At 36.1% G+C, this 72,089-nt stretch overlaps 2 protein-coding genes across 2 annotated transcripts; one reads left to right on the top strand and one right to left on the bottom strand.

The window, feature by feature from the left end:
- The first annotated feature begins 19,410 nt into the window (after nt 1-19,410).
- Nucleotides 19,411-23,250, top strand: LOC132313157 (mitochondrial import inner membrane translocase subunit Tim9). The gene is made up of 2 exons (XM_059811834.1): nt 19,411-19,635; nt 22,762-23,250. The coding sequence occupies exons 1-2, from the start codon at nt 19,541-19,543 to the stop codon at nt 22,946-22,948; spliced, it is 282 nt and encodes a 93-aa protein (XP_059667817.1). The 5' UTR covers nt 19,411-19,540; the 3' UTR covers nt 22,949-23,250.
- A 999-nt stretch (nt 23,251-24,249) lies between these two features.
- Nucleotides 24,250-64,472, bottom strand: LOC132313156 (E3 ubiquitin-protein ligase PRT6). Its single transcript, XM_059811833.1, has 19 exons — nt 64,058-64,472; nt 61,992-63,104; nt 46,391-47,595; nt 46,127-46,267; nt 45,394-45,637; nt 44,588-45,307; nt 43,857-44,057; nt 43,029-43,717; nt 42,125-42,176; nt 41,447-42,038; nt 39,822-40,030; nt 39,183-39,721; nt 38,988-39,092; nt 38,513-38,579; nt 38,301-38,378; nt 26,215-26,283; nt 25,110-25,214; nt 24,860-24,991; nt 24,250-24,498 (listed from the first exon to the last, which is right to left on the bottom strand). Exons 1-17 carry the CDS (start codon nt 64,124-64,126, stop codon nt 25,140-25,142), a joined length of 6,168 nt encoding a protein of 2,055 aa, XP_059667816.1. The 5' UTR covers nt 64,127-64,472; the 3' UTR covers nt 24,250-24,498; nt 24,860-24,991; nt 25,110-25,139.
- Nucleotides 64,473-72,089: the final 7,617 nt, after the last annotated feature.

Below are 72,089 nucleotides of genomic sequence, written 5' to 3'. Positions count from 1 at the left end.
GGCAAATAGATATGTGTCCTTGGTGTAACAAGGATCACAAAAATGCTCAGGGTCCTGTGTAATACCCCTAATTTTAAAAGGATAGTCCTGGTATTTTAATTAATTATTTAATTGCATTTTTAATACTTTTATTGTTTATTTGCTTGTTATTTGAATTAATTGGGTATTTTATTATATTTGTTTGTTTAATTAATTGTATTTGTTTGTTAATTGGTTGCGATTTGATTAATTGTATAATTATTTATTTTATTGTAAATTATTTGTTTAATTAAATTTAATTAGTGTAATGGTAAATTTAAATGGAATAAATGGCATTAATTGGATTAAGTTAGGATGGTTAATTAATTAGGGTTTTAGTCAGTTGGGGGTTCTGTATTAGCCGATTTAGTTTACGGATTGAATTGTTTTCTTTTCCTTCTTGTATCATAGTTAGAATTAGGGTTGTATATTTCTAAGCCTATAAATATATCATTACGTTTTGGCTTAGGGTTTTAAGAACAAAACACAGAAACATAAACCTGAATTTTGTTCACGTAAAGGGAGGGTCGAGAGAACAGAGACACAATTAGGGCTACCAAGGAGGAAAACAGAGAGGACTAAGGAGGTGGATTGTGGATTAGAGCCAGAGCAGTAGGAGGCTTGATAGTATGCAATATTGCCAGAAACTTAGAGACGACGTCAAGATTTCATAATTGAAATCACAGGTAAGTTATTTTCTTTCTCTCTCCCGTTGGCCTGTGTTCTGTGCACCTAGATAGTCTCTAGGGTTTAATTATTCATTAACTGAAACTTACATGTTTATTATATGTTATATTGATGATCTATATGCGTTGAATCAATTCTGTTACAGTTCTTGCAAGTCTAGGTTTCAGTTTGTTCTTTAAGCATGTTAAATCGGTAGCAGTTTTAATCACTGAAATTGATTCCAACTGTTGTAAACAAACCATTGGGATGCTACTGGGTATAAATAAGACTCTTAGGTTCAGTATTAAAGAGGAATAGATGAGTTGGAATGGCCGGAGACAGAGCAGATGGGCTGAAACGGAGCAAAACTTGACTAGAGGCTCTCATAGAAGGAGAAAGCTGGCTCCCACACCCTTAGAGCCGGCTCCAAGAGGATGGAGCCAGCTCCATGCATTAGGGAGCCTGCTCCCAAGTTCATGAAGCAGGCTCTCTCATTTTTTGTTCATTCTGGAATTTTCCGGTGTACTGTTTCAGTACTGTTTGGATGTTTGGATCGTTCCGATTAATTTTGGGACTTTACTGGGGGTTTTAGTAATTAATTTTAGGGTTACCAAGGTCTCTAATTGCATAGGTTACCCCGTTATATTAATGGAATTAACAGTGCGCAATTTAACAACTTTGCATGCTGTTAACGGTTGGAAGGAAATTAATTGCTTAGTTTAATTTTAGCAATTTAATGGGATATAGTATAATTATAAATCTTATTTTGAATGCATGATAGGGTCATTTATTTATTAGATTTGATCTATGCATGCTCTGGATGTTAATTGTTGAAATATTAAATTCTTTTCTACAATTACATGGATTAACGCTTGGATTTTAATTGCTGAAATATTAAACACTATTCTGCAATTATCTGGATCATGTTTTTGGACTGTAAATTGCTGAACTATTATTTATGTTGTATAATTTACATGGATGTTGAGGATTGTATGCACCAGTATGGGACGGTGGCATATTATGGGTGGTTTAGCTCAAAACGCAAAAACCTAACATATTGGAATAAATGAATGGATTGTAAAATATTGAATCCTAATTATGTTTAAGTCAGATCAACTGACTAAGTTGAATAATTTCTTGGATTAGTTGGTTGTAGTTAAGTCATATCAACTGAATAAGTTGAGTGACTAACTGGATTATAAAATTGTATGTCAATTCAATGAACAATTGAATGTCATACTCTGGTTTTAGAAGGACTTTAGATATATGGTTATGGTACCACGAGATGAACTTGAGTCTCAGGTTCGTTAATTATGGTACGTATATGCAGTGGATGCGTAGCTGGCTATGATAGGTTGAGGTGTATCCTGTTAGGTCAAGGTATTCATGCCCACCTTTGGGTACGTTTTCGCATGTTGCCTTCTATTCAGGTTGAGATCCCTTCGTAGTCCAGTGAATGTCTCTTAGTATGGATATGTATGTATTTATAAACTAGATAAATATTGTGAGATATCTAGGGTGTATCTGCGTATCAGGTCACTGTATGGATTGTAATTAGACTAGAACTTGTTCGTGGGCCTGACCCACTCTTATATTTTTCAGGTATCGGACGGTTCCAGTCTTAGGCTTGATCGTGCTGAGCAGAGACTATCATTCACTCTACCGACGACGTAGGGTTTCATTCCATATTTTAGATTTGGTTTTATTTCCAGTTATTTTATGTTCAGTTGGGATTTGATTTAGGGGTCAACTAGATGGATTTCCGAGTTATAATCTTGGAGGTTTTGGAGAGTTGGATTTTATAAATCTTTAACTTTGGAGGATTTTGTATTTAGTATTTCTTTCAGCTTTATTCTATTTCTTATTTCATTTTTATATTCTGTGTTCGTCTTAAAATATTAATTGTTTGATATTCCCTCGGGTTTGGGCTTGGGACTGATCAACCCGTGTCTCGAATCCGAGGGGTATCACATCCTGCCTATTCCATGAAATAGCACCAGCTGCACGCCTACAAAGTATCCTTGATATCTGCCATACTCTACATGAGCAAGTCCTCAAGTTTAAATTAACCACACTTACTCTCACTACTTCATGAACTTCAAACTCCTCCCTCCCAGCAGGACAAACTCTACACCCTCTTGATTCTTGAATGGATTTGTTTAATTTTTTCAAAGCATTTGGTGTCAAATTTCCCTTCCAAGCTAAAGCTTTGTGATACCTTTTCTGGATTCTCACCATTAATTTAATCATAATCCTTTAATCCTAATCCACTCAAGCATATTCAAGATTGGCTTAGATCTATAATGACCAACCCAGTTGTTGAAGGATTCAGTCAAATTGTTTGTGATATGGTCATTCTTTGATGTCTCATTATACCCCACCCTAGACCATATTTCCAAAGACTTGTCCATTAGCCAATCATGAACTTCTGTAGAAATCTTATTCATGTGATTCATTGCATCATTAAATACAAGTTGATTGCATGATCTAGCAGCCTTCAAAAAAAAAATTTCTACAACAAGCCAGGATTATCCTTTCTAAAACTGTTAAACAAGTGCCTACAACATATCATATGGCTTGCCTCAGGAAACAAGTTAGAAATTACAACCTCAATATCCTGAAATGCAAAATAAAATAAATTAAAAGTAATAATAAATAATTTAATAGTGAACTATGTAATAATGAACAGTTAAAGAAAAAAATTATACTTTTTGCATATCAGATATAATTGTCCAATGTCTGTCTTGTGCATTTGCACCAAGAATGTCCTTTAAATTATATAAGAAAAAAGTCCATGTCTCCTTTCCTTAACTTTTTACCACAGCATAGGCAATGGGGAATTGACCATTATTGCCATCCAAGGCCACAGCTGACAAAAGCACTCCACCATGTGGGCCATTTAAAAAACAGTCATCTAACCCAATGAATGACCTACAGCCTTTTATAAACCCAGACCTCAAAGCATCAAAAGTAATGAAAATCTTTTGGAATCTATTGACTCCATTGAATTTAGCATTATAATAATAGAGTGTGACCAAACTGCCAGGGTTTGTCCTCCTAATTTCATTCCCATAGGAGGGCAACAAATTGTGTGACTTTCCATGGTTACCCTCAATCACATCCAATGCCTTTCTTTTTGCCCTATAACATTGTTGTTTCTTTGCCTTAAAGCCACATTTTTCATGTAGTGTAGTTCTCAGACTATCAATTGTCATTTATGGGTTTTGTTTGAGTTTGTTAAAAAACTTCTTTGCAATCCATGTAGAATTGGCTAATGAATTTTTATCACTCCTCACACAAGAATGATTGTCATTGTACGTTTTTATTATGTAAATCTTACAAGGCAGTGGGGAGGCATGGATCCTCCATGGACAACCTTTGGCTTTGCAAACACAAGTTACCATTAAACTCTCATTTTTGGTCTTTCTAATTTGAAACCCTTCTTGGATTGTATAATCTGTCAACACCTCTCTAAAATGTTTCACATTTTGAAACAATAAATATTATTCTAGTTTTATAGGTTGTGCTTTAACCTTTACATATTCCTTCCCTTTAATTTTTTTTATCCCAATCCTCACTCTTTGATCTATTTCTCTTTGGATATTTCACACCAATTTCTACACTTGAATCAGAATGTGCTTTATCATTTGACTCATAATCTGACAGGCCATCCTTACAGTCTACATTGTAATCTTCATCATTGTAGTCTTCATCATTGTATTAAAACCCTACATACTCATCATCTGAGCTATCAGTGTTAGTTTCAACACAATCAGTATCACCTTCTGCCATCCAATCTTGATTCTCTTTCCTAAAATCATACACATTATCTTTCTCCACATCACTATCCTCTTCCTCGTTGTTTTCATCACCAACTTCCTCATCATTTTCTTTACTCAGTCCCTTACTATTTTCAGCATCCACTCCATAATCCATATCCTCATAAGCTCATCCATATCAGTTGATATATTTTAGGGTTCAACTTCTTCTATTTCTACATACACATTAATGTTAGTTCTTACACTATTTAAGTATAACATGTCTAACAAATCAGCTTCATTCTCAACCAACATCTTAGAATAAGAATCAGGAACATCATAGTATATAGCATAGGTAAACCCCAAACCCCCAGGATAATCCTCAAGAACAGTTCTACTTATGTCTTCCAGGAAATCATACAAACCATATTTATCAGGGTCTACATGATTAACAGTTCTACATTTTGACTTGTAGTGCACGTGAAAATTATGATAAATATCTCCCATCACTGTCAATAATTCAAATAACAAGAAATATTTTTAAAAAATGCATAAATAAGGCACTGACAATTAAAACAAAGAAAACCTTTAATTTAAATTAAAGCAATAAAATATCATTTTAACATAATTTTAACATAAATTAAACAAATTCATGCATTTTCATATAAAACCCTTAATCAGTAGAACAATTTAAAGACAAATTGAACAAAAACTAAACAAATTGAACAAAAATTCAACAAACCTAACAAAGAAACTCAAAAACTAACCCTAAACCCCCAAATCAAGATCCTAAGTTACAGATATAAATTTAACAACCATTAATCCCCAAACCAAAAACAACCGAACAAAGAAACAATGAAAAAAAAAAAAAAACCCATTTTTACAAACCTGAAACCCCCTATCAAATAAAACCAAAATCAATTTTTAGAAAGACAAAATTCATACCTCCAAATCGCGATTTTTCCTCAATAGCTTCAAATCAAACAAATCCTTCCCCTTCGAACCTTCAACTATCTGCAGATATGTTGTTTGACTAAGCGTATTCGGTGTAGGCTTCAACCAAAATCGATGTCTTCATATACGAACCTAGGGTTATATCTCTCTGATATCTTTTCTCTTTGCCTCTCTATCTAGGGTTAGTTGGCAAAATGAAATTGCAAAACCTAAGTTTGGGTTAACGAAGTAAAGTGGATTGAAGTGTTTGGCCACCGTGATTACATGGTATTTGGTTCACAAGATAAAGAAAACTTGGGTTTAAGTTATACAAACTTGGGTTTGGTTAAGTATATATAGGAAAACGACAAAGGGCAATTTAGTCATTTCATTCATTTATTTGTTTTTGTCAGCAGACAATATCTGACAGGGGGTCTGATTGAATTTTTGCAAACGTGGGGGGGTCACCTTAAAGATTGGACATACTTCAGGGGGTGTAACTGAAGTTAACCCAATAATTTAAAACTTTATCTTTCTTTTTTTCAAACATAATAAATTGTGAGTTTATTCTCTTTTCTTCCATCCAACCAAATAAAAAGAAAGAAAGATACAATCTATTTCTAGTAATTTCTCATTCATCCTTTCTTCACTTCCTTCCATCCAAATTTTTTCCTTTCCTACCCAACGGAGCATAAAAGAAGAAGAGGGAATTAATCATATAGAAGATGGTTCAATTAACAACATAAAGGGTCAAACTAAACCTTATACTTTTAGACTTTCAATGTGTTTTTTTTTTCTTTCCTTATTGATACTCACACACGCCATATCAAAGAATTGTTTACATTGAAAAGGAATAAAACCTTAGAGTTGATGCTTCCCGAGGCAAAATTGTTAAATTCTTACCCATTTGAGCCAACTCATTATGATTTACTTTTAGGCATTGTTTGGTTGGAGGGATGAAAAAATGGATGAAAGAAAGAGAGAGAGTGATGGATGAGGCAACCCTACAAAAATAAAAGATACTTCCTTAATTTTTTATTTGATTGAATGGAAATGGTATAGTATAAAAGATGGACAAGGTAGACATATTTTTTTTTAAAGACACATTTCCAATTAAGAAGTAACATAAGGGGAAAAGAAATGGTTTTTTTTTTTTTTTTTTTTTCCCTTTTCCTAATTGATACTTTTAGGCAGCGTTTGATGTGCAAAAATGAAATTGAATGCAACTTGGAATGGAATGAGAATGAGAATATACTCATTTCATTATTTGGTGTGACACGGTGAATCGTTATAGAATGGAATGATTATTACCATTCCATTGTTTGGTTGACTATCATTAAATCTGGAATGGAATGATTTTTTTCAAAAATACCATTTTCATTGACTTACATTACTTTTTAATAGAATTATGTTATAAGATGCCCAATACTGCCATTGAAAAAAATAAAATAAAAACCTTAAAATAAAATAAAATATTATTTTTAATGAGATATTATTCATAATAAATGACTGCAAAAGTTCTTGAATTGGCTTTAAATCTTTGATAGATTTAAGTTTTACAACTAAACCAATCCACCATGATTGAAGGCATACAAATAAATTTATCGATACAATTTTATCCAAAAACGGGTTAAATACTTAACCTGAGAAGCTGATGTAAAGGCTAATATATATATATATATATATATATATATATATAATGTTGAAGGTCCTGCAACTTTTTGTCAATGACAGCCCTGGGTATATTCAGAAGAGAAGAAATGTGAAAGACCTTTACCAGTTACCACGTCTAATAAAGAAGCTCGAGAAACGTGAAAAATGAAATGTGAAAGATTTTTTGTCTATGTGAAAGATTTTTGCGTGTTATTGGAATGTGATGAATGACTTAATATTTATATTAAAAAAAATATTTAATCTTACTATGGAATAGAATGGCTATTCTATAGGTGTAATGACTCGGTCATTTTCCTTCCTTCCCTTTTTCCCATTTTTTACGAATCTTATTTTTTCGTTGATATTTTCTTTCGCGTAACCCCACTTTTCATGTTCGGAGTTGATTTTTGGCCTCACGTGCTTTCATTCCATTTGGTTTCCTCAAAATGCGTAACTTTACTTTTGAAGAAAAGTTCGCTAATTGTTTATTTTTCCCGCATGGGCGTGAATGAAGAGTTTCTTCAGAAATATTTTTAGTTTCTTGGGGTATTTTTCATAAATATCTTTTGAAGATATTTTGTCTTGGGGGTTTTAAAAAAAATATCTTTTGGAAGATATTTTCATTTTAGGTCACTTATGTAGTTATCCTTTTGTGTAGGGGCCCTTGTATAATTAACGAAAGTTAATTGCAAAATGTTTCTTTTGGGCTTGGATCCTCGTACGGGATTTATTTTCACATTTCATCGAGTCATGTACTCTTGGAATTGTCTTCCGGTCGTTTTCCCCAGTTTTCGGGTTTTTGACCCCTATTGCTATCGAACTTGCTCGGGGCATATCTTTCTGCACGGGACGCAGTTTTTAACGTTGTTTATTCTGTTATCCTTTTTTGTCATGATGGTGTTTTTTCGTTCACGGACTTTTTTCGTTTGAGTGCGTCTGGACAGTTTTCACTTTTCGAGGTTGCGCAGGACCCTTTCGGGGAACTTTTTGGGATTTATATAAATAGGGGGTAGGAGAAAGATATTTTCAGATTTCTTCCCCTCCCATGGCTGCCGCCCTTTGCTGCCCTCTCCTTCTTCCTCATTTTTTTCTCTTTTTGAGCCCTTTAGCCTTTGATTCTCCCTTAACCATTGAAGGAATAAATGTCGGCCTTGACGAGGCCTTCGATTCCAACTGATTGGAATCCTGTTTTGGCCAATTTTTGAGTTTGAGATTTGACTCAAGTTTTAATTTTTGTGTTGCCGCAAGAGGGTTTGTTGTTCTCCTCATTGTTCCCGTCAAAACCCCGAAGTGGCATCGCATTCGGAAAGGTTCAGTTTTGGTGGTTTTTAAAATTTCATTTCAAATTGAGGTAGGGAGTTATTGTATGTTTATATCCTAAGTGTTTTGGGGGCTTAATATATATTGTTTACATGCTTATTAAATCATAGTCTTGTATATAGATGGAAAACCTTTGAAATGATTTCGGGTTTAATGATTTAAAAGCATGTTTAGTGTATATATGTGTATAACTTGTTGAATTGTAGCTTATAGATATATTGTATAACTTGTTTTATGATTTAAAGCATGCCTAGCACACCTGTATATATATATATATTGTGTAGAGATATCATGATAAGTAATGGCTTAATGAATTGTAACTTATATGCATTATATAACTTGTTTAATAATTCAGAGCTTTGGAAGTATGTATATCTTGTCGTAAGTAAATTGTTTTATTTACTAGGTTATTTGATTTTAGAGACTTTTCATGTTAAAATGACAATCTCTTGTAAAATAATACATTTAATTATCTTGTGAGCATGTTTATAACTTGTGGTAAAATTAGTACTTGTGGTTTCTTAAAATGGTAATTTTGCTTAGCATGATATATGAGATCATTATCTTGTATAGCTTGTATAATATATCTTGTATAGGTATATTGTTTATTTAGAATATCATTAATGTTTCCTTGAAAGCTTGTTACTAAATTGTAGCACATTTAGTACTTATGGCTTATTCTGGTAACTTGATTTGGTTGTTATACGATTTTCTTGTTTTATGTATAAATTGCCTATTGAAGTTGTGACATTTCGTATGCCATTTAGACTTGAAACTTTAGGACATGGTTTGTGTGGCTTCAACCTTACTTGTGTATAGAACGTGGTTTCTTGCATTATTTATTTGTGTACGGGTTTTGAACTTGTTGATTTTGAAAAACTTGTGAGGATATAAAATATGTGATGGTTAGGGCTTGGCTCTAGTACGGGAGACAAGAGTTTCCCTATGTCATAAGTGCGCACTAGGTAGTACCTTATGGGTTGTAAGTACCTGGAATAACTTATGTATGTGCGCACTAGGTAGTGCCTTGTGTGTCGTAATTACCCGAAAACACTTGCTTGGTCTAGTGATCACATGTCTAAGTTTTTCTATTATTTGATTTCACATTAAATTCCAAATTATTAATCATGGATTACTTATAACTTGTGATTTGGTGCATAAGATTTCATTTTTTGTTTAGTATACTTATATGCCATGTATGTCAATATTGCATTTTCATTTCAATATTGTTTAGTGTACTTATGGACGTATACTTGCTTATATTGAATATTTAGTATCAATATTGCTTAGTATACTTGTAGATGTATACTTTTTTATATTGAGTATTTAGTTTCAATATTGTTTAGTATACTTGTGTCATGTATACTTGTTTCGTGCCTATTTCGTTTTAGCTTAGTATACTTGTGCCTTGTATACTTAATGTACGTGTATTTCAATATTAAATGCATACTTGCGTATGTATACTTGTATATTGAATATCTTGTTCCAATATTGTTTAGTATACTTGTAAGTGTATACTTATATGTGGTGCATTGCGTTTCAATATTGCCTTGTATACTTAAGCATGTATACTTGTATATTGTTTTTCATTTCAATTGTTTGTGTAGCTTGAGATGATCCCTTAATTCGCCTTGGAACATAGAAAATAGGAGAAATGATCCCTTGTAATGATCTATATTAAACTTGCATGACACTTGAAACTTTAGGGTATACGCATGTACTTCTTCTACGAGTAACTTGTTTACTTACCCTAATTGTTGGGATATTTTTCAGGTACGGATACCTTGGTTTGGGATGCACAACATCCCTAGGTCGCCTTAATTATTTTGGAATACTTTGATATAATTTAACGAATATGCAAGTGTTAGCATGTATAGCTTTGCCTTTTTAAGTTGTAATTCATAGTTAGGCTTAAAATGTCACTTTTGCCTTGAAACATGTAATGTGTACCTAAATACACTTTTTGGCACTTATTTTGTATGTATGATATATGACCAAAGCCAAACTTCATTTGGAATTACATGTACACACTTAATGTTGAAACTTGCCTTTGAAGGAAATTTTATGAAATTAAGGGTTTTGGCATGTCGTTTTTGCTTCGAAGTATACATTGTGTATGCAAATTTACTTTTTGAGATCTATTTAATATATATGAGGTGTGGCCAAGGGCCAAACACCACTTTGTTTTCATTTATGCACTTTGCATTTGTAATTTGCTTTTGAAGGCAATATTAAGAAATTCGAAATTTTAGTATGTCATTTTCAATTCGGGTTGTGCAAAGTGTGCACGAGCATACCCTTTAGGACTCTTTTAATATGCATGATGTGTGGCCAAGGGTCAAATGGTCTTTTGAATACATCTATGTCCGTTGGTTGAAGTTTTGCTTATAAATGACTTATTTTGCAAATTTGAGGTTTGATAGGTCATATTTTGCATTAACAGTATTTTGAGGTCGTGGACCATTCTAGCGCACTTAATTATCCATATTATGTTTGCGTGCACAACTATTTTTGCACAAATCACTTCATTTCATAAAATGAGCCTCCTATGAACTCATTTTGCATTTTTATTGCAAAATTTGGTTTAGGGGCATTTTGGGAATTTTGCTTTGAAAAATAAATTCCGGTCTTAGCATGGTCACATAGAAAATGTGATTTTAAGGGGGTTTCTTCTTTCTGTTTTTCCAAAAAAAATCGTTTGAGTGTCCGAAATCAGTCGCAGATCTGGATTTTCTAGTGCGCGCGTTTTTTTAGAGAAAAGTCTGATTTAAGGGGCATTTTGGGTATTTCACTTGAAAATTTAAAACTTCTTTCAAATATAGTCGTATAGAAAACATGATTTTGGGGGGGGGGGGGGGGGTGGGGGGGGTGGGGTCGCTTCACAACTTTTTTTCCAAAAAATGTCATTTAATCCCTCAAAATTGCATTTTAAATCCCAAAATTTGTGCAAGCCCCGTGGCTTGTCAAGGGTCTAATTTTATGAAACTTTGAAGTTTCATATCTTCTTCATCCGAACTACGAATCAAGTGATTTTTGAGTCAAAGTTTTTTTTTTTTTTTTTGTCTATCCAATGGCATGCACGGTTGCAGCCGAATTTGTTTGAAAAGACCATTTTACCCTTGCCATTTGAAATTTTTCGCTCCCGCACTTTGTCTCTTTGAGTCCCGTGGTTTCATGGAAAGTTATGTTTGTGTTTTAGGGATGACGTGTATCTCTAGAGACTTTTTTTTCTGTGTGAAAAGACCATTTTGCCCTTGGGGGCATACTTGAACTATTTTCAATCTTTGCTACGGCTTTCGTTCTCGTTAAGTTCCGTGACTTCACGAAAGGTCACCTTGGTGTCTTAGGGATGTTGTATACCCCTAGAAACCTCGTTTATGTGTTTGCTTTCTCATTTCGAATCTATTTCGGATCAACCTTCGGGTCATCACAGGACGCACTGGGTTTGTAAAATCCAGGGTCGTCATAATAGATTTAGTAATGGAATGGATTTTAATTCCAATGAAATTGTCATTCCATTTCATCCCTGCACACCAAACAAATGAATGGTTGGAATGGGCATTTCATTCCATTCCATTCCTGCACACCAAACGTAGCATTAAGCTTCAGTTTTTTAAAGGAAGGAAAAGCAAGTTTTTATATTTTTTGATTAATTCCATTGACACTCTCTTAGGTTTGGACAAATCTCACACAAAGACACTTTTCGAAAATTACTATCACCCATATTACAAATGTTTGGTCATTTTTTCACTCACACCCCAAACGTTAATTTTCAGTTATGTCAGAACATTTTTTGCATGTGAAATGACATTGTTACCCTTTTGACTTTTTTAAAATCCCCTTTAACGCTAAAGAATTTTAAACAACCAAAATACCCACCGTATACTTTGCATTTCCCAAATAGAGTTGAATCATCAGACCATCCAAACAATTTAATAATTCACGTGTCGAGATCACACAAGCCCAACACCTTCACCACCCATTGAAAGATATATATACATGTTTATATATATATATATATATACACACACACACGCACACACACAATCACAATCACACACATATGCACATCTGATATTTTGTAATAACAGATCCATTGGCACTGACGAAAAGGCATCGAGATTACCTATCTCAATCTTTATATAAATTTACCTTTTTGTTTTTGCTTTGCCAATAGCTTCCTTAGATGGATTTATTGATTCAATCGAAAACAATGAGATTTTGATGTTTTTTGAAGAATACCTATTGAAATTCACGTTATGGATACTTTCGGCTTTAGTGGCATTGAATTTTATTTGGAAAATTAAGATTTTTATGGATGGGTAAACAAAAAGGATGATTAATCACCTGTTATACAAGCCCTAACCCCTCCTAATCAAGCCAAAATCGTTGTCATCGAAAGCTGAAGAACAATTAGTGTGTGGTGGAGTCATAGTGAAAAAATATCAACAAAAATCCAGAAAGGTGAGGGACGAAATGGGCCGATGGGATGAGCTTCAGTCTTGATTGCTTTCACAATTTGAAATGCATCTTCCATGATTTAAAGCTTATGTCTCTGCCCGCAACATGGTCGCCGCTTCTTTTGATACCTACTATAATTTTAAATTCTTTATATATTATTAAAATCAATGGGTGTTTGATGATTTATCCTGTAATGACTCACTTCATCACATGATATGATAATATCTATTCCTGTACCATTTTGTTCTTGGTTTTACCCTAAAATGCAGTATACTATTTGGAGTGTACCAATTCTACATATATAACACTTCCCTTTTCACACCCAGGTGATTTGTGATTATGCATTCGTAGCCTGCCAGCGACTAGCACCTGCCCACAAGGTCGCCACCATCACCCCTCTTAGGGGACAACGTCCTCATTGACCACATTTCCGGCTGGGTTAAGCTTTGATACTATTTGTAACGACCCACTCCACCACATTATATGATATTGTCTGCTTTGGGTCCGAAACTTCACATTTTTGTTCTTGAGTTTACTCCAAAAGGTTTCATACCATTTAGAGTGTACCCAGCCTGGCAATTTTCCTTTTCACACCTAGGTGATGTAGGATTGTGCATCTGTAGCCTGCTAGCATGGTAGCTTGCCAGTGCCTTGCACCTGTCTACAGATACCTACCCACAAGATTGCCAAATATCCAAACATTGAACTAGTAATAATGTATTTAAACACCCAATTGGCAATACGTGTGTGTGATTATATAGGCATGCATGCATATTTTTTACTAGTTTTGATTATAGGATACTTTCTTTTTGTATTTCCTTTGTTTTTGTGACTCTCTATATATATTTTTAATCATGACTCTCATTTGAAATAGAATATTGATAATGTATTCAATTGGCTATAATATTAGGGGGGGAGGGGGGCGGCATAGCCTTCCTTCCGCCCCTAACAGGAAGATATAAAGGGAGTGTGAGTAATTAGTGATGGTGAGGGTGTTGGTGTAGTGGGGGTAATTTTGTTCTTATATAATAAGGATATTTTGGATTAAAAGGCATTTAAAAAAAGTTATTTGGGGTGTGAGTTGTAGTAATTTTTGAAAAGTGTCTTTATATGAAATTTGTTCAAACCTCGAAGTGCATCAATGAAATTAACCCTATATTTTTTTACTAATATACCCTTGTTATGTCCAAGAGAATTTCAATAGAGTTTAAGAAATTATTTAGTAAATAATTAAAAGATTAAAATTTGTATTACCTTTTTTGGATTAGTTATTTAGTAAATAACCCAGTTAACTAAATAACCCTATATTTCAAGGAGGGATGCTTCATCCCTCCTTGCTTCCTCTTTCTCTTTTTTTTTTTTTTTTTTTTTTCTTTCTTTCTTTCAACTAAATATAAGAGGTATTATTTATCTCCCCTCTAATTTATCCATCCTTAATTCTTGCTTCCAACGAAACATTAGATTAATACAAACACATTCATGTAGGAAAATATTAGTTTTAGAACTTTAATCCTAGTATTTTATGATATGATTCACATAAGATTCTCTTATGCTATGTTTGGGTGGAGGGAATGATTAAGGAGGGATGGATAAGATGAGGGATGGAAGAATATTTTTGTGTTTGGTTGGAGGGAAGGGAAAAGATGGAGGAAGCAAGGAAGGATGAAAGCATCCATCATTCCTTTGTAATTTTCTATCTGTCCAAAATTGAGGGGAAGAGGAAAGAGAAAAAAAGATAACTAACACTTATTAAATAATTTACAAGTTTAACCTTTCTAAAAATTTGAAATGAATATCTAATTTTTATAATTATATATAATAAGGGTATATTAGTAAAAAGAATATAAAAACTCTTTTTCCCTCCCTTCCAACCAAACAAGAAAAAAAATGTTACTCTATCCATCCTTTCGACTATCCATTCTATTCAACCAAACAAAAAGCACCCTTTCAACCAAACAAGAGAAAAATGTTACCCTATCCATCCTTTCGACTATCCATTCCATTCAACCAAAGAAAAAGCGAGGGAGAAACCTTCCCTCTCTCTCTTCCATTCATTTTTCCATCCCCTCAAACCAAACAGAACATTAACCTATTTGATAGTTAGATGAGATAGTTTGATTTAACTATAAATTGCAGGATCAAAATTTCACTCTTTGACAATTTGTTTTTAGGGTAAAGTACAATAACACCCTCTAAGATTCGGGGTAAGGACAGACCTATACAAGTTGTCTTATTTTTGGACAATGACACCCCCTTGTGAGATTTGCAATCCAAACAGAGCCTTAAAACACGTGAAAAGTCTACTTTACCCTCACTATTTTATTAATTTTAATCGTAAAATATCAAAATAAGAAAATGACCAAATTACCCTTTTTATTTCTCTCTCTCCTTTATATATATACAACCACACAACGGTCACCATCACTCCCAACCTCCACAACCACCACCCGCCGAAGAAGAGTTCTGTCACCGTCACCACCTATCTTCCCATCCACCACCACCACCCATCTTCCCGTCCACCACTACCACCACCACAAACGATCTAAAACTACCGATAGAGTATGAATAAGATAATGTGAATCAGAGATGCGCACTGAAGAATAGCCGAAAAAGAGCTCGGCCACCGCCGCCTCCTCAACCTTGCAGGTGACGCTCGCCGGAGCGTACTCATCTAAACTTTGTCGCCTCTGTTATCCGATTTGAGATGTGATCATCACCTCCGCCATCCGAGTAGATCCTTTTCCTTCGCCGAGTACTCTGACCACGGGACCCATCTCACCCGACTCTTTATTCAAGAGGTCATCACCTCCCCTGTTCGATTAGAGCCCTTTCTGGTCGATCACAAAACATGATCTCCTCGCCGTTCCATCCAAGTCCCTTCAATTTAAGCTTAGAGTTCGATTTGGGTATTTCAAACTTTGTATGTTTGGCCGACGATGATAGAGGCTCACATGACCTGATGGTCTTTTTAGTTGATTATCGCATAATTTGCCTGTGTAAACTGGGGGTGGTGATGTGCATAGATGAGGATATTGCTAATGATAATGATTATTATGATGGAGTGGTGGTTGCAACGGTTGAGGTGTGATGATGATATGGCGGCGGCTGAGATGTGATGATGATGTGGTGGTAGTGGAGGCTGCGGTATATGTATTTGTGTGTGTGTAGAGGGAAAGAGAGATATGGTTCTTTACACTGTTAGGCTTGTTCGAGTTAGGGTTTGAGAGGGGTTTGGGTTAGGGTTTGATCCAAAGATATTTAAGTCAATTAAAATACTAATTTTATATGAAGGATAATAAAGTTAATTTACTATTGTCAGAGTTTCTTTGTCGAAAAATTTAAACTTAAAGGAGTATAATTGTCAAAAAAAAAAAAAAAAAAAATAGACAAACTTATATATGCATATCCTTATTCCAAATCTGAGAAGTGTTATTGTACTTCTTTTTTTTTTTTAATGAATTATTACGAGATATATATATATATATACATTCAATAGAGTAGGAAGATGTCTCTGCATCATACATGCAGATTTATGTCAAAAGAAGCTTTACCTTATCCATGCTTCAAAAGATGTGAAACTTTTCAATTTATCAATTTTTATTTTTATTTTTATTTTTTATTTATTTTTATTTTTTTCTGTACTCAATTTGTCTTTGATATATATACAAATAAAGCATATATATAATACGTATGATTTTGGGAACTAACTGCTAAGTGATAAAGCCAAGTGGGCTGGTACAAACTTGTCCCACTAAAAGGGACTCTACACATTTATGGGTGCCAAAAGTTTTGTTTCTCTACGTCAAGTGGACTATTAATATCCACAGTTTGAACAACTTGACGGTTTTTCAAAATATATATATATATATATATATACATCATCATATATTGTTTTCAAAATGAACTTATATGATTTGGGGGAACTAACTGCTAAGTGATAATATATGATAGAACACAGCTTTCCGATTTTCCTACTTTTATACTCATCCTGTTAAGTCAGTTCAAGTATATCTTAAGTTTTTGTAAAAATTTGACAAAATGAACTAGTAAAAAAAAATCCTTGTATTATTTGGGGCTGATTTTATTGTTAGTGACACATAAACGTTAAAGTATGTGTACCATGTAGTAATAAATACTACTATCACTTATATAGTGAATTTAAGTTGAGAACTTCAAATCATAAGCGACTAATGATGTGTTTCTTAGGAGGGACGAAAAAGTGTATAAAATATTTTTGTTGAATTTTTCACAATATATTTTTGTCCTTAATAAATTTAGAGGTAAAGTTGGTCTAATAAATGTTTCATTAAACTTGATAATTGATATCATTTTCTTCTATTTTTTTTTTTTCATTTTGAAAGGATTACAAAATTATTGTTGAAATTAGAGATGTCATAAAATCCTTATTTTTGTTGTTGTTTATATTGATGAAAATATTAGGTCAATCGAGCATACCATATCATTAGTATGTTCGCTCAATCAAAACCATTTTATTGAATGGTATATTTTGATTGAACAAACATATCAATGACATAATATTTATAATAAATATTTTAAAAAATAATTAATAATTAAATTATAATCCAAACTCATTATAAATGAATTTCGATTGGGGAGCAGCTGGGAACAGTTCTAAGAATGAGCCAAATCAACATCCAACACTTGCCGGACAAACATTAAACACGTGTCTAACGTTTATTGGGTATATTCTTAATTTAAAAATAAATTTAATTATTTTAGAAAACATAATGGCACCTAAACAATTTGCCAACACTTATAGGAGAAAACAAAAAAAATTATATTATATGTACGATCACAACTGAAACATATAATGCTATTTTTTTATGGCGGAACAAAAACATAAATGCAATCATTTCAATATTTACATAATTTAATCTTATAAGTTATTTTTTTTATTTGTCAAACCATCTCTTGTAGGGCAAGTAAAAATGAATCAAAATTATATAAATTACTAGTCTTACTCTATATGTATATAAATAAAAATTTGGGTAAAGTACACTAGCACCCTTTGAGGTTTGTTAAAAAGGACACTCAGAGTAAAGTTTGTCTATTTTGAGATAATGACATTCTCTCAAGTTTGATACAGCTACCAAAGACACCCCAATGATAATATATTAACATTTTTACCCTTTAACTTTTATATTGACCATTTTAAATATTGAAATGACATTTCTAACCTCACACGCATAACTTATTCCCTTCTTTCCTTTCTATTCTATCTTCTTCCGCCCCAACACCAGCACACACATACTGTGTAATTTGCAGTATGCCAACCATCAATAGATAGCAGTGTCTCGACAGATCATAGGGCACACAAAATTGGTGGCCATATGTAAGTAAACTGGTGAAACACAATTTATACACACACATATATATAAATATACAGATACATATATATATACACACACACACATATATTTATGTATATACGGATACATATATATATACACACACACAAGGCGGCGACAAACGACAGCGACGACGGAGTTCATCATCACCACCCACGCGCCTAAAACGCATCGCTGCGAGTAGATCTAAATCGCGCCGAATGTGCCTATGCGCTCCTTCTTCAGCCTCCCGCGAGCTTTACCATTCTACCTTTCGAGCTTCAGCAACCCAAAACAGAGAGCTGAACTTCATCTTCATTCAAGACGTAGAAGTTTCAACGTCAAACCCAAACGACGGCGAACAATGAACAACCTAAAGGGCTTCATCAATCGGTCAAGATAACTAACTTGAGTGCACGTCAGTGAGCATGAAAAATATGTAGTGATCTTATGTGTCTCCATCGGTGCAAACACAAGGCCGAAACTCAATTGATTCTGACGAACTCCGAGCAGCTAAGCTCCATTGATTCCGACCAAGCTTCATTCACACCATAAACATCCGGCGAGCTTCCCGTTTCAGACTGTAAACATGCAGTTCTTGTGTGCTACTTTCCGGTGACAAACAGTTCCGGCACTACAGTCTGCAAATGGCAGTGAAGCTTCACCTCCATAGTTTCGGCGAGCTTCCCGTTTCAGACTTGGTGCTACAGTTCAATTCGATCTGCTATAGTCTACGAGCTTCATCTCTAGTGTACTATGTCCGTGTAAATAAGCTTCGTCTCGACAAGAAGAGGAAGAGAGAAAACGGAGAGAGAGCAGTGGTTTGGGGGTGGGGATGATGGTGGTTGTGGGGGCGGCGGGTATGTGTGTTGTTGGTTGTGGATTTTGGTGATGAGGGTAATTTGGTTATTTAAGTATTTTAATATTTTATAATTAAAATTAATAAAATAGTGAAGAGTAAAATGAACTTTTTACATGTGATTAAGGCTCTGTTTAGATGGCAAATTTTTTAAAGGGGTGTGGTTGTCAAAAAATGGACAAATTTTCATCCATGACCTTATCTCAAACTTCAGAGGGTGCCTCTATACTCTACCTAAAAATTTATAGTAATTTTTATAGTTGAATGTTCACCATGCGGTCCATACTTAGTATTTTATATACTCCGTATATATTTTTTTTCCTATACAAAAATTATAATTTGGAAATACGTCAAAATGTAAGGATATAAGAAATGCCACTACAAAATAGATTTAACTAAAATTGGAGGACGTTTTAGCAAACAGACTTCACACCGATTTTAGGGTTTTAGAGCGGCTGTTCTTGTAGATGTGAGAAACCAGTGCTCTGTTAGCCCCAAAACCCCACAATTTCGTTGAATCGAAGATGGACAAGAGCATGCTTGGAGACCTTGATTCTCTTCCCCAGGAGGATCAATTGAGAATGTCCTCCATGATTGATCAGCTTCAAATCCGCGACAGGTTCTCCTTTTTATGCAATATTATCTCTCTCTCTCTATATATATATATCTGCAGTAGATATGTATGTTTTTATATACAATATATATATATTTCTATTTACTTGTTACATTTGTTTTTTGCCATTTTGCTACGTTTGTTCTCGAAATTATTGCGGTTTTCGAAATGGGTATATTGGTTTCTGTTTATCAATGGGTTATGATGTATAGTGTCTAAATTTCAGGTGTTTGTGCGAATATATAATGTGTATTTGAAATGGAAGGAAATTCGTGATGAAATTACTTTGGTTGGTGTATAGATGATTGATCTGATTATGGTACTTTGAAATGGACTCGATTTGGTGATTCTCGTGTATGGTGGTTATTTGGTTTTTATGGAATTTATATATCAAAGTGAATGATTGAAATGATGAAGTTACTCTTTGTTTGTGTGCTTATGAATTGATTTTTGATTATGGTAGTTTGAACTATAGAGTGATCTGAGTCTGAATTTGGTGTGCCATTGGAGTCATTCTTGCTGTTTGGGACATTTCACATTTGTTTTGTTTCAGGCCATAAGTATGCATTTGCAGTTGACTTTCATTCCTGCGACTTATAAGAAGTTACGTATTTGTGCAAAAGATCAATTAATTGGTTAGTGCTTCAGTGAAATATCAAACTGATATTTGCGCGGGGATTGGGGAAGGGATTGAAAGTATTGTAAAATAGATTCGTATAGGTGGTAATGTTTTCAATTACTGAAATGAGACGTGGTATTAAGTTCAAACCAAATACTTTGTATATGCGTGTGTTATGTATTGCATGGAATCTCCTATTCCTCCAAAGGTTCCAGTAACAACACATCACATAACAAGTTACTGGGTATGGGATATATGTCTACATGTGATGATGGATGAAGAAGAATAAGCTCACATTTGATATTAGAGGAAGGTTTTCCTGCTTCTCACATGGAGCAATAAATGTAAATCTCTATTTTCACTGCATCCCATTGTACTTAAATTCTGGTTGAGATATACTTTAAAAAGTAATAGCATCAGACTAATATATACATATATTGTATGTACTTATATATTGGGTATCTAAATGTGCAATGCGTGCCTGCTTACTCGTGTCCTCCTTTCCTGGCACATTTCAAGTAGAGTCCATGTAAATTAAGATTTAGAATTTAGGGATGTCCAACTCTAAGAGCACATGTTGCACCCAATACGCATACGTGAGTTCAAGTTACATAGCTGTGATGTTTTGGCCCGAATTTGGTGTCGGGTTGCGTTGCGACCCCCTTACAACCCGACGACCTGTTTTTGCTCATGAGTCGTAGACCCTAATTAGTACTATCTTGTAGCCCTATATATAAGGGCGCTTAGGGTTTGGAGTGTGATATTCAAGAGACTGAAAATCATACAAAGAGACTGAGGGGCGGAAACTTGTAATATCCGATTTTACACATAGTGAAGACTTACGCCGGATCTATACCATGGACATAGGCCTTGCCAAACCACGTATACATTTTTGTGTTCTTTGTGTGGTGTGTTTATTTTTCGGTTGTGTTTTGTAATTGTTGCTTGGTTCACTACATTTGTCGTAACAATAGCGAATGATGTAATTCAAACACTTAAATAGAAATACAGCATTTGGGCCTAGATTCTGGGAAGACATCCTGGTTTATATATCAAGTGTTATGTCAGAGGCTGCACCATGGCATTAGCACTATAGTTCCATGTAGCATAAAAAGTCTCGGTCCTCTTTTACAATGGTGCTTGGTATTTATATTCAGTTCCTTTCGTTCTATATATTTATATTGTCCTACAAATGCAAGATTTAAAGGAATTTTTTCTTTGGACCTTTTGATTATATGTGAAGCACAAAAGAAGTTCTTATATCATGCACATTAATTTGTCATGTTACTTGGTGTTTCTTGTGTAAATTATACTTGGATCCATTATAAATGGTATAAACGTGATGCGCTTTATCATAACCCATGTAGGTAAATTTAGGAGATAGGAAAAAGAGAAAGAGTAGTTGGGGTAAGAGGAGAAAGTTGTTAAGTGGTTGATTGGCACAACATATTTCATGTTATTGAAATTAGCTGAACTTTTACCCAGTTTTGGTTTGTAGTATGTGACATGGTACAAAGGATTAACAATAAAAATAGAAGGCCTCATGGCTGCCACAAAAGTAGGAGGGTGGCTTGGCTTTCTGAATAGTATAGACGAGTTAACTGTATTGGAGATCTTTCTGTTTTACATAAGCTGTCCCTGAAATTTCCTGATTTTCAGAAGGGCACAAGTACAGCCAAAATTCAACTAATTCTGTAATTACAATTAATTTAGGCTGGCTTCTCTATAGAAGCACAGAACTGATTGGGCTGGATCAAAAGTTATACACAAATTAATAGAGAGGTCACAGATTGGTTCTGCATTCATGTTTTCATATGCATAACATTTCTTGATTCGTAAAGAGTTATGACATGGTAGAAGGGTTAACATCGTTGCCGATATCCAGTAAAAGCTATAATTGTCTTCTATTATTGTTCTATTTTCCTGAATATTGTCTGATAATTGCATGTGGAACTTGTTTGGATGGTTCGGCTGTTAATATGCTACTACTCTTTTTCTTGATTCTCAATCTATAATCCGTTGTTCCATATACGCAAAGAAACACAAAGTTACTATATTCAACATTCTATAAATCAGTTATCAGGTACAATCTATCTATGCATCATTTTTTATTTTCTGGAAATCGATATTGTATGGCATACATATCATAGTCTTGTGCAATATACTCACATCTATCACTATAAACATGGTCCAACTCCAACTTCCAGAATGCATTTTTAATGCCTTGGTCTTGGTGAAGATTGGTCTATATTAAATAAATGGATACACACAACGAAGTTCCTGAAATACAAGAAGATACGACTTTCATTGACTTCTTGTCAACAATTTGGATTTGCTGTGTAAAGAGTTGTGATGTTTTTCTTCTTGTTGTTGGAGTGTGTTAGAATTTGTAAAGAACTAAGGATATTAGGCACAATACAAGAAGATACGACTTGATAGAAATTCTTGCTTTTCTGATCATGATTGAGTAGCAATAAAACCTTATTATTTTTCCTCTTTTAACCACATTGCAGTTTGAGGATGTATAATTCACTGGTGGAGAGATGTTTCACTCAATGTGTTGACTCCTTCCGGCGTAAATCCCTGGACAAACAAGAAGAGACCTGTGTCCAACGGTGTGCTGAGAAGTACCTGAAGCACTCGATGCGTGTTAGCATGAGATTTGCAGAGCTCAACCAAGGTGCTGCTACCCCAGATTAAGATGTCATTAATATTACTTCGACAGTAAACATTTGAACGCACCTGGATGTGGTTTATGAATTATTTTAGTTTTGAACTACTGTAAACTTTGTTTTATGCCCTTGTTTAAAAGCAGAGGATATATATTTCAGCTGTTTTAACTTATCAAAAGTTCTTCTGTTCATGGTAGATTTAATAAATTGGATCAAGATGGTTTTTATTTTATGTATTTTGAAAAGGGTTTGTATGAAAACAACATTTCTGTTATTATTTTGGCTGTCTTTCATGTTTGTTATAAGATTGATGGAAGATATGTTCTGTTACATTTCCAAGTGGATGATATCTCGTCATAGGATCTTTAGAAATTTTGTTTGCATTTTCAGATCGATGTGCATGTGTTGGTGTTACTCTACATGTTAAAGACAGAATGCTTGTTTGTGAGATTGAACTGGCCAGTCTCAGCATTATTCTGCAAGAAAGACACTCCAAGATGGAGCCAAAAAACAGAAGAGAAATGGATGGAACATGGAGAGATGGTAAAACTTGTCAATTTTAAAAGGACAAGATTTGTTTATTCACTAGTTGTGATTCAATTACAAATGCATAAATAGACTATAATTAAAAAATTGGACAACAACTTTGTTTGAAATAGAATCTAATCTCTCTCTGATTATCTTATTTATCACTTTCCTGATTTTGTAATTACAGTCTATGTATACATTTGTTTGAAATAGAATTCAATTACCTCCTCTTTGATTTTCTTATTTATCACTTTCCTGATTTTATAATTACAGTGTATACATTTGTGATTGCTAAAACATTAGAAAACATAGTACTGTACACTGTTTCACTATAACATTAACGTTGCCTACACTAATAGTCTTTGGAAAGTATTTGCTAGAAATTCTACTTTATGTACTTCCCACGCGTAGAAGCATAGCAAGGAAGAGTACAAATGTGCTACGAAGATCATGCAAGCAAGACTATGTATATATTCACTAATCAAAGGAAAAAAGTCGCACTACCTTTAAAATGACTATTTTAAACTTCACCAATCTGCAATTCGTATATTTAATTTTTAATATAGTATTAGATTCTTTTAGACCTTGTGATAATCTGTTCAGTGAATATAAATTCCTGCAATTATTCGCTCAGTTATGATTATCCATTCTAACTTTTTAAATTCCAATCTGCCAGCTTGAGCAAAACGGGATATGAGAATAAAGTCTCGAAATATGCCCGCCTATAGTGTTCATATACCAGGAACTACCTTCCTGTTTGGAAGAGAGAGGTCCGATGCAAAATCGCTTGCACCAAGAAAGTAAATAAAATGATGCATTTTAAAATCCCAGGATGACTATACACTTGAGGCAGCTGTTTGGTAATCAGAAGATAATTTACTAAATATGATTTTGCATCTGATAGAATAGGTGGACTCTTCTTATTGCAGCCACAATTCTTTATACATAACAAAAAAACTGTAAAATCTGGAGAATAGGGTAAACATGAAGTTGGCGGTGGACGAATCCTCAGTTACAAGTTTGTTCTGACTCATGGCAGATACAGAGCCTCTGTGAAAACATACAACTGAATGAGATACACAGAGCAATTGTAAAATAATTAAGAAATGCATCAAAATGGAAATAAGGTGACTTGTATCAATTTCATTATTATTATTATAAAAAAAAAAAGAGTGAAATGATTAGTGCCCTAGGAAAAATATTTGAATAGACAATTCTTCGCAACATGGTTCAATCCTTTTTTAGTAGTGTTGTGTGTGTTTCTTGTCAATAGGCAAAAAAAAAAAAGGTATTTTCCCTATCAAAACATGAAAAGCGCCATTATTGTCCTTGTAATGCTATAGACAAACTTGTCATGGAAAAAATGGGGGAAAAAAAAAAGATCATCACTTATTGATTCCAAGAAACTAACCTGGATGATCTGTACATTCTCACTCACACCACAACCAACTCCGGTTTTGTTTAAGCCACAAACTAAAAAATATCAACATCTGGACAATATTCGCATTTGAGATACCCAATCTCATTTAGAATTCTATGCTACCTGTAGCATATAAATATAATATTCAACAAGAGTTGTAAGAAACTGAGTGATTGATGTGTCCGAGCATAGAAGGGAAACATGAGAAATATAGCGCTATGGCCAAAAGTTTAACACTGACCTTCACACGAAAGTTTAATGTGAATTAAAACTAAAGCATGAAGAAAGAACCAATAGTTGTTTGGCGAAGAACCTTAGAACTTCTATCAAGGCCATGGGAAGCCACCTGCCATGCAAAAAAATAGATCATGAATGCACAACAAATTACAGTGCAAAGCAAAACAAACAATTAAATAAATATTACAAAGGCTATGAAGCACAGATATGGACTCGGGATATGAATAAGACTATTTGACAAATTCTTAAAAAATAGGTTACATCTAAGCAAAGGGTACAGTAAACTAGATATTTTTATAAACTTGGATATACGTATCCATGGATAAATTTATATAATAATTGTCTATGTTATACATATTGTTATCAACATTTCTTTACAAAAGATTGTGATTAACAAACAAAAAAAGAGTTTATGGTTATATTGCATGGATAAAATTTGGACCAAATTATGATTGATATCTCAAAACTTCTTTTTTGAATAAACTTTAAACTTTTCTTAACAATTATACTATGATACTATTTTTTGAAAAGTTACATGTGAATGTTCAAAACTTGTTAAGCATCAGATAGGTGGTCGAAGTATATGTAGTATCGGATACAAGTTTAAAAATAAATACGTTTAGGAAGTATCAGACACATAATCTCGAGTATCCGAGGAGTATCAGTATCCGACACGGACACAATATGGGTACATCAATCCAGTGGAAGTACACTTGCTTCCTAGTATATAGGGCATTAAAATCTAATAAAGAAGAGACGTGTAGTTTTATTTTATAATTATTTTATTAGAACAAAATCATATTATGAAAAAAATAGGGGGGGGGGGGGGGGAGGGGGGTGGGGGTGGGTGTGGGGATCAAAGTAGGCTCCTCTATGGAGAACAAATACACAGACGAAACAGAAATGAACATGCTTAAATAAAAATAGATTTAAACATATCTCACATTAGCAAAGAAACAATACTAGCACCCTAAGATTACACCCAGAAGCGTCTTTGGAGCTTAGTGGTTTAGCAAAGTGTAAAACATCAAATATCAAATGACGCCCTTTTTTCGCAGTTATGGGGAATAAAATACATGAAGAATGGAAAGCAAGGATGCCATTTGTACCATATGAGTTAGAGCTGCATAGCGTTCCTCATTCAAATACAAAGGCTTCCCCCTGTTCATTTCAATATCCTGCAAGAATTAAAAAGAAGAAGAAAAAAAAAAGGATTATAATAGATGCGGATAGACAATGCCGAAGCCTAAATAAAATATATACATATAATGATAAATCTTCAATAGTAGAGGACTGAAAAGCTTTGACTGCACTTGACAACTCACTAAGTATTGTTACAACTGCTCAGAGTCAGCTAGAGTAAAAATTATACAAAAAAATTATGAGTGCGGGTTAATAGAAAGTTGCACTCATGTTTTATTGATTTATTATGAGATTTCAACAATTTATTATGACAACTCACTAAGTATTGTTACAACTGCTTAGAGTCAGCTAGAGTAAAAATTATACAAAAAAAGTTACGAGTGCAAGTTAATAGAAAGTTGCACTCATGTTTTATTGATTTATTATGAGATTTCAACAATTATATACCCAGCTGCATGGAAATTTTAATCAAATTTAGTGAAGCCCAACACAGCAATAACAATTAGAGAAATTTGAAGAATGTGGTTTTATTATTAATCTCTTCCCCAGGAAAGAAACTGAACCAGCTCTAGAAGCTAGATTCAAACCTAAGATAGGTCTGCATGTTATAATTCATCCTTAAATCAAGAGAATGAAATATTCAGTGTAGAGTCTGTAGACACGTGGAAATCCATGCATGAAACAAGTCACAAATAGCAGTTAGGATTGGGAGATATGTCATAGCACTATAACAAACACTACAAGGCTGTCATAGTCAAGGCAAAGTCCTAAGGGCTCATTGTTAGTTCTAGGTAAGTCCATTTGACCAGGAAACCCAAGCAAACCACTTGTGAAGCTTTCATTGGGCCAATTAAATGAGCCTCTAAGCAAGGGTAGCATCAGGTTTGGAAACTGACCAAGCATGTTCCATCCACCCGATAGTATTGTAATAGCAAAAGGAACACTATTACCACATGGCTCAAGAATGACTAAGCGTCTCTACCCTATAAAGGTCATGATATTCCCTTTGAGAGGTAAGTTTCAATTGGACAAAGCTTTTTGCTGTCTAAAGGACACATGGCTTCAACAACAATTAAAACATTATTGTCGTGGGGCTGATTTACATGCCCAAAAATCAGAACAGTATGCATTTTTCACCCATTTTTGGGTATCCCATCATTATACTAAAAAAATTTATTTTTCAAAATTTTTAAAATGCGATGGGATATCCGCTGCGACAAATAATTTAATTGCAGCCTGCCCTGGCCTTTGGTATGTCACAAGTTTGGGATTTTGCCTCCTTAATTTTAAACCTGCCCGGTCGAGATCCCCTTAGATTAGTCCACTGTACTTAGATATCACCTAAGTCACATAAAATGGGAGTCACGATCATGAGAGCGTCAAGTCTTTTTCTAAGAGCGGAAGCATCCCTAGAGCATTTGTACGTTTACTTTTATGTACCTGTTGCACTTAATACATATGATTTTAATTTATTAAATATTATGTGCAGCCATAGAACCCGATTGCCAATGCCTCACCATGAAGTAATGTGACTAATGTCCAGGAATTACTTATGGGCAGTTCATAGAACCCTCCTATACTTGGACCTCCTTCTGAAGGCCTTAACATAAAAGTCATCCTCCAAACCAATTAACCTAATTTACCCTGAAATCTTCAACATCTGATCGACTTTAGCGGAGAGAAGTTCATAATTGATGGGTATCCTGTCAAGATTCTAACTTCGTCCATTGACGCCATATATTCTATTTCGACTTCCTTATTCGAATGTTACTTACCCTCCAAGACATCCCTGAATGGACATTCCACTGCCCTGTGTGCTCTGCCATAGTCTTCTTACAAGAAAGCGTTGAGGGTATGAGAAGAGCAATAATAGGGGTGACCAAAAAAAAAAAAACCGAACGGAAGAGAACTTTCTGGAAAGTCAAAAGTATTTATTCAAATCAAGACTTCATAATTCTGATAATTAAGGCCTAAATTGTATAGTCAAACTCATAGGCAAACCCATATTTGTTAGGCATACCTAGGCTCCAAAAAAAAACCAGGCTTGTTAGGTCTCAGCCACAGCACCTAAAACTAATATAGTCCAGGCCCTTTAGTCAAACTTACGTAAATCCATCTGGCTCGTTCTATTGTGCAGGCTCCGCGCTCAAAAAGAAAAAAAGCTTGCCTCGTATATGCTAGTCTCTCTCTCTCTCCCTTTCGAATGACCATGATCATATTCTATATTACCATCATGATCATATTGGAAGGATTATACTGTTAAATCTTTTCGTATATTTGATGAAATTCACGAGGTTACAGTTGACTAACATTAAATGTGTGGTGATAGATTCTGAATTATTATAATATAATTTTTTTATAAAAAATTCACATGATTTTTGCTTTTAAGTTGCACTTTTTTTTAATGGTAATTGATTTATTTAACACATGCATCTGAAAAATATTTACATGCATAGACTTCCTCGGTCCTCCAATTTTATATGTCAAAAACTCCACCTTTTAAAAACTTCTAATTAGTTGCGTCAAATATCTAGAATCATTCCAAATGTACATTGATTTTATTGAATTCATATGCAAAATACAAAACACATATATATATAATATTCATTTTTATCACACGTGATAATAGCTCAAAATTGCATTACTGTCATAGATTTAATAGGCATTATCGCATATATTTTGCATTTATTCCCGCATTTTACACATAAATATAAGAAATTCCTTTTCTCCATTGTTACATATTTTCTTCACTAAAATGGCACGTTAATGAGTGGAAATTTCTTTTGTAGAAAGCCTCGATCGAAGTACCACAGAGCTTCAATCAATCGACCATTGAACAACTTCGATTAATGATAGTCTAGTATTCTGAGATCGATACCTGGAAGAGCTTCGATCGATCAAAGGAGCAACCCTTCGATCGACGAAAAGAAAAATGCAAGAGATAAGTATTAAAGATAATCCAATGGTCAAGATAGTTTGAAGAGAATTCTAAAGAGAGTTTTAACAAGTCAAATTCATTTTGGGACCTTAAAGTGAAGAAAAGGCAACTTCCATATTCAAATTTGGAAACAAGCTTGGAAGGAAAGTTCTACATCAACCTCAGTATTTTGGTCATAACTTTGACTTGAATATTGGAATGACGCAAAATCAACGGCTGTGGAAAGAAGACTTGTTTATAGCCCATCATATTTGTATTTCATAAGGACTTCGTGAAAAGCACTTCTACTAGGTCAAAACAGAGCTGCAAGTTGACGCAAATTTGGAATGCAGATTTTGGCAGATTTCCTTTTCCGCATTGTCCTATTTTCTTCTGTTAGGAGGAAACCCTAAACTATCTCCTATATTATTATTATTATTATTATTATTATTATTATTTACCACTGTGGATCATTAGGTCATATTCTCACTGCTTGCTTGGTTCATGAGGCTCGGTCATCGGATCAACCTCCTTTTGGTCCTTGGATGTGGTACGATGCTGATCCGGGTAAACTTATCCCAATTTCTCACCTCTCTAGTACTGATTTCCCTTCTCCGCCGGAATCAAGGGCATCACCGGCGATTCGCCCTATGTCCACGGTCTGCTCTTTTCCTTCCCCGCCGGTAACAATGGCACCACCGGAGATATGCACTATGTCAAAGATCCGTTCTACATCTTCCCCGATCGTCAACGCTCACGTCATGGATAAGAACGTGGTTAGTGAAGCTTCTACCAGAACGTAGCACATGGGTCAAGGACAACTGCCTTTCTCTCTCCACATGAATATGCCAGTTGTTCTCAATGTTTTCTCCGGACCTCCAGGTGATGGGCCTTCCCCTCCTCTCTCTATTTTTAATCCAAGCCCAAAACATTCCATAGCTTACACTTACTTATCCCATAAGTCCAATTCCAAGCTCATCCTCTTCTATCCTATCCCCCATTGACCTTGAGCGCTCATCTTCCCCTCCTAGCCCAACCCAGCTTACTACATCCTCAGGTGATGAACCTAGTCCAATGACCACTACCCTAAACCAACATACTTCATCCTCCTTTTCTAATGATCCAATCCAATGTAACCCAGCCGGCCCACACCCACCCATTTACTCATCTCCTCCAGCTTTCTCCCTGCTAATGGCATCTTCTTTTATTCAAGAGTTCTCTGCTCGCTCTTGGAAACGAAGAGCTAGTCTCTCCCACTCCCACTCTTCCCCACCATCCCTCCCAACCATCTCTAAGAGAAGTTCTCTCCCTCATGATCCTTTATATGTCTCAACACCTAAACATCCCAAAACCTTCACCTCTTCTCCTCATACAACCAACCCTCACTCTTCTGCGATTTCTAACTGAGTGGAGGAAGCCAGCCCTAACTGGCCCAAAACCCCCCAATAAGAGCCATGGTGTGGAACTGCCAGGGTATCGGGAACCCCCTGACAGTTTCCCAGTTGAGGGGATTGATTTCTCTCCCTTCCCCCTTTTATGTTTTGCCTTCTAAAAACCAAAAATTCTAACCCCTACCTATCTAAGCTCCATAGCTGCTTCAGTGATTATAATATGTTCCTGGTTCCTCCTATTGGCCTTTCAGGAGGCCTTGCCCTTTTTTATCTAACAATTTTTTTTTTTTTATAAGTAAAAATAACATTAAAAAAGGCGTTCAAAAGGGGTACGCGTCCCAATTACAAAAGTGGAACCGAGACTAAGGTCCCAAAGAATCCAAGAAAGTAATTAAATCATCAGAAGAACAACAAAAGCTCCTCTTCACATAATTGAAAAGAGAACGAAGAATGTAAAGTTCACATAACTGAAAAAAGAAATATTGATATTATCTAACAATTATAATATCAATATTTTTTACTACAGTTCTTTTCAAATTACATGCTCAATTGATGGGGGTATGCAAGTTGGTACCTAGTTCTTTTCAACAGTTTACGATTCCTGTGATGACTCCATCAGAGCCGATCAATGGAATTTTTTGCGTTCTCTACATGCTCGGATTGGCCCAAAATGGATTATCATGGGTGATTTTAACTCCCTTCTCTATGCCAATGAACAAAGGGGTGGCAACAAAAAGCAAGGTTGGATGCTTCGCAACTTTAGAAGATTCATTGAAGAGTGTGCTCTCCTTGATATGGTCTTCAAAGGCCCCCCTTTTACATGGTGCAACAACAGAAAGGCTAGTCACACTATTATGGCCAGGCTTGACAGAGGCTTATGTTCCCACCCTCAGGCTCAGACATTTTCCCATAGCAGAATTCACCACTCTCCAGTTTTTGGCTCCGATCATCATGTCCTTTTACTTCATCTCAATGAGACCTTAGTTAAAGTCAAGAGACGGTTCTTCTTTGATGCCAAATGGGTCCAAGATCAAGACTTCAAACCCTTTGTCTCTCAGTCTTGGCATGAACCAGTCTCGGGTTCCTCGATGTTCCAATTTAAGGAAAAACTTAAGACTTACAAGAATCGTCTCAAACACTGGAGTCGTTCCAAGCACACAATAACTCTCAGTCTCATATCAAGCTCCTGCAATCTCAATTGGCTGCTCTGAAAGCTCAACCTTCTCCCAACATAAGTGAGCGCCTCCGCCTCGAAACAGATTTATCTATTGCAAGGCGTAATGAAGAACTCCACTGGAAACAGAAATCCAGAGTTGCATGGCTGCATCATGGCGACAATAACACGCGTTTCTTCCACCGGAAGGCTCTGATTAGATACAAGAAGAATGAAATTCTCGGATTAGAGCAGGGCCGGCTCTGGCCCAAGGCAAACAAGGTGGTCGCCTTGGGCCTCAAATTTTTAGGCCCATATGGGATGGAAAAAAAAAAAAAAATTAAGTTAGGACACATCTGGGTTGGGCCTCAAATTTTAGAGGCGTCAAATTTTGAGGCCTATAGGGGATGGAGAAAAAAAAATTAAAAAAAGGTTAGGGCAAGTTTCAGACAACACAATCTGCTTCGACACTCCGCAGGGCGCAGCCTCCGCTATCGCCTCAGGTGACAAGGTATGTTCATCCTCTCTCTCTCTTCTCTCTCCTTTTGCATTAATCGATCTTTTATATATGTTTATTTCTTTCGTTCATCTCATCATTTGATTTGTTCTAACTTTGGTTCGTTTGATTCGGGCCTTTACCTTTGTTCCCATAGTGAAAAGTAGTTTCCAAACTAGGGTTTTTTTGGTGTGTGTGTCACTGTGTGATGGCTATCAAAAGCTGAACGAATATATTATGGTTCTCTTAGTATTTTAATAAATGTATGCCTTTCTACATGTGTCTTTCATGGCGATCGAGTCCATAATCTATGGTAGGTACTTTTTTTCTTTTTTTCCCTAAAACCATTCTATCAAAAAGCAACACTGTCCTCTGCACTGCGACCAGAGGTGCACCTCTCTCTCTTCGTTTCTTCCTCATCTCCTTCATAGGACGTCTGGTTTCACACTCTCTCTCACGCACAGACTGTTTTTTGGGTATCTATGTATGTATATATTAATATTCGTATACATATATAGAGATTAAGAATTTGAACAACCTAAAGGTGGATTCGGTTTCTCCTCCTTTTCAGATTACTGCAGCCCAAGTAGTATCGTCATCTGAGGTAACAACAGCCACTGATTCTTTGATTAATAATTGTTGGCTTTTTAAAATTTTGTTTGTAACATTGAATTCATTTGTTACCATCAATTCTTTATTTGTTATTTTCTTTTTTTTTCCTCTCTGTAATTCCACCCCAATCTCACAACAGTAGCAACCATACCCTTTTTCCTCATAATTTTTTGCATTTTCACATTCAATCCTACAAAAATTAAGGATCCCTTCTAGTGGGTTGAGCCTTTGAGGTAATAATTAACTTTTTCGATCTCTAAATTATGCTCATACTTAAAAGTGCCAAATTAAGAGTTCTTTTATATTTTATTTTTATATGAAGATACATACCACCATTATTGATGTTATTTGAATGTCAGTTAATAATACTGTCAAAGCACTTGCCATCAGAATGTACAAACACACGGAAATCAAGAGCAGGCTTTAACAAAACAAAAGTTAATGGTTTTTCTATTAATTTGCACAGGTCTTCTGTAGCAATGATCAACCAATCACTGCTACTAAAGTTGATTCCTCATCCTGAAATCAAGAAAGGGGTAATTGGCTCCCAAAAAAAAAACAAAGACAAAGTGTAGCGTAGTTAATACAAAGAGTGAAAAACAAAACTATATATGATAGTGGATGCCACATATAACCTAAAAGTCCCACTACTTCTTCGGTACTACAAGTTCAGCCTCCTATAATATATATAGTCACCTCATCTCCACATATTTTTGTCATCTGTAATCATCAAATTTTAGTAGCTATATAAAGAATGAATGTAAAAGAAGCTATAGTTTTCTGTTCTCTAGTAAACTGTTCTCTTTAATTGATAGATTTATTGTTATTAGTTAGCTGTCTTATGCACACTGCACATGCGCACAATTCTTTATTGGTGATGATAGATTTATAGTTATTAATTAGTTGTCTTATGCAAACTGCACAGACACACAATTATTTATTGGTGGTGATGAAAATTTATAGTTATTAGTTAGTTGTCTTAAGCACACTGCATAGGCGCACAATTATTTATTGGTGGTGATAGATTTATAGTTATTAGTTAGTTGTTTTATGCACACTGTACAGGCGCACAATTATTTGTTGGTGGTGATAAATTTATAGTTATTAGTTAGTTGTCTTATGCACAATTATATTAGGCGCACAATTATATTAGCTATAGAATTTGAAAACATCGTGTGAAAATTTCGCGCTCTTATAATTTTTTTTGCGCATGTGAAACTTAAGGGCCTCACATTTGAAAGTTCGCCTAGGGCCTCTCAAAATATTTGGAATCTCAGGGCCGGCCCTGGATTAAAGGACCACACTTGTCGCTAGAAGGACTCCAAGGAGGAAATTCGGTTCATTGCCAAATCCTTCTTTGACAATCTATTCTTATCTTCGCCCACCTCTCCTCACCAATTATTCTGGGATTCTATAACTCCCAAGATTAATTCTGACATGAATTACAGTCTTCTCCAACCTGCAACAATTGATGAGCTCAAGGTGGCCATTGATGGTATAGGCTCCTTTAAAGCCCCTGGCTCGGATGGATTCACCCCTCTTTTTTCAATCTAATTGGGAGGTTCTGAAATCAAACATGGTTTCAGCCTTTAATTATTTCCTCCTTAGTGGTCATTTATCCTCTAGCTAATCACACTAACATTACTCTCCTTCCCAATTAGCGCCACCCTACGCTGATCACCCACTTTCGCCCCCATATCCTTGTGCAATGTTTCCTATAAAATCTTCTCCAAGGTATTGACTAACCACTTCAAACCTTTGCTTCATACCCTTATCAGTCCAAACCAAAGTGCCTTTATCCCATCTATCTAGATCCATTCATGATAACACTCTTATGGCTCATGAAATTTTGCATTGCCTCAAATCCAAAAAGGAACGGTGGCACTTGTTTTATGGCTATCAAGCTGGATATGGCTAAAGCTTTTGATCGGGTTGAATGGCATTTTATTTTTGCCTTTTTGCTTAAGCTGGGTTTTGACAACCACTGGGTCAACCTCATCATGTCATGCATTTCATCAGTCACCTATTCCATTAACATCAATGGAGAGCCAGGGGGTCTCATCCACCCATCCAGAGGTCTTCAGCAAGGTGACCCTCTCTCTCCTTACCTTTTCCTTCTATGTGTTGAAGGTCTTTCCCAACTCCTCAATTTATTCTCTAGTTAGCATCTTATCAATGGCGTCTCTCTAACTAGAGACCTCGCTCCTCTATCTCATATTTTATTCGCCAATGATGCTTTGCTTTTTTGTCATGCCTCTCCATTTGAGGCTATCCAATTGAAGAGAATTCTGCTCAATTATGAAGCCCTCACAGGCCAAAAAATTAATTTCGGTAAATCTGGAGCTTACTTCAGCCTCAACACTTCTCCCTCCATCAAAATTCAGCGCAGTAGAATCCTTGGGATTGGTGAAGATGGGTGGTGCAACAAGTATCTTGGTCTCCCTGCATCTGTGGGTAGATCCAAAACTGACACATTCAAATACCTAGCTGACAGAACCAGTTCTCGCATTAAGCTTCTCAAAGGCACCCTTCTCTCCAAGGCAAGCCGAGAAGTTCTTCTAAAATCTGTTCTATCCACTCTCCCAACATACACTATGTCTTGCTTCAAGCTCCCAGTTGGCACTTGTGATTCTCTTAACAGCAAACTCATGAATTTCTGGTGGAGTGGCCAAGACACTCACAATCATATTTCTTGGCTGAGCTGGGCTAAGCTATGTTCTTCTAAATCTGAGGGAGGTCTTGGATTCAAAGACATTGAAGCCTTCAACCAAGCTCTTTTGGCTAAAATTGCTTGGCAACTCACCATTGAAGATAACTCTCTTCTCTGCCACTTATATAAAAGCAATTACTTTAAGAATTGATCATTTCTTGACTCGTTACATAAACCTTCATCCTCTTAGGCTTGGAAGGGCATCCAATCAGTGAAGAATATTATTCTTAAATGCATTCAATGGCGAATTGCTGATGGTGCTAAGGTCAATTGCTGGACAGATCCTTGGCTCCCTGACATATCCAACCCATTTATTACTTCTTCTCCACCTCTGGATTCACAGGTTGTTATAGTGGCTGACCTTATTAACCATGCTACATTTAGTTGGAAAACAGATACTGTGAAGCGCCTCTTCAATACAAGGGATAGTGAGCTCATCCTTCATATTCCTCTCAGAATCACTCAAGGTTCTGACTCTCTTATGTGGAATACTTCCCCATCTGGCAACTTCACCGTCAAAAGTGCTTATAGAGTTGCATATGCCTTAAAGCACAATCCTCCCTTGTCTATCCATCATGCTTCCAGCAGCCATGCTCAGTCATTCAAACCCCTCAGGAAGAAATTTTGGTCCATTCCAACCAAGAGAAGAATCCAATTCTTCTCATGGCAGTGCGCTCATGAAAGAATCCCAATTCTCTCAAACCTCAAAGTTAGAGGTATTGTCAGGGATGATATCTGCAAGCGATGTGGCCTTGAGCCGAATCCACATTTCATCTTCTATGTAGATGCCCCTCGTCCCACATGGTTTGGCGTATTAGCCCTTTAAGGCTTTGTTTTGATTCAATTTGCATTCCTTGGGCCACTCAATGGAATCATCTTCTTGATTCTTGGCTGCCCTTACCCAACGGCAAAACCAATTTAAGCCTTGCCACCTTCATTTGTTGGCAAATTTGGAAGGCTCGCAACGATTGGCACTTCAATTCCACCCATTGGAATCCCAAAGCCATTCTGAACCGAGCCATGCTTAACTTTCATGAATTCTCTAATATCTCCATCTTGGACACTCGCCTTCATGCTCATCTCTACCCTCCCTCCCCTCCTCCTCATTGGGTTCCTCCTTTTGAAGGAAAACTCAAGCTTAATGTTGATGTTGCATTCTCTTTCCCTTCCAAATCAGCAGGCGGAGGTCTTATCCTTCGAGACCACAAAGGAAGAGCAATCAAAGTTGCTTCAGTATTCTCGTCTTTTATTCCCAACCCCGAAGTCGCTGAATTCTATGTTCTCAGAGAAGGTCTTTCACTCCTTATCCACTGGGGCTATACTGTAGTCATCATTGAAGGGGACTGTCTTAATTTGTTTAAGCCCTCTCCCTCTAACCACTTGTCCAGAGTTCTTATGGACGACATTGTCATTCTCCTTAGAGATCACAAGGGCTTCTCTCTCTCCTGGACCCCAAGGATTTGTAACTCCATTGCCCACTCTTTCTGCAAATGGGCTCTCAGTTCCTGCAGAAGTGATGTTCACTCGCCTGTGTGGCCTTGTTGGCTTATTTCAGCCCTTGAGGCTGAAGCTTCCCCCTTTTCTGTTTCTTAGTTTCCTTTCCTTGTTGCTTTGTGAAAAAAAAAATATATATATATATATATATATATATATATAAATAAAATCGTTAGCAAATACCATGGATTTGCTGTGTGCGGATCTCTGAAACCTTGGTGTTTTCAAAATATTATTTTACTCAAATCAATTCTCTATATTATCAAACCTCCAAATTTTCAAAACCTTTTAAATAATTTTTCTTCGCTTTCACCATTAATTGTTGTTTTCCCTTTTCCTATGGTTCGACCTCGAACTCACAAAGTATATAGTACTTTAATGGTTGTTTTCCCTTTTCCCTGTGGTTTGACCTCGGACTCACCGAGTATATATATTATTTCGTGACATCCTGTTGGGAGCATTATTGAAGTCGCAGCAACACGCATGCCTTACTTCGATCAAGCATGTGCCTTATGTTGAGCCTCACACTTAGGCTTTAGGAGACCTTAGAGCCTTATTAGTACATTTTGAGACTTTAATAACTATGGGGAAACCCTAAGAAAACCAAAAATATGAAAATACAAACTAAACCTAAAATTAAGTATTCCAAATGAAAATAAAACTAAGAATGCAACCCTAATTCTATATTTCTTTGATCCTTCTCCTAGAGTAGGTCCAAATCACATGTTGCTCATGCCGCGTGTTTGCAGGTCATATGTTGATCTCAAATCATTACTGTGAAATGAGGAAAGGCTGGTGGTTGGTTATTCAACTATCCCCTAACTTTTTTCTAACTACGCTTCACATGGTCAGCTCCCCACTGTGAGGTTTCCAATTGCTTAGCTAAATTATTTGCCATCTTTTTTCATGTGCTGCAGACTCATGGATAGTGATCACTTTTTTTTTTTCAGGGGTACGAGGAATCATTACAACCACAAGTCTTCATGGCTTCAATGTAAACCTCATATATCTGCAATCACCCGCAAATCACGGATATCAACTAGTGATTACTTTTGCTTAATCTGATTTCCCAACCTGGTCCTTAAAGCTATATCGCACTGACCAATGAACCTTCATTCTACAACAGTTTTTGTACTTCTGTGCACAGTTTATGAGAAGGGTCAGATGGGAAAACTTAAAAGAAAGGCATAACTGGTACTATCAAATGGATCTTTGACTATAACATCATGCAATTTTACTGCTCTTAACAATTCTTGATAAGGAAGATAAATTAACTTACCTCTTCACCAAACGCATCCAAGTAGGGTGAAGGCCAAAGTGCCTGACGTACAGATCTTTGAAGCAAGATTGTTGTTTTCTACAAGACCAAACACTAAATAGTCATCTCCCCAACATACAGCCAACACAAAAAGAAAAACCTTATTTCCATGAAAATAATAAATGATAAATAGGGCTTCAAAAGCATGACCTAAGGCGAACAATAAAACATACCCTAATCAACAGGAATACACCAATACCAGCACCGCAGGCCATTGCATGAGTCTGGCAGCCACTTTCCCTTAAGAAGCAATAAAGAGTGTCAAATTTGCAAAGCTAAATACAGGGTGCTAATGAGATAACAAGCCTGTTACCAAAATAAATGGTAACATCCAACTAAGAAAAACCATCTAGGCATAGCCACTAAAAACAATGAAGCTCCACTGGCGATTCCCCCAACCCCTACTAACTCCAGCTTGACAGTTTCCATCACGTATCCAGGTCTGTTTGTATTTGAGGGTGGATTTCAAGTTAATAGGGAATAATTTTTTGCTTATGTGGTTTCCAACATTTGGTTATTACTAAAACTTGTTGCAATTTGTAATCAACTTATCAGCATTAGTCTTTCAATATAATATCTCAGCCAGTCAAAAAAAAAGGGAATATATAACTGGAGTTCAAATAAAAACTATCAAGAATAGATATGAACCTGCAGCATATATTCCAATTTGGAGTGCACAATTTACCACACAGGAGACATAATGTAGGTTCCTCCAGAACAGTTCCGCAGTTGGGGCAATCCTGTTTTATATACCTGATAAAGTACATGTTCTCCAGTGAATTATGGATTTAAATGATAATGAGCGGGAAAGAAAAAAGTTCTTATATGAGCATATCCAAAAACCTCTGCAAAAGATCTTGGTAAAGATGTGGCAAATGCATCAACTTAAACGGGACTGCAGGAGTCAAGTGCAGAACACATTGAAGGCTATGAACTTCAAACTCTTTCAGAAAATGATGGAACCATTTAAAAACTAAAGAACGTAGCACACCATCCTTGAGAACAACATCCAGTGAGGGAATCTTGAACATTTTCTCCAGCTGTTCAACTTCGACAAGCTCAATCTCAAGGTCATTGGCACATTCCATCATATCATCAATGGCATGAGATGATATATCCAACACTTGAGCTCCATCACTAAATGGTGCTGAGGTGGAAGAGTTAATTAATTTCCACAACAACGCACATCTTCGCAAATAAGGAAAGCTCAAGCGACGAATCATATCCTTTATATTACATGAAGGATCGATATAGTTGGAAACAAAATATTGCTGAGCAACTCCACATTCTCCCATCATTTTATAGACGTCAGTAATCAGGCAATCATGACATCCTAATTCAGTTGTATTGCATTGGTGACCTTTGCAATACGTGATTATAGTCTGCAAATATAATATACTATTATTAAGACATCAATATTTTACAAAGGAACATTGCAATCAAAGTTTTACATTGCTTGAACAAATGGAATGTGTAACAAACCTGAACTGCTGTGACAACGTAGAAGATATGCACAATAGATAAGAAGGATTCTTCACATGATAGAAATGGCGATGGAAGAGAAAAAAGCACCCACATCAATGATGAGAAAGCATCATGAGAAAGAACAGGATCAGAAGCTCGTCTCCAAAATTGGATATCAGGATATGTGACTCCCGTTTCTACATTTTTCAAGATACCTAGCATGTTACCTGTGAATGATAGCATCTATTAGACAATATCCATAGAATATAAAATAAACATCTTAATAATGTATGCCATCTATGTTTGACCCATTGCCAGGGTAATTTTATTGATTGATCTTGTAACAAATTTTAAAATTATATATTGAACCACAGAGCAGCCATGATTAACCTAAACAGAGGTTTAGTACATATTTTTCCAGTATGGTTTAAATCGTGACATTCGTCATAAAGCAATGTGCCTGTTATTACGCAATTATTTTAGATTTGTATTTATAGTGCCACTAACAGATAGTGGACCTCAGTCTAGAACTTTTTCCACAGAACCAAACCCACTGTTATTCCTTTTAAAAAAACTTACAACTTAGATTTTGACACTGAATAGCCTTGAAAGTACCCTTCTCGGCTTAGGATGTTGACCAGGCATGTGAGAAAGCCCAATAATATAGGCTGCACGATAGAAAATAATCCACCAATCTCTTCGTTGGTGGGGGATGGCCTCTTGAGCAGCTGATTGCAAACAATTAAAGAAAGGTAAACAACTACTTGCCCAAAAAAATAAACTAACCTATAAAAGCAAATGAGGAACGCCTACAACTTTACCATCTGGGCAATTGAACATCCAACAGTTTCACATCAATGATGCGAAGTTTTTAGACCTTGCTAAAGCTTTTGACTCCTTATATTCCCTTTTGGTGACAGGTTGGTTACCATACATCTTAAGGATAAAAAAGGCGGCCTTTACAAAGATGGTCCTGCCTATGAGGATATAAACAAGGAAAAACTGAAAGACAACCTTTGGCATTATTTTGCACATAGTAGCTACTCAGACTCAGAACCGTGACTTAATGTTTGATACCTAAGCTTTTACTGAAGCACACTAACAATGGCCCCTGGTTACCCATGTTTATTACAAACTAATTCCTGCCCGTCCAAGGATTTGTAATTAATTGCTGCCAATACCCTCATTAGTTGTTATTTTTATTGTCTAATGACTCTAATTGCGTGCATATGTGTTGGGGTGGTGTTCATTTATGAAGCCATCTCTAGAACCCTGCCTCCACTTCTCTCATCCTCCTCCTGATGAAAATCTTTCCAGCTACCACGAGGCCCCAACTCAAACCTAAGCCTACAACCAAGTCCAAGTATGCATCCAATTTTTCTAATCTGAATTTATTAGAATTTAATCTTTAACATAACATCATTTTAATTCATTAATTTATCAGCCTATCTTGTAAATTCTGATTACCACTATTTATAGTGCATGTAGTTCACAAAGATCCAGAACCTAATATTATTAACTCCTCAGAAAAGCAATAAAATAAGCTGTACCCATTCGGTGGACCAAAATCCACTCACAAGAAAGAAAGATATAGCAATCATGATTTTAAAATCTCAGGAGAAATGCATTAACTGCAATTATACCTCCTCGTCTGCATGAGCGGCTGGGATATTCATCCAAAGAAACACCGGAACATATAGACTCTGCAAAGAGCTGAATACCTCTTAACCTTAGAAGGACAGTAAGATTGTTCTTGGTCCGCGTGCTTCTTAAAACTTTCAGTAACAAGGATAATATGAACCCACTAGAAGATTTGAGTTCCTTATATAAGGTCTCTAGGCTATAGTTTGGGGTCAAGGAAGTCTTTCCACAGCGAGCGGCAATTTCAGTACTTATGAGTGAGTACTTAAGAGTGTCCCACATGATCATCGAGTGGCTTACCCTTGCAGATCCAGAAACCTTATCATGTTTTCCAGGAAAATACATTCCAGAGAGTACACGAAACGCCGATTCAATATTCAGTCTTATCCTACCATTTCGCTGCATCGGAAAAGCTTTAAGGATTTCACCCCTCCCAACCACATCAGACGCACTTTGGAGGAGTGACAAGGCTTCTTGAAGACGAAGAAAATCAATTTCTCTGTTTGATGAGATTAAAGGGCCTGCAGCATCTCCAGGTAAAGCAGGCAAGACTGCATTTGCAAGTCCACGGCATACAGGGCAGAGGAATTCCCCCTGACATAAAAACATAAAATATTCAAGATAATAAAATAAACCATTTATCAGCTGCAGAAAATGGAAGTCTTAAAACAGACAAGTACCTTATCCGGATCCACAATATGCCCTCCTTCAAAAACCATTCTTCGAACTAATCTGTTCAACAGCATATGAAAATAACTTATGCCTTTCCAATAAAAGCATATTTTCCACCATGTTTTAAGAACCCAACCGTATAGATATCTTTGCATTTAATTAAAAAAAGTGAATGCAAAGCTTAGCTGGAGGAATTTTGTATGGTCAGAAAGTCATTCAATAAAGTGGATTCAGAGAAAAGGGGTCAATAAAGGTTTCTTCCTACAAATATTTAAATTGTAACAAAATAAATTATAAATTAAGGTTTAAAATCTCCTGAAATTCATTTTCCTGCTAAAACAGATGGCAGCAATTAAGTGAAATAGTTAAAAACTTTTTTGCAGGAAAACAGTTACTGGGAGACCCACTATTTCACACAAATAAACGCACAGGTAAAGGAAAGTAACTACATATTCCCATTCCTTCACTGTTCCTGTCAATCAAATAGAGTGTTAAATAAGGTGACGATCACACTCTAGAACCACAATTTCTTGGTTCCTTATGGAAGCTTCTAAGTTCCAGATTATGTGGTTGAAACATCATTATATTGTTATAGAAAGGAAATCAACTCCTCCTCTGTTGAGACCGAGGAGTTCTAACTCCAAATAAAAGTTTCAGGTGTTGAATGGTTCCAGGACTAAAAATTAGAATTGACGCAGAAAAATTAAGTACTTTGTTTAGGAAGTGGTGGGGTCTGGGCATGTGGGACACAAAAGAAGGTTACTTCTTTCTTTTTCTTTTTTCTTTCTTCTGTCTTTTTGTGGTTGGAAGGTGGTTCAAGGAAGGGAGAGGAGGAACTCTCAGAAAAACAAAGTGAGAAGAAAGAAAGAAAAAAGAGATGATGAAAAATAATGCTGAACCTAAAGGACTTACCTTTCCTTCAGTGATGATAAATAACGATCAAGGCACCCCTGATGTACAGCATGCCCACAGGAAGAAATATGAATTCCATCGCAATCTGAAGGACCAAAACCATCATACGTCAGAGAAGGCAAACTAGATTCTGGCAGAGCCTCATCATTCAGAGTATGGGAATTTTCTGAAGCCGAAGGACTCTCTATTGTCTCTTTTGAAAGAGCAGCTATATATCTTGCAAGTAAAAGAGCTTCAGCATCTGCGTTCTTTGTCGGATACCCTTTAGGTTTAGAAAAATTTTCGTCCTCCTTCACAAAATTTGAATGAAACAAATTCTCATGCATTCTTTCCTGAATAGACAAGTACATATGTTCTTCCAGCATCTCAAGAGAATAAGCAGGTCTTTCTCTTGTATCATTTGATGTGCAAGGCAGTTGAATATTCCTCACTGAAGGGAACCGCACTTTTATGAATTCTAGAAAAGCCTTGACTTCCCTAGGCTGACCATTAGAAGCAAACTCGTTTACCGCACTCTGAATCAAGTGATTTAACTGAGAAGGAGAGATCATTTCTGAACTACTTGAGACAGTGCTCCCACTAAATGGAGTACTAATATTGTTTGTGCTTGTGGGAATATCCTTGCCTAACCCGCGAACTTGGTCCCACGATGGGGCACCTCTGTCAACTAGACTCAGAAGTCTGGATTTCTTGGTCCAAAAATAGAGATAATTATCAGTTTGATTTTGTGTTAGAGCTTGCGAGCAAGTAATGGTGATTAGTCAGAGTCTTAAAATTTAATCAGTTAATATAACTTGTCAATAAACCCAGAGAGTAGTAGTCTCTAACCTGGAGAAGGATCAGAAAAGATACAGGATTTCTTGAGTTGGAATCATGGCAAAGAGAACAAACATCTTCTGTAGACTCTGTGGAATCAGGTCCAACATCAGAGGAAGACGTTTCTTGCCCAAATTTTGAACCATCCAACCCATCATCATCAGCGGAATTAATGCTTGCCAAAAACTTAGACTGCTGTGCTCTCATTTTTTCCTGCATATCAAATATAGTGAGCCTTGGAAAGATAATTCAAACTGAAGTTCAACTATGTCTAGTGCAACCAAGGAACTTATATTCCAGATGACCCAAGGGAAATTCTCATTTACCTCCGCCCAACACTGGGCCAAGAAAATAAGAGTTGTTCATGGGAACTAAATGCTGGTAACTTAAAGTAAACGGAACCAACCTAATAATCAATTCCTAAAATATCTCGGAAACTAGCTAAATATAAACAAAGACACCAATCCATTCTAAAATGATAGATACTAACTAAATTACCTACATCTTTTTTCTTCTTCTTCTTCTTCTTCTTCTTTTTTTTTTTTTTTTTTTTTTAACACAACCTTGTTTCCTTTTTTGGCACAAATATAAAATGATATGGCATACCAAAGGCTGTGTAGCCTAGTGGTATCTCCTCTACCTCCCAAGGGGACAGTGAGGGTTCGAATCCCTAGAGGGAAAAATGGGAGTGTGAGTCTCTTGCCACTGAAAAAAAAAAAGAATGATATGGCATCACATCTTACCATTATGGCAGCTTGCCTCTCTCGAGCTTTTGCCTTGCGCTTATCACCATCAGAAGCTGACTCCACAATATTTGAACCGCTATTCAGATCAGAAGATGATAGATTACTGGCCACTTCGGGGGCTAGTTTTCGAAGTTTGGTCATGCATCCAGAATCAATCTCAGCAAACTTCTTCAGTAAACTTTCAATTAAAGGAGAAAGGTTGAGACTGCCAGCTTCCATAAAGTTGTCTCCTTTTTCCTTTTGCATCCTCATCAGTAAAACAAGAAGTGACAACAAGCTCTGATCCCCAGTCTTATTAGCAAGTCCTAGACATATTTCTTCACCAGCAAAAGCTAAAATGGGAATTGAATCACCACCGTTACATAACTGATCACTAGATTGCCTTCGCAGGAAACAGATGTCTAATGCTAGTGAGAGTAAATGCAATGCTGTTACAACCACCCCATCAGGAGCACGTGATGGAGTGGACTTCTCAGTAAAAACATTATAAAATAGCACTGCACGGATAATTTGGACGACCACTTTACAAGTAGCCACTCTAGCTAATCCATTAAGAGGACAATAAATATTTGTCCATTTGGGAAGCTGAGTCGTCAATGCAGAAGCATTACAAAAGCGCAAGTATCTTTCTTCAGCAAATTGTAGATCCCTTGAGTTCCATCGAGGATGATACAAATCCATTTCTTTCCAATATTCAGGTCGCAGCTTATACATACCCTGGGATAGAGAGAACTATCAGGAAAATCAATTCAATAGCATGTCAATTCAACAACAGCAAGATATACCTAAGCCACAAAGCAGACCTGATTCATGCCAGATGGATTAGAATACACCGCTATCTTCTCCAAAACTTCCTGAAGCTGATCGATTTTAGAAAGGTCACGAGGAAGAGATTTCACCAACTGACTACGAGTAGCGTCGCCAATGGCTAGCTTATAAATTAACTCCCGTTGCAGACATTCAGCAGCAGTTAGTCCACAAAATCGTCTTTCTTTTACTATTTGTATAATAAGATTGAGCATTTCCTGCACAAGAACTGCTTCATACCTGAAAAACATAGTGTTGAACAAAAAATACTCTGTAATCCATTCTTTGCCAAGCCACTGTTCATGCTTCTCATGCATGCAATATCAAGTTGATGATATAGCCAGCTACCGATCCATAAACTCATAATTTAATAAAAGATTCAAATATCACTGACAACTCCTGATCTCCAATTAAATGATTTTTTCCATGCAAAACAAGTTCTTAAGAAACATTTGATCCAACGATGGACTTCTGGAAAAATTAATCAAGCAAAAAGTTACAGAGGAATGTAAAGCACAATTCATATACCAAATCCATTATCTATCGTACTACGTAGCAAGTAAACAGAAGTAGTAATACGATTCATGCTTCATCAAATAAATAACATTTATCACCAAAGGTAGAGAATCAGTGTCCACGACAAAACTTCAAGAAACAAGAATAGAACATGATTCTACAGCAAAAACATTTAGCTCTAAATGAAAGAACTTAAGGAAATGTGTTACATACTCACTAAACCGTTCAAGATTCAGAGAAATGTAATCTGATAACCCAAAACGTTCTAAAATTCTGTTGACATAAGGATCGGGAGGAGCTAAGGCAGCACAGCACTGCAGCATAAACAGATCGAGCTCCAGACCCTGTTCAGACCTGTGGAAAAGAACCAAAAAAAAATCCTTAGGAGACCAAGAACCTCAAAAAAACATATATAAGGGAAATTGAACTTGATATTTCTGCAATAATACATTAAAGGCTTAAAGCATTGTTATTTACCAGCGAACTGAACGATACCATTCACAAGATATTATGGCAGCATCCCCATTCTTTCGCCACATTCCAGCATGAACCTCAGCACAGAATACCCTAATCCGTAGAGGATGCTCCATGGCCAAGGCTGAAAAACCATAGGGGTGGCACCCTCCTAGAACATGCCCAAAGAAGTCACGGTAGATAGCTGACAGCGAATCATCTGAACTAGCATTAAACATATTTGGCAATGCAGATTCACAAAAACATCTTTTCAAGGCTTTTTGTAAAACCAATGAAAGTAATCGATGTAAGGGAATGTGAATAGATATGTCCTGTGAACTAACATCATAAACTATATCTGGCCAATCTGACAAACTCAGAACGTGTAATGCCTCTAATTCAGTGGCACATTCTCCTTCCATTGCATTATCATCACAACCTGAATGGGGAGTATCCTGCCCCACTCTTTGTCCACTCTCCAAGTCAACACATTTATGAAATCCACTATAACCCGTTGAAGAACACTGTCTAACTTGAATTTCTCTTGAACTTGTAAGTTTACAGTTTGCTGAAGGTACGTTGTACGACTTAAAGAGAGATTTACCCTTCCTAATCTTAGATAGCGTTTTCTTCAGAGCAAAGAAATTGTTCCCAGAGATATTAGTCGTTTTGGGGGATGAGACATTTAGAAGAGCCCCCAATGTATCATCTACTTGGAACCAATTCTCAATAGCCCTCAAGCACTCAAATGTTAACCACAAAATGGAGGATGGAATTAAAGGATTGTCAAAATTTACTTCGGCAACCTTGGATGCAGAAGCCGATGTACTAACAGAGCTTTCCTGTGAAAGCCTCCCGACTTTTGCATGTCTTAGGCTGTCTTGGTCATCAGAATCTTGTTCGTATGTGTTGAAAGGGATCCCGTCATGTGTCTCCTCACAACTACTGACAGAAAATGCTCCACTCACCAAAAGAGAATGAATATTTGCAATTGAGCGACATAAAATGAAAGGAAAATGCACGTTATCATTTTCTTCTTCAACATGGATACCGATTTCTCTCCTTTGAGGATTCATCCCTTGCACAAAACCCAAAAGTCTCATCCAAGTACGTGAAATATCTCGCCGCTCATGGGCGACATATTTGGGTACTACAAAATGGCTCATGACAAAGCGAGTATCTTCAACCACACGATAAGTTGTATCAAACAAATTTTCCCACTTATTTACCTGCAGATGGATTATAATTAACCAACTTGCTCAAAAATGAAAAAACAGAGTGAAGAAAACAACAAACTACAATTTGGAAATCAGAACAGAAAAATTGAAAGAAAAGCAACATGAAACATAAGCAATCATCACATTTTTTAACCAAAAAAACACCAGCTTCTCACTCCAAAAGCATCAATAGAAAATCAATGAAAGTAATCACATATTAATAGTTCCAAACCTATATTGCATATTTATTAGAGTCAAATTCTCAAATCCAATTCTTGACATCAAGACACTGTGAACCTGAACTATAAGCTCAAATCAAAACTACATGACACTTGACATGGCAAAACCAATTAGAGCAACCAGGAATAAAAGCATTAGCTCATTAGCTGAGAAGCGTTATGATAACCTAACAAAAAGAACATGAACACGACCCTACAACAAGAAGCTCAGAATCTCGCCATCACTCTTCAGATAGCTATAGGAGTGACAATAAACCCAAAGGCGCAAAGATAAGAAAAACTCTTTATATATTAATTCTTATGACTGGACAAGTGGAATCAAAAGAAAAGGAAATTACAAGACTTCGAATGGCCCATTCCATATCAAGCAATAAGGGATGAGCAGCAATAATTCAGTAAGTTGAGTTGCATCTGCACACAATTCTGGGCAAAAGGGTAGTTGAGTTCTTAGGTCTAGAATAGTCCTGCCCGTATGATAACCTTACATACTAATATTATATATAAGACATGTTTTACTGAATTACTGTCGAATAAATATCTCTAATCCTATAGAAGTTTAATATTTCAGAATGACAAACTTGTGTAAATACTGGTCTTCTTTCGGAAGAGTGAAATGGTCCACATTGAGAGTAATGTTAGAAGGAGAAAATCATAATTAACATGGATAGGCTAGTAAGGAAATGTATGGTAACGTATAGCTTGACTGAAGCTATAACTTTAGAGTAGAGTAGAATGGAAAAATAGGATTCATGTATCTGATCCCAAGCAATTAGGAAAAGGGCTTTGTTGAGTTGAGTTGGGTAATCACAAAGTCCTGCATAAAACAACCCCAAAGGATTTAATTTTCACCAGCTTGAAACAGCTTGATCTCAAGGCTATCAGAGGAATGTCTTCTGAGCCTATGGCTTTTCTGAGCCTGTGGCATTGACTCGGTTCTAACTCAATCTAAATTTGGGATCAGATGCCCCCAAAGAGAATATAGCAGAGTCTAAAACTGTCTGCACTTTGATGTAGGAGTTATTTTCAATGCAAGCTTTGACTATTCTTCCCCCCTACACACACTTCGATAAAATTTTGCTTGATTTCAATTTCAAAAAATTAATCATGCTTATAAAATTATCGTCCAATCAAACCATTTAAACCAAAGGAGTAAAGCAACATAAATTAAAGACAGAAAATAACATGTAAAATCCAAAGAGAACCACAAGGGGAGATTGAGTGGTATGTCCTCCACACAAGAAAAAAATTACAGAAAATTGCGGCCTTGGCTTAAGTGGTAAGTCATTTATCTCCCCAAAGGGAAGGTTGAGGGTGCAAGTCACAGCGGGGAACAGCATTTGAGTATATTTATGTCTAAAAGAAAAGGCACAAGACACAGCCAACGCAAATAATCCACTATAATTGAAAAGAGTACTACCGTAGGTCCAGAGTCTTACTCCTGAGAATCACCTACGTTGAATTACCACATTTCCAAACTTAAGCCAAACACTCCACTCAAGCGTTGTTGCTATCAATCAACAAATTCATTCATTGTTTCCCCTCTTCTCATAGTGATTGATTGTCATCTCGCAAACCAACTCCCTGTTCTTTGATGGAAAGATGGATTATTGTTGTGGTTGAGCATTCTTTAAGTCTTCGATGAAAGCAGTCAATCACACAATCACAATATTATATAGAACTTTACTATATGATAAAAGAACTCTCAAAGTTTGCTTGGGTAAATCTCCCTCGCACATTTTTGTATTGTGTTTCCATGCATTTAGAAACCCCTAGGACACCTTTTTAATGGCGTTAAGAGTGATTAGATATTGATTACGAATGGTTTAAATTAGTTATAAAAGCTTAGAAAACCTAATCAAATTACCAACGGGCCAGTGGCCCAGCGGTACCAAGCCCCTACTTCTCAACAACTCCAGCAGTCACTGATGGATAGCTCGTCCAATCGAGGTATTAATCGTAGCAATCTAGAGCGAGTTCATTTGATCTACGCTTTCTGCCAAACCTGATTGCAAATAGTCTGAGGCTCAAATAGACTCAAAAGCATATATATCATTTGAAACCTTATCGAGTCAAGTTTCTAGATATATAAAGATCAACATGAAATTATAAGCAAATTAATTTTAATGATTTTTTTAAAGAAACAAAGGCCAGTTTTCAAAAATTGGAATCCTTGCCAAAATTAACTACTGATCTGGTTTTTAACTCAAATTCATAATCTAAGGTTCCTAACAAAAATGAAGGCTTCCAAATACATTTCTAATTAAATAAAATTGAATTATAAACTTCATAATAAAGCTTAAACTTATTCCAAAATAATTCATAATTAATTTTAAATGAACTCCAAGTTAGCTAAAGTTTCCCAAATGATTCTGAACCAATTTTGACCACTTTCACAAGATTAATCAGGAACTTTCTAAACCAACTTAATTATTGAATAATCACTCCCAATCCCACAATCTTTTAGGTCAATTACCTTCTCTAGTTTATGGGATTGATGGAGACTGAAGCAAATGTCGATATGATCTTGCAGCCCCGTCTTCAATTTACAACCATAGTTTCAATGCTAATAGCAAAACTTCTAATGAAGTGACATGACACTATAAAACAAGAAACAACTTGTACTCACAAACATGTCAACTCATATTGTGATGCAGGCAGAATTTCAAATTTCTGCAAGTGGAATTTGTGTTTTTCAGAAACTTTCCATATTTTTAAAGTTTCCTTATTCTGAGTAGTTTTCTGATTTTCATCAAATTTCCTTTTTGAATAGTTTTCTGATTTTCAGCAGTTTCCTGTTTTGGTTTTATTTTATATTTGGTAGTTAGCTAACAAAAGGCTAGGATTGGGGAGGAAGAAATTCTATATAAAGCCTTGTAATTGCAAGGGTTACAGTTTTAGTTGAAGAGATTATTTTTACAGCAAATAAATTTTGCTTTGCAATTCTTTGCAATTTCTCCTTTTCTCTTAGGATCGTTATTTTTCTATTTCGTTTCAAAATTGCCATGAAATTGCAAGAGAAACGAAATAGAAAAATAACGATGCAAGAGAAAAGGAGAAATTGCAAAGCAAATTTTATTTGCTGTAAAAATAATCTCTTCAACTAAATTACAAGGCTTTATATAGAATTTCTTCCTCCCCAATCCTAGCCTTATATTAGCTAACTACCAAATATAAAATAAAACAAAAAAAATTTGCTTTGCAATTCTTTGCAATTTCTCCTTTTATCTTGCATCGTTATTTTTCTATTTTGTTTCAAAATTGCTATGAAGTCTTCTGCAAGATAAAAGGAGAAATTGCAAAGCAATTTTTATTTGCTGCAAAAATAATCTCTTCAACTAAAACTGTAACCTAGCAATTACAAGGCTTTATATAGAATTTCTTCCTCCCCAATCCTAGCCTTATATTAGTTAACTACCAAATATAAAATAAAACCAAAACAGGAAAACTGCTGAAAATCAGAAAACTATTCAAAAAGGAAAGCTGATGAAAATCAGAAAACTACTCAAAATAAGGAAACTTTAAAAATATGGAAAGTTTCTGAAAAACGCAAATTCCACTTGCAGAAATTTGAAATTCTGCTTGCATCAGTCTCCCAGTGTTAGAAAAAACTCACCCTTGAGTTTGGAGCAATTTTTCACGATCAATCAAAAATCAGAGCATGGCTTTCAAAGAATACAATCGCATAATAAATATGGATTTTTCTAGAGGTCCTTCGAAATTGGGTAGGTTTGCAAAACTCGGTATCCTTAACTAGAAGTTTAATCAATTTTAATTTTTCTTCCATAACCGCCAAGTAGTTGTATTGCGCTCCAAGAATCATCCCAAACCATATCATAACAGTAAAATCCATTATTTTTCATCTCCATGGATCCAAAATCTTCATGATAAACCACGCATACTTCATCTTGAGATCCTTCTTTTGTAGCTTCCTTATCACCCTCATGTTCTGAAATCAATAGTGGTTTTTGCATAACCAAGAATTCACCTATATCTCCATATATGATATCATCCTCTTCCTCCGGGTAATCATCATATTTTGGCTTAACCATTGGGGTTGCATCATCTTCCTCGATCAAAAGTTGTTTTTCTTCTCCACCAAAATTTCCTACCAATTCAGGAATTTCCTCCATATAAACTCACCATCCCAATGACTTTCATCAAGTAGAATAGGTGTTGGTTTAGGTGTTGTATTGCTGCAAAAAGGATTCAAAAAATCCCCTTCATAAAAATCAGAAATCTGAAAATTGATATTTGTCAGCCAACAACGATCAGTCCACTCGTCGAATGATCTATATGGCGACATGAAAAATACGAATTTTTCGTAATAGTCTCGATGTGTGACACATCATCATCCACCGAAACATTGTCATCAACAACATGCTGACCCAATAGTTGAGTCAACAACTCAACTTGTCTCCCCAAAAACTTTATCTCATCTTCGTGTTGTTTGGGTAAGGGTTCAAGCCAGAACCTGCACTCTACGATTTCCTCCTCTCAGTAGTTGTCGTGGAGACATGATTGCGCAGCCGGGAAGCTAAAACCAAAGCTCTGATACCAAACTGATGTCGCCTTACCAAGAGGAGACAATCAAATTGTCTTCATAGCAATTTTGAAACGAAATAAAAAAATAACGATGCAAGAGAAAAGGAGAAATTGCAAAGCAAATTTTATTTGCTGTAAAAACAATCTCTTCAACTAAAGCTGTAAACCTAGCAATTACAAGGCTTTATATGGAATTTCTTCCTCCCCAATCCTAGCCTTATATTAGCTAACTACCAAATATAAAATAAAACCAAAATAGGAAAACTGTTGAAAATCAGAAAACTACTCAAAATAAGGAAACTTTAAAAATGTGGAAAGTTTTTAAAAAACACAAATTCCACTTGCAGAAATTCGAAATTCTGCCCGTATCATATTGCTTCTTCCTCACAAATCTACCAATGAGTTGCCATGCAATTTTTTTTTGTTTTTTTTTTTTAAATGGATAAAAGAATCTGACTGTGCTTGTGACACCATGACGGGGAAGGTGATCAGAAATTCAAATTGACCATTTCAATTGTAGATCAACAACAACGAGCTCTAAAGTATCCTATACATCTCTTTTTTGGGTGGTGGTGAAAATTTCTCTCCTTTCTTTGTCTCTTTTTCTTTGGGTGTGTGTGTGTGATTTTGGGTGGGGGGGGGGGGGGGGACAAGGCCTGTTGGTGCAGTGATCCATGTAATTGTATCCATGGTTTTAAGGTTTCATGAGCATACTTGAGCAGCAAACGCATGGCTTACTACCACCCAAAATTTAGAAATGCATGCCAAAGCAGATAAGAGGCATGAGTCCATAACTCCCAAAATTAGTTACGAGTTGTGCCTCGTGTAAAGTAGAAATAAACCACATTCCTTGGTAAAGTCCCAAATTTCTTTCAACATAAACTATCTTGAAGTATTCAGGGAACTATGGGGGATCATGATTTCTATAAATAGACATACATGAAGCCCAACTGTTCTTTATATGAAGTATTTAGTGAACTACCAGATATAAATACACGTAATTTGTCCAACGTTTGAAAAATAAAGAATCATGAAACAATGCGTCTAATGCAGTGTGCTATGGCACATCATGTTAGATATACTACAGGACTTCAAGTTACTTAGCTTGATTTGTATTAAATTAAAATTGTTGATGCATACAATCATCATAATAGCCGGTTTTCTAATCCATCGTCATTTTGTGATCTATTCAATCCCTTTTAGAGTTGTATTAAATGTGTTGATCATCTTTGATTCGATCTCTCTTGGCAGCAGGCATTGCAGTAATGTCAGCTGAAACATCAGTATATTTATATATATATATAAATCTGGTGCTGCTATCATTCCCCTTGTCTTTTTAGTTGATGGAATAAATGACACGTTCAAAGGGAAAAAAATAAAAAAATCAAATACGAGAGGAACTAAACAAAATTGGCTACAAAGAAGAAAGAGACAGGATACTTGACTCAATTTTGAGCCAAGACCCACTTGGGACCTCATGAAAATAGGATTTTAGTCTCTGTTTAGTCATGTTATATGTTTGACCCATTTAAGATCATATTTCGCAAGCCAACACCTTATCAAATTCATTAATCAACTTAGATAGTACACAAAATTAACATAACCAGCCCCTAGTTACTATTGGAGTGTCCACAACCCTGGAATTGTTCTTTGTTTCTGTGATATTGTGGCCCGAATTTGGTGCCAGGTCGCATTGCAAGCTTTGGGGGTTCGAGGGCTTGGCCTCGAGGAAATTTTTTTGACCTGTTTTTTGCTCATGGGTCGTGGACCCTAATTATTCTCTTGTAGCCTGATATATAAGGGCACTAAAGGTTTGGAGTGGAGGAAGAGAGACTCTGAAATTCGTACAAAAACAGAGTGAGGGGATAAAAACTTGTAATATCCGATTTTACACATAGTGAAAACTTTCGCCAGATCCCAACCGTGGACGTAGGCTGTTGACGAACCACGTATAAATCTTTGTGTTCTTTATGCAGCGTGTTTACTTTTCCGTCTTGATTCTTGATTCAACTTGGGTTTGTTACCTTTGTTATAGCAAACTGGTATCAGAGCTTTTGGTTCAAAGCAGGGATATCGTCCAAGTTTCTGGAAATCGAGAAGTTTAATGGCAAAAACGATTTCAACCTGTGGCTGGTTAGGATGCAAGCTCCGTTGGTTCAACAAGGGTTATCCAAGGCGCTGAAGGGGAAGGATGCACTGCCAGAAAAGATCAAGGACAAAAATGAGGTTTTGGAGAAAGCACACAGTACGATTTTGTGGTGCTTGAGTAAGGAGGTTCTGCGAAAAGTTGCTGGAGAGACTACGGCGGATGGATTGTGGCAAAAGTCAGAGTCCCGGTATATAACGAAATCTCTTGCAAATCGCTTGTATCTAAAGAAGCGGTTGTTCACTTTTCAGATGCACGAAGTTTCGTCTCTAAAAGACCATCTTGACAAGGTACATAGTATCATAATGGACTTAAATAATATTAATGTCAAGGTAGAGGATGACGATCAGGCTATTATTCTGTTGTGTTCTCTACCAACCTCGTATGAGAACTTTGTCGATACAATAATGTATGGCAGAACTGCTTTGTCCATGGAAGACGTGAAGGAAGCTCTGAATTCTGAGTTGCAAAAAAGGGCGTTTGAGGGCAATACAGAAAGTTCGGCAGAGGGGTTATTTGTTAGAGGGAGAACGAATCAGAAGGGAGGGTCTGGTAACAAAGGTCGTTCCAAGTCTAAGAACAAAACGAAGGTGTTGAGATGCTTCATCTGTCACAAGGAAGGGCACTTCAAAAAGGATTGTCCGAAGCGTAAGAAGGGAAAGGTAAAATCCTCTGAAGTTGATAGTGTGGCTGTTGCAGAGGGTAATGATTCAGATGATGGTAATATTCTCACAATTTCAGTCGGCAGCTCTTGCAATGAGTGGATTCTTGATTCGGGTTGCTCGTTTCATGCTTGTCCAAACAGGGACTGGTTTACCTCTTATCGATCTATTGATGGAGGGGAAGTTCTGATGGGGAATGATGCGACGTGCAAGGTTGTAGGTATCGGTACAGTTCAAATCAAGATGTATGACAGCATAGTGAGGACACTGACTGATGTCAGGCATGTACCAGAACTAAGAAAGAATTTGATTTCCCTGGGTACGCTAGATTCCATCGGGTGCACTTATAAGGCTGGAGGTGGAGTCATTAGGATTTCCAAGGGTGCTCTTGTGGTGATGAAGGGACTGAAAAAGCATGGTTTATATGCTCTATAGGGTAGCACAATCACGGGTTCAGTTGTTGTATCGTCCTCGGATCCGGATTCAGATACTACCAGATTGTGGCATATGCGGCTTAGGCATATGAGTGAGGGGGATGGATGTTCTGAGTAAGCAGGGTTTGCTTGGTGGTCAGAAACTGGAAAGCTAGATTACTGTGAGCATTGCATCTTTGGGAAGCAGTGCAGAGTGAAGTTCAGTACAGGAATTCACAAGACCAAGGTGCGGTGGATTATATTCAATCTGATCTTTGGGGTCCCTTTCAGGTTACTTCACATGGTGGTGATAGATATATGATGACACGGATTGATGACTTTTCTCGAAAAGTTTGGGTTTTATATTCTGAAGCACAATAATGAGGCTTTTGTTACATTCAAGCAGTGGAAGACCTTGATTAAGAAGCAGACAAGAAAACAAGTCAAGCGCTCGAGGACAGGCAATGGCTTGGAATTTTGTGATGGATAATTTAATGAGTTATGCAAGACTCACGGGATTGTGAGACACCACACAGTGAGGAAGACACCGCAGCAGAACGGATGAACAGAACGTTATTGGAGAGAGCATGGTGTATGTTGTCCAATGTAGGGTTAGACAAAGCGTTTTGGGCTGAAGCTGTTTCTACAGCTAGTTACTTGGTGAACCGGTCTCCATCGATTGCTATCAACTGTAAAACTCCAGAGGAGGTATGGTTTGGTTCTCCTGATAGTTACAGTAATCTGAGAATATTTGGGTGTCTAGCGTATGCTCATGTGAACGAGGGAAAGCTTGAACCGAGGGCTAAGAAATGCATATTTCTTGGTTATTAGCCTGGGGTCAAAGGGATACAGATTATAGTGCCCAGAGGCTTCGGGAAAAAAGATACTTGTTAGCAGGGATGTGACCTTTCATGAGTTTGCGATGCTTACTCCGCAGAAGGAGGTAGTTGATTCAGGAAAAGCTCAGGGTGTCAGTGAGCAGGTGGAGCATGTAGAGGTTCAGTCGACTCACAAGCAAGTGCAGTTTCAGGCTAAGGGATATGCACAGTTGCAGCAGTATAGTGTGGCTAGATACAGGCTTAGGAAGGATATTAGGCCACCTGAGAAGTATGGGTTTTCATATGCTGATTCGGTTGCTTATGCACTTAATGTGGTAAAAGATATTGATGAGCCGTGTTCTTATCATAAGTCAACACAGTGGCCTATTGCCATGAGTGAGGAGATTGAGTCTCTTCGTAAGAACCAGATTTGGGAGCTAGTTAAGAAGCCTAAGGGCCAAAAGATTGTGGGTTGTAAATGGGTCTTCAGGAAGAAGGAAGGAATTCTAGGGGTGGAAGACACGAGATACAAGGCACACTTGGTGGCGAAGGGCTATACACAGAGGGAAGGGGTGGACTTCAATGAAGTGTTTTCTCCTATGGTAAAACATAGCTCAATCTGGGTGTTACTTGCTATGGTGAGTTGGAGGAGCAGATCTATATGCATCAACCTAAGGGATTTGAGATTCTGGGAAAGGAAGATCATGTTTGCCTACTGAAGAAGTCCTTGTATGGGCTGAAGCAATCTCCTAGACAATGGTACAAGCGATTTGACACCTTTATGGTTAGGATTGGGAATGGCTACTGTAGGAGTAAATTTAACAATTGTGTGTATCACAGGAAGCTCTCAGATGGTTCGTATTTGTACTTGTTGTTGTATGTTGATGACATGTTGATAGCTTGCACGAACATGTCTGAAATCAATATGTTGAAGGCTCAGCTTAGTGGTGAATTTGAGATGAAGGATTTTAGTGTTGCAAAGAGGATATTGGGAATGGAAATTCACAGGATAGAGGAGCGGGCAAATTGTATGCAAAGAGGATATTGAGAAGGTGCTGGAACGCTTCGGTATGCAGGCATCAAAACCTGTGAATACTCCATTGGCTGCCCACTTTAGACTTTCAGCACGATTGTCACCACAAACCGAGGAGGAGGTGGAGCACATGTTTCGTGTTCCTTATGCTAGTGCAGTTGGTAGCCTTATGTATGCTATGGTGTGCACTAGGACAGACATTTCACATGCAGTTAGTGTAGTGAACAGATACATGATAGACCTAGGAAGCTCCATTGGCAAGCTGTGAAGTGGATATTACGATACTTGCAAAGCACTGCAGATGTTGGGTTAGTCTATGACAGAGGCAGCGACACGTGTGGGAGTGTTGCTGGACATGTTGATTCGGATTATGCTGGAGATCTTGATAGGAGAAGGTCCTTGACAAGGTATGTCTTCACTCTTTGTGGGAGTGTGATCAGTTGGAAGGCGACTTTGCAGCCCGTAGTTGCATTGTCTACTACTAAGGTTGAGTACATGGAAGCTACAGAGGCAGTGAAGGAAGTTATATGGTTGATAGGCTCGGTTGGTGATTTGGGTTTGCAGCAAGATGATTTGACTGCGTTTTGCGACAACCAGAGTGCCATACATTTGATTAAAAATTATATGTTTAATGAGCAAGCACATTGATGTCAGGTTTCACTTCATCAGAGATGTGATTGCACAGGGTGCTATTGCAGTGAAGAAGATTGGGACAGTAAAGAATCTGGCAGATATGATGACTAAGGTCATTCCTACACTCAAGTTCAGACTTGATTGGTACGTGTAGTTGCTGAGGCCCTTAGGGGCATGTGGAGGTGGTGACAGGAGTAGCTGGAGATTGTGGAGTTTGGCGTAATTTGAGCCAAGGTAGAGATTTGTGATATTGTGGCCCGAATTTGGTGCCGGGTCGCATTACGAGCTTTGGGGGTTCGAGGCCTTGGCCCCGAGGAAATTTTTTTGACCCGTTTTTTGCTCATGGGTCGTGGACCCTAAGGCCCTGTTTGGTGGATGTTCCGTGCTATGCTGTTTTGTTCCCAATAGTGCTACAGTAGCACTATTGAGGCCCAAAACATGTTTGGTGGAGGCTGTGCTGGACTGAACAGTATCAGAACACTTTGCACTATTTGGGCCAAATGTTGGAACAAAAAAAACTTGTTCCAAGTGTTCCACAAATCATTTCAGCCTCCCAATCACCTCCATCTCTATTCTCGTTCTCAACTCTGAACTGGCCCTAGTCTCTCTCTCTCTCTGCAACTACAGAGTACAAAATCTACAAGGATCAGAAGTCCCACCTCCATTTCTATTCTCGTTCTCAACTCTGAACTTGCCCTAGTCTCTCCCCCTCTCTCTCTCTGCAACTGCAAAGCTGTATGGGTTTTGTTTTAATTTTTTTTAGGGCAAATCATTTCAGCCTCCCGCCTCCATCTCTATTCTCGATCTCTGTCTCTGCAACTGCAAACTTGTGGGTTTTGTTTTAATTGTTTTTTTAGGGCAAATCATTTCAGCCTCCCAAACGCCTCCATCTCTATTCTCAATCTCTATCTCTGCAACTGCAAACTTGTGGGTTTTGTTTTAATTGTTTTTTTTAGGGCAAATCATTTCAGCCTCCCAAACGCCTCCATCTCTATTCTCGATCTTTCTTTGAATGGACCAATTTGAGAACAATTGGATGATGACAAAATTATCAAAGATTGGCCTTCTTTATTTCTATTCAACAACGTAAGGATAGTTCCTTGATTTTGGTTAAGGATTGTTGAATCTTTGCCTTGGAATAAATGGAAGAAAACGGATTGATATTGTCTCTCTTTGTAACTGCAAACTTGTGGGTTTTGTTTTAATTTTTTTTAATTTAAAATAATTATAAAAAATAATAATAATAATTTCTATTCCAAAATTCTCAGAACAAAATTTTCGCCCCAAACATGTTTTGTTCTCCTTTCAGAACACTACATCACACAACACTTGTTCTGTTCTAGGCTAGAGCAGTACACTACATCACACTACACTTCCCAAACGGGCCCTAATTATTCTCTTGTAACCTGATATATAAGGGCGCTTAGGGTTTGGAGTGGAGGAAGAGAAAGACTCTGAAATTCGTACAAAAATAGAGTGACGGGCTGAAAACTTGTAATCTCCGATTTTACACATAGTGAAAACTTTTGCCGGATCCCAACCGTAGACGTAGGCTGTTGCTGAACCACGTATAAATCTCTGTGTTCTTTGTATAGCATGTTTACTTTTCTGTCTTGATTCTTGATTCGACTTGGGTTCGTTGTGTTTGTCATAACAGTTTGGTTTGCCTACTCATAGCTCCAAACACTATCCCTTTCTTACACATTGACCAGGGATTTCCTTTCTGCTTGCTGCATCAGACCTCTGATTTCTGGTACCATTGAGCTTTTGAGTTCCAACTCTTCCTTACATATGTTAGACCTAGTCAGATTAAATGCCTGTGAGTTACCAAGTCAAATCAACAAAACTTATATATATTTGAGAGTGGGAGGGGGGGGGGGGGGGGGGGGAGAGAGAAACTTGTCCTCGCGTGTTTAAATTTTTATGTATGGTTGAACAAATAAGTTTCAACAAAAGAAAAAACAGAAAGCAGAAGTTGGTTAGTGCGGCCGCTAACGTGAGTGGTATTTCCTGCCACCTTCAAAGGGGCCAAGTGCAGTATTCAAGTTCCTGTTAGAACATGTGTTTGTATTACTAATTACAATACAATAAAATTGATCCGATTGCTTCTTCTTTTTTGTCCCACGGGAATAGAGCACAAAGAGCCCTATAGAATTCAGGAATTCAAGCCATTGAGTGTGCTGTGTCTTAGAGGCCGAATGAGCGTGGCCCCAACTGATACTTTTGTAGCCCACGTAGGTTATAATCAGCACAGTAAGGCTTAAATTTGTGGGAGTGCACCTGAAACATTCTTGTGTGGACCACATTATGCCATGTTTTTGTATTTACCCAAGCAAAAACTTCTTTCGACGTAGCAAGCTATGGTTGTGCGTAAGGGCATCATTTACCAAACCCATTCAATGGATAACAATTGACAATATAAATAAATTCTCAATCAAGGCAAATTTAGCTGACATAGAACAAACTGTGTATGATTTTACCAATCAATTTGAGGATGAGCATTAGACAATACCAACACTCCTGGGGATTTACTCGAGGAATACCCCACACACAATACAGCCCCATATTTGATGGGTCAAAGTAGCTAAATCAAGGGGGATAGAAAGCTATTTCTAAAAGCAGAAAGATGTTAGGAACAGGTCCAGGTCTTGGTTGCACAAAATCATCTTTCTCCAGTTAAGATAGTGTTTATAAAAATTAAATAAATATTAAAAAATTAACTAAATAAATTTGCTATCATTGCTTATGCTGTATTTAAATCCTCTTCTTGCCTGGATGTGATTATGGGTGCACCATTGCCCATCAACTCAAATTATTCCATATTTATTTAAATCAAAGATTGAAGAAAACGTGCAAAAACAAATTTTTGGGATACACTACATTAATTTATCCAACTTGACACGTGAACACACTCCATTGTTGTTCATTTTCAAGCATAAATTGTATTATCATCATCATCCTTTTTTTTTTTTTCACATCATCATCATCCTTGCCTTAATCTCATATGAATGTGGTCGGCCACATGAATTCTCTTTCTCCAATCCTTCCTATTACATGCCATTTCGCCTACTATATTTAACGGTTTAAAATGATTTTTAATAACCTCATCCAATGTTATTTTTGGTCGCCCTCTCCATCTCTTACCTTCTATTACAACTAGTCTTTTGTTTGACCGGTGCGTCTCTAGGTCTCCGATGTAGGTGTCCAAACTATCTAAGTCTACTCTCTTTCTTTTTTTTCCCCTGGGTAAGTCTACTTTCTTTAATTTTCTCACGAATGAGAGCCGCCACTAATTTTTCTCTCACTTTCCCATTAGTGACTCTCTCCTAGTCACTCCACTCACCCATCTTAGCATTTTCATTTCCGCTACATAAATTGTATAGTTACTTACATTAACTGGGATTGTCTAGTTAATGATTGCATAAATGACAGCGAACGGAACTATTTAACAGGTAGCAAAATATCAGAATCAAAACAGGAATTAAAAAATGTAAAATAATTAGATTAATAACATAATTCAAAGCACAATATAATAATTAATCAACAAAAATAGTATCAGACAAATCCTAAGCAAGAATATTAAACATGTACCCTTGCAATGGAAAAGAAGAAATGTGTCAAGAGAAGGAGAATAATGGAGCACCTATGTCTGGCTGACACAATGCTATAGTATGCTAATTGAATGGGAAAAATACATATATATAAATTGAAGATTCACTTCTCTCTAAGGCAATTTAAAAGCTGCAAGTCTACGACTACACGTAACCATTAGAAACCGTGCACTTCTACAGAAAATGTAAGTTAAATCCCCAAGTTCATCATTCCACCCTGATGCTGCTTCAAAGAGTGCATAATCAAAAGAATACAATTATATAATTGTTCAAGCACCTTGCAGAAGCAAAAATAAGAATAAACACATTACCTGTAGTCGACCGTCTTTTCCAGCACAAGAAATAAAAATGTCTTCCAGACAACCCAACAGCATGGCCAGAAGATCATTTTCCTTCACAAGGCGTGGGGTTAGAGTAGGCACTGTGAAAATTTGCACTGAGAATGTAGATACAAGTGGATACTTCTTGTAAACAGTATCATTACACTCTCTTACCGCTTCGCTTACAATAGATGGATAATAACTAAGAAACACCTTTGCAAACTCATATTTGAACACAGGTTCACTGAGCAATTTCAAAAGTAATTCATGGAGTTTTTTAACAACCTCATTTCTTATGAACCTCTCCGCCCTCACCAGAATGTCCAATAAACCAACTGAAGAGAAAACCCTCCCAGAAACAAAACTGAGCAAACTTTCACTGTATGTACAGAATTCTAAAAGCATCTCCACCACTACAGATGTTAGCTCATCTGCAATCTTTTTGAGCTCAGCAACATGAACGTCTACTTTAGGACTACCTTGAGAAGTAGTTTCTGCAAAAAGTAACTTGTTTTTCCAACAAATAAGAAGGGAATCAAGAACAGGCCCCAAAGAGTTTGCAAACTCATCCGCAAGAGGTTGTATCTGTTCTGCGCCTTTATGCTTCGAACAAAACCCCTCACGTTTCCATGCAGTCGCATCCCCACAATCACAGCAACCACCACCCGTATATATGATAGAATAATCATGGTCCTCGTGGTTTCCATTCTGGAAACAAGGAACACAAATTGCACAAGTTGGGTCATGCTCACATGTTCTGCAGCGGTAAGCTATATCATTGTTTCCCCAAACAGCCCCACAGACACCACGCTGACCAACACTCATGTTAGCCAGCTTCTTCAGTGCAACACCTGGCTCACCCTCAAACATCAACCATTGCAACCAAACCATGCTTTCAAGTAATTGATCTTCAAGCTTTGGGCCCACCAAAGCTTTCGTAGACCCTGACTGAGCTTCCAGAGGATGCTCAATTGCTTCCTCATCGGTAGGTAAGATAGCACACACCAGATCCGGTATTCGGAATTTGTTATCCTTAAGAAACGAAACTAGACCTGGCTCGAGCTGCTCAAGATTATCCAGATGAACTCCTTGTAGGGCAAGCCTCTGGTATAGAATTAAGAAACAGATGTGAAATTGTATTACCATTCATGATCCAAATTTAGTTCAGGAAAGACCAGAATTAAATCAACAATGGAAACTTTCTTAGTGACATTGAGGAGTAAAAACCACTTACAAACAGGATTTGAATCATAACAAAAATATTTTTATTAAAGCAAATCATTTATCACAGAAAAAGTCACAAGCAAATGCACAATATCACAATGTAATTCAACTGATCACTGATCAACCAATTATTCAGCATCTGGTTTCCAAGAAAAAAATATGAAAATAAGAGAAATGACATATTCTATGCTCTTTTCCTTTTCAGGAAGTAATTACTCGAAACAAAAACAGGTGGCAGAACCGCATTCTGTCGATTGAAATTTTCAGTCTCATAATTTACAACAAAGAAAAATCTAACATCCAAAATTTTAGATAACCTACTTTATCATGGTCGACCCAGAACCCAGCAGATAATCCAAATTCTCACGTAAATTGAAGTACTGATCAGAACATGATATACGATGGAGCCAACGGTCATAAAATAATCTGAAGAGAAATGAACTAAGTAATAGGAAAGATTCCCACAAAATCCCTGAAAAAAATTCCATGAAGAAAAAATTGAAGACACCGACATAATCTCCCACATAAATTGATGGTTTTTTTCCCAAATTAGTGCCAGGAAAAAAATAAAAAAATAAAAAAAGAAATAAAGAAGCATTATTTGCCATTCTTCACCAATTATCAACAAACGAGCACTCATACACAGAATTAAACTTTGTTCAGTTCACAAGAAGTGTGAATGAAGAGGGGAAGGGAAAGGAAAAGGAGAAAAATAAAAAAATTGAATCGTGTACCAATTTACTCTGCACCAATTTGTGCAATCGAAATCAAAACACTATTTTACTTTCCTTTACTGCACACAATTGAGAAGATAGGCTATTCGAATAATTTACCTGAACGATTCGATCTCGAGCAGAAAGAGTATTAGCCTCTGGAGAAGAATCAATCTCCATCCTGAACATGTACCGAAACCAATCGGCGCAACAACAGTGTCTGAATTGATAACTTTCACTCCCCAGGGCTGGAGCAGTATAGCAGTCGGTGTGTGTGGGCCGATTATATATATAAATATATATATATATATATGTATATGTATATATATATATCTGTCTGTAAAACTTGAAACTTTCTCAAAACCCTAAATTTTTGTATGGCCTCTGGCTCTGGTAGTCGAATCCGACCTCATTCGTCACTGACCCCTCTCTCCCCAAGGTGGTTCACAAGTTTGGAACAATCTTGAACTAAAAGCTCTAATTGCAGGTATATTATATAACCTGCTAAATTTATGCTCTTCGGTTGTTCAACATTTTTAAACATTTTAGGGTGCGTTACTCGTTTTCTGTTTTCGTAGTTTTAAGAAAAGGGAAACATGATTTTGTTTTCTAAAAATAGAAAACAAAAATGATGTTTGTTAATATTTGTTGTTGTCACAATAATTGTGTTTAGTAATATAACATTTGTCGCAAAATGTACTTAATATTTTTAAAAAAATTTATTTTATTTTTTATTTTTTTCATGACAAAAATTTTAGGAGCAATCTAATCACCAAGGCACGACACTTACTTTTATTAATATAAAAAAGCTATAAATCTAGAAAATCTAACTTCAAATTATAAATCTTAAAAATACCCAATACATCATAAGTACAAAATTAAATATATAAAGATAAAAACATTCCCACCGGTTATATATATAAATACATGTATATGCATGATGTATACATTTATTATATGATATATAATAGGGTAAAGTGTATTAAACCCCCCTGAACTACTGAGGTATGTGCAAGAAACCCCCGAACTATAAAAGTTGTAAAAAACCCCCCTGAACTATTGGGGTATGTGCAAGAGACCCCCCTGAATTATAAAAGTTGCAATAAACCCCCCTAAACTATTGGGGTATGTGCAAGAGACCCCCCTGAACTATAAAAGTTGCAAAAAACCCCCCTGAACTATTGGGGTATGTGCAAGAGACCCCCCTGAACTATAAAAGTTGCAAAAAACCCCCCTGAACTATTGGGGTATGTGCAAGAGACCCCCCTGAACTATAAAAGTTGCAAAAAACCCCCCTGAACTATTGGGGTATGTGCAATAAACCCCCCTAAACTATATATTTTTTTGCAGTTTATCTCATTCGCGCGAATTGATTGACTGAAAGGGACGATGAAGCCGAGGAATTTGTTGTTGGGATCGATGGGTCTTCTGTCATAGCTCCATCATAGCCATTGCACCACCCGCCAGATCCGTCGGCCATATATATCGCACTTCTCTGCACCGTTGCGTCAGCCCATCGCCGTCACCGCCTTGCCCGCCGTTCAGCTCACCTTGCTCGCTGGTCCATACCATTGTCCATTCCAAGCTCGCTGGCTCATTCTGCCATCTCCATAATCGAGCACACCGCCGTCCGTGTTTCGAGCACACAGCCGTCCACAGTTTACCGCCGAGCCCCCTTGAGCTCATCGCCGCCTCCACAGTTCACGGCCGAGTTAACCAAGCTCTCATCACAGCCGAGTCCTCCACGCACAAGCCGCCATCATCCGAGACCGAGCCATTCCGTCGACCTCGGATTTCTTTGGTCTTTTCTCTCTCTAGTTCTCTGTTTTAGGTTGTGTTGGGTGAAAAATATCTTTTGGCAGAAAAAAAAATGTAAGAAGTGTATAAGTTAAAACGACGCAGTGTTTTATAAGGGTAAACTGGTCTTTCAAAATTTTTGGTGCCGGAAGCTGATGTCATGGGGGTAAATTACAACAAAATCATAGTTCAGGGGGGTAAATTGCAACAAAATCATAGTTCAAGGGAGTTTTTTGTAGTTTAAGGGGGTTTCTTGCAAATGACCAATAGTTCAAGGGGGTAAATTATAACAAAATCACAGTTCAGGGGAGTTTTTTGTAAATCAGGGGGGTTTCTTGCAAATGACTAATAATTCAAGGGGGTTTAATGCACTTTACCCTATATAATATATTTAGTATATGATAATTTATTATGAATAAAAAATATTAAATAATATATCTTATATGTAATAAAATATACGTTGTGTTATAATATTGTAAATTAATTATTATTTAATATTTACATATAATATATATATATATATATGATATATAATAATATAAAATATCAACTGCTTAACAATTTAATAACATTATATTATATATCAAAAATTATTTTGTTATAAAAAATAATTTACATTATTATTTAATATATTATATATTAAAATATATTTTTATCAAATACAAAATAATATGCAATATTTAATTCATTCTATATTAAAAATATATATTTTTATTAACATTTAATATGTAACTTAGTATATAACACAAATAATATGAATTTTATTTAAAATGAATACTGTAACATTAGCGAAAACATTATGCGCTACAATGCCAAAAGTATAAGAAATATCATTTTGACGTTTTCTCTTTTCTTTACAAAAATTGAAAACGTTTTCTGTTATAAAAAAACAAAAATATTTTACTAACGCAATTTTTATTTTCGTTTTGCATTTTTAGAGGTTGACAACAGAAAACAAGGAACATTTCTCATTACTAAAGGTAATTAAAACATATTTTTAAGAGTTAATTTTACTGACACCCCCTCAGGTTTAGCCAAGTATTAATCTCAAACATTTTTCGAAAATAACTATCACTTAAGTCCATTTTTGTTTTTTTTTATTACGGTCTCCGTTAAGAAAATAAAAAAATACAATTTTACCCCTTAATTTTTTAATCACATTTATTCTAAAATATCATATAACCTAAATAACTATTATATCCTTAATTAAACTCCTATGTGTCTCTCTTTCTCCTGCCTCTCTCTCTTCTCTACTATTCTTCTGTCTCTCTCTCTCTCTCTCTCTTCTCTACATATACGAGCCACGAACTAACAAAACCATGAAAACCAATTGCAAATCCAAAAACCCATCATCGTTTATCCACCACCAAGCCAAGACCACTATCACTCATGCCTGTAACACCATCAACAAAACCAAACGCAAGACCCATACAAGAATTCCAAACCCAATAGCAAACCCAGAACCCCATCATCGTCGATCACAATCAACCCATACCCTGCCGTTGCAAACCCACTATTGCACGATGAGGAAATTGGAATGGTCGTGAGCAAAAAGATGGTGATGGTGACGGTGACGCAACTCCGACGAGGCAACGGTTGGTGTTCATTGTGGTTGTGGCTTGGGGCTGGATGGTGAACCCCAATTCATTGGAGACAGAAGAATTCATGATCTCTGGCATCGAGTGAGGAACCATTAATGGCCTCTCTGTCTTTCTTCTTTGCCGAATATTGGATGACTGAACCACTAATCCCATGTAAACAAGATCATTTGATCCGAAATAATAATCCACTGGATCCGCCCTTCTTATAATTCTATTCTATAGACAGAATTCGGGCAAATTAAAGGACGGAAGCTAGGAGATGGCGATACCAAATCTTCTTTCTATCAGTAAATCGAACAATAATGAATAAAAAGAAAATAAAATAAAAAGGGAAAAAGAAAAATTCTTTGACCGCAGTAATGAAGAAGAAAAGGAAATTAGAAAATAAAAAAAAAAGGAAAAAAAAAGAAAAAGATATAGAAAAGGTGGAGAAAACTGGTGTACATGATGACATATATATTTCTCATTATGTACACCAATTAAATTATAATTATTTTTAAAATTATTCTTTATATATATATATAAAGAATAATTTTAAATTGGAGGTGGGTCTACATGATGATATATATATATATATATATATATATATATATATATATATATATAAAGAATAATTTTAAATTTATATAATAAAGGTCAAAGGGTATTCAAGTCATTTCAATACTTTTTAAAGTTAAAAGATAGTTAGAAGAGTAGTAATGTAATTTTACATACAAAAAGATATCTGACACACCTGAAAAGTAACTTTCGGAGTGTAAGTGAAAAACGGAACAAACGTTTGTGATGTGACTGATAGTTATTTTTGAAAGATGTTTCAGTGTGATATTTGGCCAAACCTGAAGGGGCGTGAGTGAAATTAACCCTATTTTTAAACCTCAACCATTAAATTACATGTACACATGAGATGAGGAGGATTAAAAATTTGCCTAATAATAATAAACAATATCAATAATAATAATAATAGTAAAATATCAAAAATAAATTGTTTAGCTTCAAGATATGTGAATCACTTTTACCCCCAACGAATTAACAACAACAACAATAACAATAATAGTAATAATAATAATAATAATAATAATATTATTATTATTATTATTATTATTATTAGGAAGCTCATAAATTATAAAAAAAAATAGTTTAAATAATAACAATAATAGTAGTAGTGGTGGTGGTAGTAATAATAATAATAATTTGAAATAATAACAAAAATAAATTGTATAGTTCAGGATTTGATTTGCAATCTGAGATAGATCAGGGGGTTATTTTTTATTTTATTGATAGTTCAGGGGTTTTTGCACTTTTATCGGGGTATAATAGTCATTCAAAAGGGTAATTTGGGCATTACTTGAAAATACATTGGCGCGGGAATGAACAGACGTCGAAAAATGTGATCCGGTGATCGGGAGGGTCCATTTTGTAACGTTGGTATAGATGAGGGTTCGATTTACAACCTCATATAGTTCGTAGGGGTATTTTTCAAATTTAGGGATTTTTTTTGGCACTTTTACCTAGAAATTTCATGAAAGATAAACTGTGTGGTAGAATTTTTTTTTTTTCCTTTTTTTATCTTAAACCGTGTGGTAGATGGAAAGGTATTTTTTTTTTTCTTTATTTATTTATGGTACATCAGTAAAAAAATACTATTTTTACTCGTTCACCCACTTTGATTTTTGATTTTTATGAAAACTTGAATCATTGAATTACAAACTTATGCTTTGAAAGTAACAAAATATATCACTAGTGTACATCTTTAGGGATGAAACAGTGAGTTTGAATCTTTGAATCCCGAACTTATGCTTCGATGGTAAAAAAATATATATCACTAGAGTACGTCTTTGGTGATGAAACAGTTATCTGAAGTATGATGTAATTATTGTTTTATATATTTAATGTATGCCTGATAAATTGATAATAAGTGTCACATAAATGGGCAAAGTAATATTTTCTTTATATTAAAACTTACATTATCCTATTCAATTATTTATTATAATTAAATATTTCTCGAAACTCGGTGACTTCTCGTGTCTAGTTGATGAACGGACATCACGTGTTGACATCATGTGTTGGTCCGATCTAATCAGCATAACAGTTTATGATTTATTTATTTATTTTTTTCCTAGTTGGGACTCACACACACTGCCTCCACTGAGGTTCAAACTCCTGACCTCTCTTTGAAAAGTAGGAGCCTTGTACCGCTAAGTCACAGGTCTGTTGGTATAACAGTTTATTCTAATAACACCATTGTTTTATTTAAAAAATAAATGAAAAAAAAGAAAAGAGGAGGGTGGTTTTACTTCCCATTCAATGAGAACACCATGCACAACTTTTCAAAGAATCAAAGACAAAATGCAAGGTTTACATTAAAAAAAAAATAAATAAATAAATTCGAGAATTGTTCCACACTTAGAGATCGAGATAAGTGAACATAACAAGTTAATACTTAATTAAATATGATTTTATTAAGGAATAAAAAAAATCAAAGTAATTATCCATGATTCTTTTTTCTTCCACATTTTCATTTTGGCATAAATGCCACTAGTGAACAAATCATGAAAAGATTATGTTAGTAGAGTTTCAAAAATTGAAATTTAGAGAGGGACCTAAAAGGCAAAAAGATGGTGTGTTTAAGAGCAGGTGTGCAATGAAAGAATGGGAAGGATAGGAGTAGAGGCGCAAGGGTGCAACTTGGGTGTGTTAACCTAATTATTTTTAAGTTTGGACAATTATTTTTATTATTAGAGTTAGGTCTGAGTTGAAGAATATCGACAATAACTTAATTATGGTTGTACTTGGTTTGAGGTGCCAGCTGCTCGAGCCTAATACGAACCCAAATTCTAACACTATTTTTGTAAATATATATTATTTTAAATCTATTATATATAATATTCAAATTATGATTAACTTTTTCTTTTAAACTTAATTTGTTCAAATCTTAAGTTATTGCATGTTTACACACTTTAGAGGATTAATTTTGACAATTTGGCATTAAGTTTATCATTATTATTATTTTTCAATTAAGGGGTATTATTCTAATATAAAATTAGAAAAATGATACTTACGCCGAAGTAATACACCGATTTGTCTCACCGAATCTATGTGTCTGCTTAGATGGATATCAACGTCAGAAATCAAAATAGTAACTCTAAATTTTCTCTCTTCCGTTTTTCTCTCTCCTTACTTATCTTCCCTGCAAAGCAATAAATCAGTTTTTCTCTCTCCATTCTTATCTTTACCACTATTAATCTCTTTTGTATCAGGCATCTCAACCATGAACGCCCACCTTACCATCTCGCTGACCACTAGTGGTAATCTAATCTATTATATAAAAGATATAATATCCATATATGTGGTATACGAAATTATAACAGAAAATTGTATATCGCGAACTGATATTTTTCTTGATTGATGAAGATAATTATTTAAAATTTAATTTTAAAGAAAAATTGCAGGGACGCCGAATTTCCCTTTGGTTTCAAAAAAGACGTCGAGATTTAAAAACCCTAATTTAAAAAAAAAAATTACATACAATACAAGTACGAACCAAAAAAGAAAAACCAAAGGAAAAGAAAAATAAGGAAAAAAAGGCTTTTCTAATGAAAAAGAGGTTTAATTTGTTATATTTTTTAAGTTAAATTTGCAGGGTTATAAGCAGTAGTGGTTGCCGTGCTTAGATGACCGGTGGTTGTTCGTATTTTGGGAGAGACGATCCACGTGTTTTAGTAATTGTTTTAATTCATTTATCGAGAAACGCGTAAATTTTGATAAATAAATAAAGATAAGTGTGAATCTTGATGACATGGCTTCCAGGTAGATTCGGCTAATGAAATAGGTTAGAGTCTTCGGTATGAGTATCATTAGTCACTACTCATAAAATTAACCCAAGATCACATTAAATTTGCAGTGTGAAAATTAGTGATATGAGTAATTAGATGAACTCGAAAATTTTAGCCCAAGTTTTAACCGAGTATAAAAATTCAAGGATAGGTTGAGCTTGGGTTGAATGGTTAAGGTTAGAGAATAGTTTGATTGAGTTAAGATTGAACATTTCATATGTCGGTGTTGAAAAAGAAAGATTCGGTAATAATAATACCAAATATTATTAGCAGTAAATATAATATTTGGAGGATATTTGCTGTAAATAAAATATTGGTCAATGCTGTAAATTAGTAAATTATTAATTAGACCAAGTAGCTATTGTAATCAGTTTTCTAATTTTGTGCTTGTATTCTTTCCTATAAAGAGAACCCGTGTAAACTTGTGAATATTGTGAGCTAATACAGAAAATGTTAATTCTATATTTCTTTCATTTTCAAGTTTCTACGGTATCAGAGCCACCATAAGAAATTCGGGGAAAAAAAAAACCCTAATTTTTTTTTTACACAATTTTTTCGCTGATCAGCCATGTCTGACGTTTCCTCTATGTCAACTCCACCTGTCATAACCCAGCCAACCAATCATGCAACCCAAGCCCCTAATATTGATTCTTACTCGATTCAGATCACCAATATTCGCCTTAATGGTGACAATTATTTACGGTGGTCCCAGTCCGTTCGAATGTACATCAGAGGGCGAGGAAAGATCAGGTACCTGATAGGAGACAAGAAGGCACCAGCATCGGAGAACCCAACGTACGTGACCTGGGATGCAGAAAATTTAATGGCGATAACTTGGCTCGTAAACTCTATGGACGAGGATATTAGCTCCAACTATATGTGCTATTCCACGGCCAAGGAGCTCTGGGACAACATGAATTA

Source organism: Cornus florida, unplaced genomic scaffold (assembly GCF_030987335.1).
Source record: "Cornus florida cultivar Cherokee Brave unplaced genomic scaffold, ASM3098733v1 CherokeeBrave_3.0.0_Hap2_Chr06, whole genome shotgun sequence".
Lineage (NCBI taxonomy): Eukaryota > Viridiplantae > Streptophyta > Magnoliopsida > Cornales > Cornaceae > Cornus > Cornus florida.
This window is presented reverse-complemented; position numbering and strand designations above follow the sequence as displayed.

What these genes read in the sequence shown, in the direction of transcription:
- LOC132313157 (XM_059811834.1), top strand. Translation starts at nt 19,541, where the DNA reads ATGGACAAGAGCATGCTTGGAGACCTTGATTCTCTTCCCCAGGAGGAT. An exon ending in CAGCTTCAAATCCGCGACAG is followed by an intron (nt 19,636 to 22,761) that starts GTTCTCCTTTTT and finishes ACCACATTGCAG; the next exon opens with TTTGAGGATGTATAATTCAC.
- LOC132313156 (XM_059811833.1), bottom strand. Translation starts at nt 64,126, where the DNA reads ATGTTCAGGATGGAGATTGATTCTTCTCCAGAGGCTAATACTCTTTCT. An exon ending in CCGCTCATGCAGACGAGGAG is followed by an intron (nt 40,031 to 41,446) that starts GTATAATTGCAG and finishes TATCATTCACAG; the next exon opens with GTAACATGCTAGGTATCTTG. An exon ending in ATGCAGCTCTAACTCATATG is followed by an intron (nt 25,215 to 26,214) that starts GTACAAATGGCA and finishes TTTGCATGGCAG; the next exon opens with GTGGCTTCCCATGGCCTTGA.